Genomic DNA, 72,089 nt, shown 5'->3' on the forward strand with positions numbered 1-72,089 from the left:
AAGCCATTTTGTGGTATATTTGCATCTCAGCATTTAAGGAATTATACCTGAAGCTATTATTTACATAGAGATAAGTTTATAATAATTCTTAGCAAAATACATATTTTCAGACTTAAATGGAAAAGAATGGTTCGATTTTCTCCGAAGTTCTCAAAATGAGTCTGCTCATCATTTTGTGGTAAATAGGAGTCATTTTCAAAAAAATAATTCCGAAGACTTAAAAAGTATTAAATCCGAAAGAGGGGGAATATATATAAATGACATATAGCTGATTCACTTGGCTGTACAGAAGAAACTGGCAACATTGTAAAGCAACTATACTCCAACAAAAAGTAATAAACATTTAAAAATTAAGTTCTTTGAATTGGACAAACAAAATCAAGAACTTTCTGCATAATTGTGAGCTGATATGAAAATCTTATAAAATATACCTATTCATCTAAAAAAGAAAGCTATTTGACACATATCTATTCTATTATTCTCACTCATATATTTTTATTTTCACCGTTATTCTTTGGGCATCTAATTTTCAAAATCTTTCCTCAGAATAATAGAAAGATTGCTAGAAAGATTTCTCTGAATTCAACTTATAGTTCTCCTAGCCCAATCTCATCTAATAATCTTTAGTTTCTTTGTATTGTTAATCAACTTAAGTTATTTCAAAGATTTATTGAATGAGCATATGCTCCTCAGTGTTATAAACCTCAGTTTAGTTCAGTCCCTCAGTCGTGTCCAACTCTGCGACCCCACAGACTGCAGTATGCCAGGCTTCCCTGTCCATCACCAACTCCCGGAGTTTACACAAACTTATGTTCATTGAGTTGGTGAAGCCATCCAACCATCTCATCCTCTGACGTCCCCTTCTCATCTTGTCTTCAATCTTTTCCATCATCATGGTCTTTTCCAATGAGTCAGTTCTTCATGACAGGTGGCCAAAGTACTGGAGCTTCAGCCTGTTTTCCCCCAAAGCATATTTCCACGTGTGGATGGATTCCTGGTTAATTAAAAATTATAAAAGCAAGGATGAATTTTTGGTGCTTAAGGTTATTTGTTTATTTTTAATTTTTTTTAAATCAAGGAAACATTAAAATAATGGCATGTGCTAAATTTTAAACTTAGTGAATAGCTTTGGAGGAGTGTATTGGGAACAAATGTGGAAGTTCAGAGAACTTGTGTCTTCAGAAAGCGTATGGGAATTAATAACTGTCATAAATATGAATGCATGTGCAGAAAACAATTTTAAAGGCTCAGAATTTTAAATCATGCCTCTTAGAGTTAGGTATCTTGGATTGAAATCATGCCTCAACCATCCTGAGACTCTCATGGTCAATGGTGAATTTTTAACCTTTTAAATGTTATCTTCCTCATCTGAAGTAATGCTTACTCAACCTTAGAGAATTACTGTAAATAACTAATGAGTTAAAGTACTTAGCGTACGAAGAAATGCTCCCTATATATCTCTAATGATATTGAAAGAAGCAAAATAGACACAATTTTTTCTGTTTTTAAAATTTTATCATAGACACCAGGATAAGGTATTTGCAACCGAGGGCAATTTAACCTTTAAGAAGCAAACGACTGCAACATGATTTCTAGGTCATAAAAGCTTAAGCCTTAGAATGAGGAAAATATAAGAAAAAGTTAGATATAAATTTATTTCTAGAGAGGTATAACTTTAATGAATTATGAAATAGAACAATCTACTGTTTAGTAAAGTGTTACATGTACAACTAAAGATTGTTCCAGGAAGATATAGTTCTCATCAAGGATTCGATCTATATATCCTATCAACAGATTTCCTAAATCAACAAGTTAAGCAAGAACAATTTTTTAAAATTAATAAACTTAGAAATAGCACTTGGTAAGTAGCTGAGCAGGAATAAAAAACTAAATAGAAAGTTAAATCCTTTAAATGAAGTGGAAAAAATGCTTTAAGTAAAAACCCAGCGGCAAATATCAGAGTAAAGTCTTTAACTGTGAATTTTTGTTTACTTACATATTATATCTATGAAAATCAAGAATAAAGTATAACTTACTTTCCATCAAATATCACAAACTCAACATACAAATAAGAATATGTTTCTAATTAAAATTCAGTAGTGATTTTTTTGGCAGAAAAAGGCATGGGAGATTTGTATGAAGTTCCACAAAACTATACATGGAAACTTGATTTTTGAGTGCAGCTGAGAATATGATAAGAAGGAAAAATAGGAAAAGGCCTTTCTATTACAAGGAATGAGACTGTATATCAATGTATTTCAATAGAATACTGGAGCAGATCAAGTAGACAGTCAAATTTAATATATGGGAGATACACATATTCATATCCCTGTTTAATACATGAAAAAGTGGTATTTCAATAACAAAGAATATTTTTAGTCAATTTGTGATGTGTTACAACTAGCTGTCTTATGAAATATATTAGTAGATTTGTGATACTCCCTTACATATTTAGAGAAATTTGACTACATGTAATGAAAAATATTTAAATCAAAAGTAAAATTTAAAAGTATTAGTTTGAAAAATATTTGACATGCATTTGAGGACTAGGTAATAGTTTTTTTTTAATTGCTAAGGAAAGGACAATCCCAAAGAAAAATAACATAGTTATGAACAGATTATTCACAGCGGTACAGATGTTAATTCTTAAATTAAAACTTGAAAAATGCTCAGTCTCAATTTTAGTCCAGGAAATACCAATAAAGTAGCAATTAGCTTTTGTTTCAAATTCTCAGCCTGGCAAATATTTTAAAGGTTATACCACCCACTCCTTGATAGGGCAGACACATTGAAACCATAATCACAGAAAACTAGCCAATCTGATCACACGGACCACAGCCTTGTTTAACTCAGTGAAATTAAGGCATGTCTTGTGGGGCCACCCAAGATGGAAGGGTCATGGTGGAGAAGTCTGACAGAATGTGTTCTACTGGAGAAGGGAATGGCAAACCACTTTGGTATTCTTGCCTTGAGAACCCCATGAACAGTATGAAAAGGCAAAATGATAGGATACTGAAAAGGGAATTCCCCAGGTTGGTAGGTGCTCAATATGCTATTGGAGATCAGTAGAGAAATAACTCCAGAAAGAATGAAGTGATGGAGCCAAAACAAAAATAATACCCAGCTGTGGATGTGACTAGTGATACAAGTAAGGTCTGATGCTGTAAAGAGCAACATTACATAGGAACCTGGAATGTCAGGTCCATGAATCAAGGCAAATTGTAAGAGGTCAAACAGGAGATGGCAAGAGTGAACATCGACATTCTAGGAATCAGCGAACTCAAATGGACTGGAATGGGTGAATTTAACTCGGATGACCATTATGTCTACTACTGTAGGCAGGAATCCCTTAGAAGAAATGGAGTAGCCATCATGGTCAACAAAAGAGTCCAAAATGCAGTAATTGGATGCAATCTCAAAAATGACAGAATGATCTCTGTTCATTTCCAAGGCAAACCGTTCAGTATCACAGTAATCCAAGCGTATGCCCCAACCAGTCATGCTGAAGAAGCTGAAGTTGAACAGTTCTATGAAGACCTACAAGACCTTTTAGAACTAACACCCAAAAAAGATGTCCTTTACATTATAGGGGATTGGAATGCAAAAGTAGGAAGTCAAGAAACACCTGGAGTAACAAGCAAATTTGGCCATGGAGTACGGAATGAAGCAGGGCAAAGGCTAATAGAGTTTTGCAAGAGAACGCATTGGTCATAGCAAACACCCTCTTCCAACAACACAAGAGACGACTCTACAAATGGACATCACCAGATGGTCAACACCGAAATCAGATTGATTATACTCTTTGCAGCCAAAGATGGAGAGGCTCTATACAGTCAGCAAAAACAAGACCAGGAGCTGACTGTGGCTCAGATCATGAACTCCTTATTGCCAAATTCAGACTTAAGTTGAAGAAGGTAGGGAAAACCACTAGACCATTCAGGTATAACCTAAATCAAATCCCTTATGATTATACAGTGGAAGTGAGAAATAGATTTCAGGGACTAGATCTGATAGAGTGCCTGATGAACTATGGATGGAGGTTCGTGACATTGTACAGGAGATAGGGATCAAGACCATCCCCATGGAAAAGAAATGCAAAAAAGCAAAATGGTTGTCTGAGAAAGCCTTTCAAATACTGTGCAAAGAAAAGTGAAAAGCAAAGGAGAAAAGGAAAGATATAAGCATCTGAATTAAGAGTTCGAAAGACTAGCAAGGAAAGATAAGGAAGCTTTCCTCAGCGGTCAATGCAAAGAAATACAGGAAAACAACAGAATGGGAAAGACTAGAGATCTCTTCAAGAAAATTAGAGATACCAAGGGAAAATTTCAGGCAAAGATGGGCTTGATAAAGGACAGAAATTGTATGGACCTAACAGAAGCAGAAGATATTAAGAACAGGTGGTAAGAATACACAGAAGAACTGTACAAAAAAGAGCTCCATGACCCACATAATCACGATGGTGTGATCACTCACCTAGAGCAAGACATCATGGAATGTGAAGTCAAGTGGGCCTTAGAAAGCATCACTATGAACAAAGCTGGTGGAAGTGATGGAATTCCAGTTGAACTCTTTCAAATCCTGAAAGGTGATGCTGTGAAAGTGCTGCATTCAATATGCCAGCAAATTTGGAAAACTCAGCAGTGGCCACAGCACTGGAAATTGTCAGTTTTCATTCCAATCCCAAAGAAAGGCAATACTAAAGAATGCTCAAACTACCGCACATTTGCACTCATCTCACATGCTAGTAAAGTAATGCTTAAAATTCTCCAACCCAGCCTTCAGCAGTACCTGAACTGTGAACTTGCCGATGTTCAAGCTGGTTTTCGAAAAGGCAGAGGAACCAGAGATCAAATTGCCAACATCCGCTGGATCATGGAGAAAGCAAAGAATTTCAGAAAAACATCTGTTTCTGCTTTATTGACTATGCCAAAGCCTTTGACTGTGTGGATCACAATAAACTGGAAATTCTGAAAGAGATGGGAATACCAGACCACCTGACCTGCCTCTTGAGAAACGTGTATGCAGGTCAGGAAGCAAGTTAGAACTGGACATGGAACAACAGACTGGTTCCAAATAGGAAAAGGAGTACATCAAGGCTGTATATTGTCACCCTGCTTATTTAACTTATATGCAGAGTACATTGGGAGAAACGCTGGGCTGGAAGAAGCACAAGCTGGAATCAAGATTGCCGGGAGAAATATCAATAACCTCAGATATGCAGATGACACCACCCTTATGGCAGAAAGTGAAGAGGAACTAAAAAGCCTCTTGATGAAAGTGAAAGAGGACAGTGCAAAAAGTTGGCTTAAAGCTCAACATTCAAAAAAAGAAGATCATGGCATATGGTCCCATCACTTCATGGGAAATAGATGGGGAAACAGTGGAAACAGTGTCAGAGTTTATTTTTTTTTGGTCTCCAAAATCACTTCAGATGGTTATTGCAACCATGAAAATAAAAGACACTTACTTCTTGGAAGGAAAGTTATAACCAACCTAGATAGTATATTGAAAAGCAGAGACATTACTTTGCCAACAAAGGACTGTCTAGTCAAGGCTATGGTTTTTCCAGTGGTCATATATGGATGTGAGAGTTGGACTGTGAAGAAAGCTAAGCACCAAAGAATTGATGCTTTTGAACTGTGGTGTTGGAGAGGACACTTGAGAGTCCCTTGGACTGCAAGGAGATCCAACCAGTCCATCCTATAGGAGATCAGTCCTGGGTGTTCATTGGAAGGACTGATGCTGAAACTGAAACTGCAATACTCTGGCCACCTGATGCAAAGAGCTGACTCATTGGAAAAGACCCTGATGCTGGGAGGGATTGGGGGCAGGAGGAGAAGGGGACGACAGAGGATGAGATGGCTGGATGGCATCACCGACTAGATGGACATGAGTTTGAGTAGATTACACGAGTTGATGATGGACAGGGAGGCCTGGCGTGCAGCGATTCATGGGGTCGCAAAGAGTCGGAGTCGACTGAGCAATTGAACTGAACTGAACTAAACTGATAGGAATGTGAGGAATGTCTACTACATTTCTAATGGCACTGTGACTCATCAGAGCTTTTGGTGTGCTCAATCATAAACATCAATTAAAATAAAAATATAACCCGCCATTTACTAAGGAATTAAAATACTTGACAGTATTATATGGAAATAGCTCTAGTAAATCACAGTATATGTACCTAGTTTTTCAATATAGTATATATATATATACATATATATATTTATATGCACACATCTAGAGATATATAGTAAATTTTTATTAGAGTATAGGAAATGGCAACCCACTCCAGTATTCTTGCCTGGAAAATTCCATGGACAGAGGAGCCTGGTGGGTTACAGTGCATGGGTTCTCAAAGAGTCAGACATGACTGAGCAACTAACACACAGTTGTTTTATAACACTCTATAAGTTTCAGGTGTACAGCAAAGTGAATTAGTTATACATATATTATAGATATATCCACTCTTTTTCAGATTCTTTTTCCATATAGACCATCACAGAATACTGAGTTCCCTGTGCTAGACAGAAGGTAGTGTTGTTTAAGACCATAGAGGACAGATATAAAAAAAGAAAGAGACACGTGTATCCCAATGTTTACTGCAGCATTGTTCATAATAGCCAGGACATGGAAGCAACCGAGATGTCCATCAGCAGACGAATGGATAAGAAAGCTGTGGTACATATACACAATAAAGTATTACTCAGCCATTAAAAAGAATACATTTGAATCAGTTCTAATGAGGTGGATGAAACTGGAGCCGATTATACAGAGTGAAGTAAGCCAGAAAGAAAAACACCAATACGGTATATTAACACATGTATATGGAATTTAGAAAGATGGTAATGATAACCCTGTATACAAGACAGCAAAAGAGACACAGATGTATAGAACAGTCTCTGGGACTCTGTGGGAGAGGGAGAGGGTGGGATGATTTGGGAGAAAGGCATTGAAACACGTATAATATCATATAAGAAATGAATCGCCAGTCTAGGTTTGATCCAGGATACAGGATGCTTGGGGCTGGTGCACTGGGATGACCCAGAGAGATGGTATGGGGAGGGAGGTGGGAGGCGGGTTTAGGATCGGGAACATGTATACACCCGTGGTGGATACATGTTTATGTATGGCAAAACCAATACAGTATTGGAAAGGAAAAAAAAAATGTGACTATCAATAGACTTTTTTTTTGAGTATTGTGTTACTCCATTCTATGGGATGTCTGGAGGCCAAAACAAACAGTATATATAGATATATATCAAGTGACCTAGAGAAATGTCCATTGTGTATAATTAGTGAGAAATGCAAAGAAGGTGCCCCAATGATGAATCATTAGAACCTGACCTTTGGTCAATACTGATACCAATCTCCAACAGTTTACTTTGTATTTATAACAGATACATGTTTATGTCTGTTCTTATGTGTGATAGTCGTTTTTATGTTTAGTCATGTTTTATTCATTTAACAAATATGTCTGAAGAACTTCTGTGCCAAATACCACTGTAGCTTCTGAGATACCAGAGAACAATCCTTGCCTTCCTGGCTGCCATATATGGTGGTGGGTACTGTGGGTACCATGGGAGACAGCAAAGCAAGACATGGATGTGTAGGAGAGGCGGCTGTAGTATTTCATAGTAAGTAAGGCTCCCATCTCTGGCTCACATGTCCACTCTCCAGTACTCCTGGCAGTGACATCTGCAGTCTCATCTACTCATCTTTTTAGTACAGTATTCTCTACAGGTCATTTCTCAAAGCAACCCGCCATGTCTGGTTTGTTATCTGAATCAAGTCTCATGCTTCCCAGTCAAGAAAAGTGCCCATCTCCATGATTTTGTAGGAAGATGTTGTAAGGTCAAAGCCTGAGAATATTTGTATAGTTACAATACTGCAAAATTGAAAAAGCTTTCACGTGATAGAATCTCTCTGACTTTTGGGATCTCTCATGTAAATTAAGGTAAACACACAGTCTAAAGGCTTTCTCCTTACTGTGCATTTTTCTCTGGGATAAAAATTGCCCTATCTTTGGGTAGAAACCAAAAACTTAGAAAATAAAATATGTCAATATTAAAATGAACATACATAAGAAAACTTGATTAATATAAAATAAGAAAAATAGTTTTATAATGAATTAAAATTATGAAAATATATATACATGTGTGAATGTTTATGGATATTTGTATGACAGTCAACAAAATGGAATGATGGTTATTTTATCAAGGTAAACTTCATGGGGTTTTGAACTGTCTCTTTTATATTTTCTACTTTGATCAGTTTTGATAACTTTAATAATACTAAAAACATCAAAATAACAGAAATGTTGTTGTTCAGTCACTAGGTTGTGTCCAACTCTTTTGAGACCCCATGGAATGCAGTACTCCAGGCTCATCTGTCTTGCCCTGTCTTCTGGAGTTTGCTCAAATTCATGTTTATAGTATATTTACTAAACATAATTCATACTTGTGGTATATTGGATATAAGGTGCAATATTCATTATTTTTAAATATTAAGGCAGGAATCATTTATATGGAAATTATATGCAGGTTATACAGGTATATATGACAGAATGGAAACTAATACATTCTTCAAAATATCATTTTTATAAGCCAATTTTGCTGACCACAGTGGTGTAAATATGAGCAGTGAATGGTGAGAAAAATTATAAATAATGGAATGAGATTATAAATCAATCTTGAGTAAAGAGAAAATGACAGCGTATATGAGTAAAGGGAAAATAACAGAATACATATTAAATAATAACAAAATAATTTGATACCTCTTTTCATTGGCTAAGCAGGCAAATATGTAGGAAAATGCACTCCTGTTTGTAAACTTTCTATGGAGGATGATTTATCATTATGTAGTAAATAGCCCTGGGGAAGGAAATGGCAACCCACTCCAGTGTTTTTGCCTGGAGAATCCCAGGGATGGGGGAGCCTCATGGGCTGCCGTCTATGGGGTTGCACAGAGTCGGACACGACTGAAGTGACTTAGCAGCAGCAGCAGCAGCAGTAAATATTGCCAGAATTTCATCCTAAAAACAATTGTCAATCTAATTATATGGTAATCAAGTGTTCAACATGTATACAACAAATTTAGTAATATGCTAAAATATTGATTTAAAAGATAGTATATATGATGCAATAAATAATACATGTCCATTGCAATATTTCAGTGTATAAAAGAATCACTGTTAATATAAGAACACGGTCAAAAACAAGTTACAAAATACACGTTGTTAGATATAAATAAGTTCATATAGTAACAGAATAGACTTTAAGGTATAACAGTAACTAACATTATCTGTTCATATCTGAATATTAAAACAAGTAGCTGCCAGGGCCAGGTACACCCCTGGGCATAAAACCCAGAGAAATAGAAGGCTGTTTCTAAGCACCAGAAACCTGCTCTCAGACTGGGTCCTTCACTTTAATGACAGGGTTTTGTTTTTGTTTTTCTTTTCCAGTATGGTTTATTACAGCATATTGAATATAGCTCTCTGTACTATATAATAGGATCTTGTTTATCAGTTCTATGTACAATAGTTTGTATCTGCTAACCCTGACCTCCCTGTATATCCTTCCCCCATTCCCCTCCTCCTCGGCCACCACAAGCCTGTTCTCTGTCTGCGTGTCTGCTTCTGTCTGATATGTGTTTAGTCACTTGGTCATGTCTGACTCTTTGCAACCCCATGGATTGTAGCCCACGAGTCTCCACTGTTCATGAGGATTCTCCAGACAAGAATAATGGAGTGGGTTGTCATGACCTTCTCCAGGGGATCTTCCCAACACAGGGATCAAACCCAGGTCTCTTGCATTGATGGTGGATTCTTTACCATCTGACCCACCAGGCAAGTTTGACAGATAGTTTCCATATATAAGTGATAGCATATATTTGTCTTTCTGTCAGACATACTTCACTTACCATGATAATCTCCAGTTGCATCCTTGGCATGATTTTGTTCTTTTTTATGGCTGATTAGTATCCATTGTGGGTGTATGTATGTGTACCACATCTTCTTTATCAATTCATCTGTTGATGGACATTTCAGTTGTTTCCATATTTCAGCTCTTGTAAACGGTATTGTTATGAACATAAGGGTGACAGCATTTTTTTGAATTACTATTTTTTCCAGATATATGCCTAGTAGTGGGATTGATGGATGATATAGCAACTCTATTTTTAATTTTTTGAGGAACGCCCATACTGTTCTCCCTAGTGGCTTTATCAATTTACATTCCTACCAAAAGCATAGGAGCATTACCCTTTCTCTATCCCCTCTCCAGAATTTGTTATTTGTAGACAGGCATTCTGACCAGTGGTGGTACCTCACTGTAGATTTGATTTGTATTTCTCTAATAATTGGCACTTCAGTATTCTTGAGTTGAGAACCCAATGAACATTATGAAAAGGCAAAAAGATAGGACACTGAAAGATGAACTCCCCAGGTCGGTAGGTGCCCGATACAGTACTAGAGAACAGTAGAGAAATAACACTAGAAAGAATGAACAGACGGAGTCAAAGCAAAAACAACACCCAGTTGTAGAAGTGATTGGTGATGCAAGTAAAGTTCGATGCTATAAAGAGCAATATTGCATAGGAACCTGGATTGTTAGGTCCACCAATCAAGGTTCAGTTCAGTCGCTCAGTCGGGTCTGAATCTTTGTGACCCCACGGACTGCAGCACACCAGACCTCCCTGCCCATCACCAACTCCTGGAGTTTACTCAAACTCATGTCCATTGAGTCGGTGATGCCATCCAACCATCTCATCCTCTGTCCTGCCCTTCTCGTCCCACCTTCAATCTTTCCCAGTGAGAGGGTAACAAGCAGGAAGGCCAGAGGTCTCCAAATGGAGGAAATAGGCTGCAAGTGTCAGGCATTTTTATCTCTCTTAAGCAGCAGGAGGAAACAAACTAGCAATATTTTTTTCCTTCTCTATACAAATTTAAAAAGAGGTTTCTCTTTAAAATACTGTGTTGCCATAATGACACTTGGTTTCACCTGAAGTTAACTATTCTCAGACCTAGAGATAACCAATGCATTTCTCTTATGGAAATGTTTATCTTAAGCTATGCTAATGTACTATGCATTTACCCCAAACTCTATCTTCAAGTCAGTTCCACCTCTTGGCTCAGAACCTACTTGACAAACCAGTATGTTATATTCAGATATTGTTCCCCTAATCTATGTAAATGAAATTCTTTGTATGGTGATCTGCCCTTCTTCAAGATGCAAGTTAATCATTTTATGGCCCAGGATGAACCATTTGGTGCCAAGATTATCTCAAAATGCATCTTATGGGTGAGGGACGTGGTGCCATTCTGAGTTTTAAGACATTCTTTTCTTTCATTAACAGACTGCTAGTGACTATATAACATCCAGCTGAAGACTAGCAGGGGGGTACTCTTTCTGCCCCCTTCTGATGCCTATGTCAGAAGCTTTCTCTATCTCCTTTATACTATCATAAAACTTTATTACACAAAACTTTGAGTGATCAAGCCTGGTCTCTGGCCCCGAATTGAATTCTTCTTCTCCTCCGGGGGCCAAGAATCCTGGAGTCTTTGCGTGATTCAACAACAACCTTTCATCTTGGGGGCTTGTCTGGGATCCTTCAGGACAAGGTAAGGCTGCTTGGAGCTCTAGTTCTTAGTTCTCTTAGCGAACACGTTTTCTGCTGTGCTTTACTAATGCTACGGTGTGCTTGTGTGAATGAATGACATGCTCTGTGCCAAGCAAGTGAGGAGCCCTGCTCTGCGGTTCCACGGTGATCTCATATGGTTTATGGCAGAAACCTGTTGGGGGTTTATACCGACATGCCATGGCCAAGAGGCACCCAATGTCTCCTTCGGGAACTGACCAGAAATGGGCAAAGCATGTGGACTGAACTCTCCTTTCTCGGTCAAACTTTTCCGTCTCTTTGACCATTTCATAACTCCTTGGGAATTAGAAGTACTAACCTAATCTATCGGATCATAGACTTTCAAGGGACTTGTGATCTATACTGTTACTGTGTTCTTTGGCTTAGGTCCCAAACTTGGGTTGGTAGTCAAGAAAGCGCCTAGCCTCTTTAGAAATTGGAAGTTCGGAAACTAGATGGAGCTCTAGCTCCAAGAACATCTCTGAGGTTAAAGGTTACTCAGATTGGGACCACAGTGTTTTTTGTTTTTTGTTTTCCTTTGGTAATGCTGGCTCTTAGTGGGCCAGGTTCTTATATTGGTGAGGTGATGCTTGGAAGGAACATCTCAGCTTTATGTTCATATCGGTCTTATTGTGGTCAGGAATACTCAGGGTGGTGCACAGGCACTCAGGTGACGAATGTTTCCCCCAGTGGTCTTAGCTTGGGAGGCATTCTGGAAGGTTACTCTGATTGCAGCCTGGGTGGTATCAGAGACAATGGTGAAGAGCTGGGCGTCAGGTAGGGATGCTATCAAGTCTACCCCTGGTACATCCCCACCCCGTCTCAGTGGTAGAACCGGGAGGGACGAGTACAGTGCCTGCATCGGTAAGGGACAGACTAAGTCCGACCAGGAAGGAAAAGCTTTTGGTGTAAAGTCTGTCTACACCCCCATTTAGAGCAAGGAGGGACCCCTCTGGTAGAAAGATGGTGCTGGTTGCTTTTTTTCTCTTACAGATGGGAACTAACAATTCCAGCCTTACTTCTTTGAACTGTATCCTGAAAAACTGAGATGGATTTTATCTCCAGGGCTTAAAGAAGACACACACCTGGTCTTCCTATGTGATATTGCATGGCCACGGTATCCATTGGAGGATGGCAAATGGTGGCCAGTTGGAAGGTCTCTTAAGTATAATACCATTTTACAATTAGACTGATTCTGTAAGGAACAAGGGAAATGGGTAGAAGTAGCATATGTGTTGCCCTTTTTCTCTCTGTGAAATATGCCACACTTATGTCCTAAGGGTATAGATTTGGGCGTGAAACCTTCAGCTCCATCCTGTCCTCCTACTTTGCCCTCGTACCTGGTGCTCCAAACTAAGCAAACTGAAAGCCAGAGACCCCTCCTCAGAAGGGTTGCCTTTGTCTCAGTGGAAACCCAAACTGAGATTCAAACTGCCTTGGTCTCAGTGGAAACCCAAACTGAGATTCAAACTGCCTTGGTCTCAGTGGAAACCCAAACTGAGATTCAAACTGCCCATGTGGAGGTCCAAACAACTCCTGTCTCAGTATGACCTCAGACTACTCTGGTTTCAGTAGAAACTCACCATTGAAGTAAGAGATGAGATGGAGGACAGGAGACAAAGAGAAAAAGAAAAACAGGTTTCTCCAGTCTATCCCTGGGACCATATGTGCAGAGCAGCCAGAGAGACTGAGGAACAGCCACACAAGCTGTTGCCTCTTTATGAAACACCCACCAGGAGAAATAATCAGTCTATGAGAGTTAATAAGCCTTTTGCTTATCAAGAAATACAAACAATCAAGGAGGATCTGGGAGACTATTTAGAGGACCCAGAAAAATATATTAGAGTTTTTAAAGGTGTTACTCTGCTTTATGACCTTACTTGGAAGGATGTGATGTATACCTTGGGACAAACGGTGACTCCCGATTCAAAGACTCGAGTTTTGGGAAAAGCAGATGGTTATGGAGATGAATGGCTTGGTAATGAATCAGTAGATAAGAGGGAGGAAAAGATAGCGGCCCTCCCCACTGGGAATCAGGTGGTCCCAACTGCAGAACCAGACTGGGACTACAACACAGCTAAAGAAAGATGGGATCAGTCATTTTGTTAGATGTATTCTTGAAAGACTCAGGCAGGCTTGTTCTAAGCCTTTAAACTATGGCAAATTGGCAGACATAGAACAGAAGGAGAAGGAAGCTCCTGGTAAATTCCTAGAGAAGCCCTTCACAGGTTCACTGAGATTGATCCCGAAAGTGAAGAAGGAAAAGTGATCTTAAAGGATCGATTTCTCACTCAGTTGGCTCCGGATATCCGCTGTAAGCTATTAAAACGAGCGTATGGACCAAATCAGTCTTTAGATACTCTATTACAACTGGCTCAGACAGTCTATTATGGTAGGGAATATGAGGAAAAGAAAGAAAGGTAGAAAAAGACAAAAGAAAAGGTGGAAGCCTTCACAATGGGCTATGAAAAACGTTATTAAACAGCCTGAGAAAGATGCCCAGAGGGACCTAAGTGAAAAGGGATGGGCTTGCTATTACTGTGGAAAGGAGGGGTACCTCAAGTGGGATTCCCCTCAAGCATCTAAGCTGACCCTGGCTCCATGTCCGGTCTGCAAAGAACCACACTGGAAGAGAGACTGCCCCAAGAGGTGTTGGTCTCTGGGGTCAGACTCTCAAGACAATCAGAACTGAAGGTGCCTGTGGGTCCCCACACAAGCTCCCATCCTAATTACACCTGAGGAACCCTGGGTATTAGTAATTGTGGGGGGCCAATCCATCAATTTCCTTTCAGATACTGGGGCAACTTACTCTGTGCTTACTGAAGCCCCTGGCCCACTTTCTTCCCAATCCGCTTCTGTAATGGGACTGTCTGGACGAGCCAAACATTATTATTTCAGTTATTCTTTATCTTGCAACTGAGATTCTGTGCTATATTCACACGAGTGTCTGATCATGCCAGAATCTCCCTCACCCCTTTTGGGGAGGGATATACTGAGCGAGGTCCATGCCTCTGTTTTCATGAATATGGAGCCCTCCCCTTCTCTCACTTTAGTTGAACAAAATGTAAATCCTAGAGTATGGGCTGATAAAAAAATCTGTGGGTCGAGCACAAAATGCTATTCCTATAGTTGTCAAGCTCAAAGACCCGCACTTATTTCCACATAAGAAGCAGTATCCACTGAAACCCGAGGTTAAGGAAGGGTTAAAACCCATCACTGAAAATTTAAAGGATCAGGGACTATTAATTCCCTATAACAGTCCCTGCAACACTCCTGTTTTGGGTATAAAGAAATCAAATGGTGAATGGAGACTAGTTCAAGATTTACGTATAATAAATGAGGCTGTAGTTCTTTTACACCCCGTGGTGCCTAATCCTTATACTCTATTGTCTGAAATTCCTGAACGAGCCAAATATTCCTCAGTAGTTGATTTGAAAGATGCCTTCTATTCAGTGCCTTTGGTGGAAGAAAGTCAATTTCTATTTGCCTTTGAAGACCCTATGCAGCCAGCTTCTCAGTTAACCTAGACAGTTTTGCCCCAGGGATTTCGTGACAGTCCTCACTTAATTGGACAAAGTTTGTCACAGGATCTACAAAACTTTAATAGCTCTGAAGTGGTGGTGTTATAATATGTAGATGATATTTTACTCTGTGCTGAGAGAGAGGAAGCTTGTTTGCGAGCCTCAGATTTCTTAAACTTTCTGGCAGGCTCTGGTTACAAGGCATCAAGAGAAAAGGCTCAGCTTTGTCAACAATCAGTTAGATATCTGGGCCTAATCATATCAGAAAGGACTAAGGCAATAAGCCCTGAGAGAATTAAGCCTATACTACATCATCCCCTACTTATGGCTTTAAGACTCTTGAGAGGATTTTTGGGGAATCACAGGTTACTGTTGCATTTGGATTCCAGGTTATGGGGAACTTGCCCGGCCTTTATATAAACTTATAGCTGAAACTCAGAAGGCCCAAAATGACAAACTGGTTTGGTCTCCAGGAACTCAAAAGGCTTTTAAGGTTCTTCAGACTGCTCTCCTGCAAGCTCCAGCTCTGAGCTTGCCCACAGGGTCAGAATTTGTTTGTCACTGAAAGAAAATGTGTGGCCTTGGGAGTTTTGACACAACCCCGAGAGCCTCACCAGCAACCTATTGCTTATCTAAGCAGACAATTAGATGTAATTTCACATGGGTGGCCCCACAGCCTAAGATTAATTGGGGCAGCGGTTTTATTAGCACCTGAAGGTTTAAAAATAATTATTGGATGAAACCTTACTGTACTGACTTCTCATGATGTGAGTGGAATCTTAAATTTTAAGGTTAATGTTGGATGACAGACAGTAGGCTTCTTAAACATCAGTCATTGTTGTTAGAAGGACCCATAACTAAGCTCAGAGTTTGTGGAAATTTAAATCCTGCCACTTTCCTTCCTGAGAAGGAAAATGAAACACCTGATCACGATTGTTCCTAATTCCTAACTTTAAACTATGCAGCTTGGGAAGATCTAATGGATACCCCACTAGACAATCCCGACATGGAAATATTTACAGATGGTAGTTCTTTTGTTCGGGATGGAAAGCAGGTTACACTGTGATGACTGCTGAACAGGTTTTGGAAGCAAAATCTTTCCCCCAGGGAACTAGTGCTCAGTTAGTGGAGCTTGTGGCTCTGACCCGAGCTCTAGAGTTAAGCAAAGGGCAGCGGGTAAATATCTACATGGATTCTAAGTATGCTTATTTGACTTAACATGCTTATGCCGCAATATGAAAAGAAAGACAGTTTGAAAGAGCAACAGGAGAACCTTTTAAGCATTTCAGAGAGATCGAGAGATTTTTCAGTTCAGTTCAGTTCAGTTCAGTCACTCAGTCGTGTCCGACTCTTTGCGACCCCATGAATAGCAGCACGCCAGGCCTCCCTGTCCATCACCAACTCCCAGAGTTCACTCAGACTCATGTCCATCGAGTCCGTGATGCCATTCAGCCATTTCATCCTCGGTCACCCCCTTCTCCTCCTGCCCCCAATCCCTCGCAGCATCAGAGTCTTTTCCAGTGAGTCAACTCTTTGCATGAGGTGGCCAAAGTACTGGAGTTTCAGCTTTAGCATCATTTCTTCCAAAGAAATCCCAGAGCTAATCTCCCTCTGAATGGACTGGTTGGATCTCCTTGCAGTCCAAGGGACTCTCAAGAGTCTTCTGCAACACCACAGTTCAAAAGCATCAACTCTTCGGCGCTCAGCCTTCTTCACAGTCCAACTCTCACATCCAAACATGACCACAGGAAAAACCATAGCCTTGACTAGACGGACCTTAGTTGGCAAAGTAATGTCTCTGCTTTTGAATATACTGTCTAGGTTGGTCATAACTTTTCTTCCAAGGAGTAAGCGCTGCTATATATTGTTCTAGAGAAGCAGCTGTTATGCATTGCAAAGGGCACAGCAGGGATGGGAGTAAAGAAGGTAATCCGTCGGCTGACTGTCAAGCCAGAAAAGCGGCACTTTATGACACCCCTTCACTACAGATGCTTTTGATCTGGACAGGTCCTGTGGAACAGGAAAAACCACAATATACTGAGGAAGAATTAGAAAGATATGAGAAAAGAGGAGCAAAGATTACTGATAAAGGATGGTTACAGTCTGAGGATGGATGATTAATAATTCCTGAAAATGCTCAGCAGAAAATTCTTAAGGGTTTACATCAGAGTTTTCACTTGGGAACAGAGAGTACTTACCAAATGGCTTCTCGTTTGTTTGAAGGTAAAAATCTAATGAAAACTTTAAAGAATATTATCAAAAGGTGTAAGGTTTGTCAGAAAAATAATCTAAAGACTGAAAAAAGCTAGCAAAATCTAGATTACAATGAAGCGGAAAGTATCCTGAAGAGGACTGGGAAATTGATTTTACTCATATGCCAAAAGCTAATGGATATTCTTGCTTACGAGTTTGGGTAGATACTTTTACTGGATGGATAGAGGCTTTTCCCTGTCATAGTGAGCAGGCTAAAGAGGTTATAAAGATTTTAATCCATGAAATTATCCCCAGGCTTGGGCTGCCACGAAGCCTTCAGAGTGACAATGGCTCTGCCTTTAAAGCTGCTGTAACTCAGGGGGTGTCTAAGGCTCTAGGAATAGAATATCACTTACACTGTTCCTGGAGACCCCAATCTTCAGAAAAGGTTGAAAAAGCTAATGACATTATCAAAAGACATTTGCGCAAATATACTCGAGACGCAGGACAATTGGATTAAAGGCCTACCCATAGCTTTAATGAGGGCTCGAACTGCTCCCCAAAAGGAGGGACTGTCCCCCTTTGAATGTATTTATGGAAGGCCTTTCTTACACACAAACATTTTTATAGACCCTGAAGCCTTGGAATTAACTAGCTATGTAACTCAGCTCTCAGCGTTTCAACAGGCATTAACAGACTCCGGGAAATGACTCCTGACCCAGCCTCTGAGTCAAGCAAGCCTCTATTTGAGCCAGGAACTGAGGTCCTCATAAAAACGTTGGGATCTGGGGGCCCATCTCTCGAGCCCCTCTGGGAAGGCCCTTACCAGGTTATTCTTTCTTCTCCCACAGCTATCAAAGTGCCAGGAATTGATTCGTGGGTACATCACACTTGAGTTAAGAGGTGGCACCCTGACCAAAACTAAGTGACTTCATTTTATGTCTTTACTTTCTATGCTCCGACTTTGTACTTTTCAGATGGGCCTGATAACCTATGTGAGCTTACTTCTGCTGACCCCAAATATCCTGAGTCTGCCGTTTGATCCTCAAGACAATGCCTCCTGTCCTGGGCTCACTCCTATGCTGCATTCCACAATCTCTAACTGCTGGGTTTGTGAAGCACTGTTCATCAGTGGAAGGCTTCTCATGGTGGACATCTCCACTTCAAGGAAAAGACTTTCTCCAAGACTGCGAATATATTTGACAACAATCATGTGATGCTTCTTCTTCATCTGATGACATCTAACAACCCTAAAATGGACTGGTGCAACATGCTGCACTTTAACTATGGACATAATGTGACTTTAATTTTGATTTTAACTTATTTTAGTGACTATGTTGCCTTACATCTGTAACTGTGTAACTAGATTTGTTTCTAGCCACATGAAAGCTTTTAAGCTACAAATGGTTGCTCAAACTCCTGTTACTGCTGCAGCTTCCTCCAACTACTATTTGGGGCCCCTGGATCAGATATCCTCAATATGAGGATTAGGAGAATATGTTGCCTCACCTATTTAGGGATAATGCCCCTTGTCAGCTCAGAAGCAGTTATGGCATGAAAACGATGCCCCTTTTCCCTAGGCAACATAATTCTCCTAAAAGAAAAGGGGTGAATGAGAGGGTAACAGGCAGGAAGGCCAGAGGTCTCCAAATGGGAGGAAATAGGCTGCAAGTGTCAGGTATTTTTCTCTCTTAAGCGGCAGGAGGAAACAAACTAGCAATTTTTTTTTTTTCCTTCTCTATACAAATTTAAAAAGAGGTTTCTCTTTAAAATATTGTGTTTCCATGATGACACCTCGTTTCACCTGAAGTTTAGTTCAGTTCAGTCTCTCAGTCATGTCCGATTCTTTGCAACCCCATAAATTGTAGCATGCTATGCCTCCCTGTCCATCACCAGCTCCTGGAGTTCACTCAGACTCATATCCATCGAGTCAGTGATGCATCCAGCCATCTCATCCTCTTTTGTCCCCTTCTCCTCCTGCCCCCAATCCCTCACAGCATCAGAGTCTTTTCCAATGAGTCAGTTCTTGGCGTGAGGTGGCCAAAGTACCAGAGTTTCAGCTTTAGCATCATTCCTTCCTAAGAAATCCCAGGGCTGATCTCCTTCAGAATGGACTGGTTGGATCTCCTTACAGTCCAAGGGACTCTCAAGAGTCTTCTCCAACACCACAGTTCAAAAGCATCAATTCTTTGGCGCTCTGTCTTCTTCACAGTCCAACTCTCACATCCATACATGACCACAGGAAAAACCATAGCCTCGACTAGACGGACCTTAGTCGGCAAAGTAATGTCTCTGCTTTTGAATATACTATCTAGGTTGGTCATAACTTTTCTTCCAAGGAGTAAGCGTCTTTTAATTTCATGGCTGTAATCACCATCTGCAGTGATTTTGGAGCCCACAAAAATAAAGTCTGACACTTTCTAGTATTTCCCCATCTATTTCCCATGAAGTGATTGGGACCAGATGCCATGATCTTCGTTTTCTGAATGTTGAGCTTTAAGCCAACTTTTTCACTCTCCTCTTTCACTTTCATCAAGAGGCTTTTTAGTTCCTCTTCGCTTTCTGCCATAAGGGTGGTGTCATCTGCATATCTGAGGTTATTGATATTTCTCCCAGCAATCTTGATTCCAGCTTGTGTTTCTTCCAGTCCAGCGTTTCTCATGATGTGCTCTGCATAGAATAAGCAGGGTGACAATATACAGCCTTGACGTACTCCTTTTCCTATTTGGAACCAGTCTGTTGTTCCATGTCCAGTTCTAACTGTTCCTTCCTGACCTGCATACAGATTTCTCAAGAAGTCAGGTCAGGTGGTCTGGTATTCCCATCTCTTTCAGAATTTTCCACAGTTTATGGTGATCCACACAGTCAAAGGCTTTGCTATTCTCAAACCTGGAGATAACCAATGCATTTATCTTATGAAAATGTTTATCTTAAGCTATGCTAATGTACTATGCATTTACCCCAAACTCTATCTTCAAATTGGTTCAGCCTCTTGGCTCAGAACCTACTTGACAAACCAGCATGTTATATTCAAATATTGTTTCCCTAATCTATGTAAATGAAACTATTTGTATGGTGATCTGCCCTTCTTAAAGATGCAAGTTAATCATTTTATGGCCCAGGATGAACCCTTTAGTGGCAAGATTATCCCAAAATGCATCTTATGGGTGAGGGGCCTGGTGCCATTCTGCGTTTTAAGGCATTCTTTTCTTTCATTAACAGACTGCTAGTGACTACATAACATCCAGCTGAAGACTAGCAGGGGGGTACTCTTTCTGCCCCTTTTTGATGCCTATGTCAGAAGCTTTTCTATCTCCTTTATACTATCATAAAACTTTATTACACAAAAACTCTGAGAGATCAAGCCTCATCTCTGGCCCCGGATTGAATTCTTCTCCTCTGGGGGCCAAGAATCCCGGAGTCTTTGTGTGATTCAACAACAACCTTTCACCAGCATCAGGGTCTTTTCCAAAGAGTAAACTCTTCACATCAGGTGGCCAAAATATTGGAGTTACAGCTTCAGCATCAGGCCTTCCAATGAATATTCAGGACTGATTTCATTTAGGATGGACGGCTTGAGTCTCCTTGCAGTCCAAGGGACTCTCAAGAGTCTTTTCCAACACAATAGTTCAAAAGCATCAATTCTTTGGTGTTCAGCTTTCTTTATAGTCCAACTCTCACATCCGTACATGACAACTGGAAAAACCATAGCTTTGACTAGACAGACTATTGTTGGCAAGTAATGTCTCTGCTTTTTAATATGCTGTCTAGGTTGGTCATAGGTCTTCTCCAGTAGCATATTGTAAGTTAAGTCCAATGATGTAAAGAGCAGTATTGCATAGGAACCCGGAATGTTAGGCCCATGAATCAAGGTAAATTAGAAGTGGTCAAACAGGAGATGGCAAGAGTGAACATTGACATTTTAGGAATCAGTGAACTAAAATGGACTGGAATGGATGAATTTAACTCAGATGACCATTATATCTCCTACTGTGGGCAGGAATCCCTTAGAAGAAATGGAGTAGCCCTTATAGGTCGACAATAGAGTCAGAAATGCAGTACTTGGGTGAAATCTCAAAAATGACATAATGATCTCTGTTCATTTCCAAGGCAAACTATTCAATATCAGAGTAACCCAAGTCTATGCCCTGACCAGTAATGCTGAAGAAGCTGAAATTGAATGGTTCTATGAAGGCCTACAAGACCTTGTAGAACTAACACCCCAAAAAGATGTCTGTTTCATTATAGGGGACTGGAATGCAAAGTAGGAAGTCAAGAGATACCTGGAGTAACAGGAAAGTTTGGCCTTAAAGTATAAAATGAGGCAGGCAAAGGCTAACAGAGTTTTGCCAAGAGAACACACTGGTCATAGCAAACACCTTCTTCTAACAACACGTAGAGATTACTCTACACGTGGACATAACCACATGGTCAATACAAAAATGAGACTGATTATATTCTTTGCAGCCTAAGATGGCTCTTAGCTCTATATGGTCAGCAAAAACAAGACCAGGAGCTGATTGTGGCTTAGATCATGAACTCCTGATTGCCAAATTCCACCTTAAATTGAGAAAAGTAGGGAAAACCACCAGACCATTTAAATATGACCTACATCAAATCCCTTATGATTATACAGTTGAAGTGACAAATAGATTTGAGGGATTAGATTTGATAGACAGAGTGCCTGAAGAACTATGGATGGAGGTTTTTGACATTGTACAGGAAGCAGTGATCAAGACCATCCCCAAGAAAAACAAATGCAAAAAGGCAAAAGGATTGTCTAAGGAGGGCTTACAAAGAGCTGAGAAAAGAAGAGAAGTGAAAGACAAAGGAGAAAAGGAATGCAGAGTTCCAAAGAATAGCAAGGAGAGATAAGAAAGCCTTTCTCAGTGAGCAATGCAAAGAAATAGCAAAAAATAATAGAATGGGCAAGACCAGAGATCTCTTCAAGAAAATCAGAGATACCAAGGGATCATTTCATGCAATTATGGGCACAATAAAGGACAGAAGTGGTATGGACCTAACAGGTGCAAAAGATATTAAGAAGAGGTGGCAGATATACACAGAAGAACTATACAAAAAAAAAAAAAAAAAAAAAAGATCTTCATCATCCAGATAACCAAGATAATGTGATCACTTACCTGGAGCCAGACATCCTGGAATGCAAAGTCAAGTGGGCCTTATGAAACATCACTATGAACAATGTTAGTGGAAGTGATGGAATTCCAGTAAAGCTATGTCAAATCCTAAAACATGATACTTGAAAGTGCTGCACTCAATATGCCAGCAAATTTGGAAAACTCAGCAGTGACCACAGGACTGGAAAAGGTCAGTTTTCATTCCAATCTCAAAGAAAGGCAGTACCAAAGAATGTTCAAAATACTGCACAACTGCACTCATCTCACATGCTAGCAAAGTAGTGCTCAAAATTCTCCAAGTGAAGCTTTAACAGTATGTGAACCATGGGCTTCCAGATGTTCAAGCTGGATTTAAAAAAGCCAGAGGAACCAAAGATCAAATTGACAGCATCTGTTGGATCATCAAAAAAGCAAGAGAATTCCAGAGAAACATTTACTTCTGCTTTATTAACTACACGAAATCTTTTGTGTCAATCACAACAAACTGTGGAAAATTCTCAAAGAAATGGGGATACCAGACCACCTGACCTGCCTCCTGAGAAATCTATGTGCAGGTCAAGAAGCAACAGTTAGAACCGGACATTGAACAACAGAATGGTTCCAAATCAGGAAAGGAGTATGTCAAGGCTGTATTTGTCACCCTGCTTATTTAACTTACATATAGAGTACCTCATGTGAAATGCAAGGCTAGATGAATCACAAGCTGAAATCAAGATTGCCAGGAAAAATGTCAATAATATCAGATACTCATATGACATCACCCTTATGACAGAAAGCAAAGAACTAAAGAGCCTCTTGATGGAGGTAAAAGAGGAGAGTGAAAAAGTTAGCTTAAAGCTCAACATTCAGAAAACTAAGATCATGGCATCTGGTCCCATCACTTCATGGCAAATAGATAGGAAAACAATAGAATCAGTGAAAGACTTTATCTTATTGGGCTCCAAAATCACTGCAGATGGTGGCTGCAGCCATGAAATTAAAAGATGTTTTCTCCTTGGAAGAAAAGCTATGACCAAACTAGAGAACATATTCAAAAGCAGAGACATTACTTTGCCAACAAAGGTCCATCTAGTCAAAGCTATAGTTTTTCCAGTAATCTTTTATGGATGTGAGAGTGGGACTATAAAGAAACCTGAACACTGAAGAATTTATGCTTTTAAACTGTGGTATTGGAGGAGACCCTTGAGCATCCCTTGGATTGCAAGGAGATCAAACTAGTCCAGCCTAAAGGAAATCAGTCCTGAATATTTATTGGAAAGACTGATGCTGAAACTCCAATACTTTGGCCACTGATGCGTAGAACTGAGTCATTGAAAAAAACCCTGATGTTGGGAAAGATCGAAGGCAGGAGGAGAAGGGGACAACAGAGGATGAGATTGTTGGATGGGATCACCAATTTGATGGACATGAGTCTGAGCAAGCTCCAGGAGTTGGTGACAGATAGGGAAGCCTTGGCGTGTTCCAGTCCATGGGGTCACAAAGAGTTGGACATGACTGAGAATCTGAAGTAAACTAAATAGCAATTCGGAGCATCTTTACATGCCCCTCTTTGCTACCTCTGTCTTCTTTGGAGAAATGTATATTATTTAGGCCTTCTTTTCATTTTCCATTGGGTGATCTCTTTTTCCATTGTTGAGTTTTATGAGCTGTGTGTATATTTTGGAAATTAAGCCCTCACTTGTTGCATCATCTACAAATATTTTCTCCCATTCTATAGGATGTCTAGAAGCTGCACATCCTAAGTCTAGCTGCAGAAGTCTGAGAAATTCATTTCAGTCACATTATTTTCCTTAAGTGATCACCCAGGTCAGTCAACCTAGACTTAAAGGGATTGAATAATATCTCTTAAAGTAGTAAAGAATTTGAACCATCTTTTATTTACTATAAGAAACTTTGATTCTTACTGTACTTTATTACCTGCAGTTACCTGAAAGTTCTAATATCTGCTTTACCATCTGATACATGTTGAGTCTAGAACTACATTGCCAGTAATATTCTATGCCTTAATTTAGAAACCACTCATTTAGAGTAACTTCAGTTTTTCAGCAATGGAATATTGAAAGGCTGCTTTCCATTATTATATGAATTAGGATCATAATTTATCAGAAAGTTTCCTAGGCTTTTTACATGTTTAACTCATTAAATAATCCAAAACAATCGCTACAAGGAAGGTATCAATATTATCTCAGTCGTAAAGGTGATGAAAGTAAAGGGTGATGAAAGTAAGGAAGAAGTTAAATTGTTCACATCAGACCACACAGAAGGTGCAACAGGGCCGGGCTTTGGGATGTGGTAATCTGCTCCTATAAGTGGAATAGTCAGTCTCATACATTTCTGTTGGATTTTTTTCACTAAAATAGCCACGTGAAAAACAGAGCTTCAAAGGACCCCTTTAAAGGGCCATTTGAAACCTTACTTCAAAAGACTATAACTATTCATCAGATAAAGGCCAAATTTCTGATTTAATCTAGCTATTACTAAAGAAGAGGTTACTTGTATTTGTTCTGTATGTTCTAAAAAAATCAACTAATTATAACAATACTATCTCTATAAACTAAAAAAAAGCACATTTTTATTGTTTCAGAAAATAAAACTTCAAAGTACTTTTTTTCTAGTAATTTCCATTAAGTATCAGTAAAAAGATATGAAAATTATAAAATATTTTCATTAGCAGTCAAAAAATCATCTATACACTTTTAGAAATATTTTGGTTTATATATTAGTTATATACATTTATTTGTTGTATATATTTGACATAGATGATATTATGTGAGGAAAACCAGAATATATGTGTGGGTTTCTCTATACTATATATCAGTTCAGTTCAGTTCAGTTCAGTCACTCAGTCGTGTCTGACTCTTTGCGACCCCATGAATTGCAGCACGCCAGGCCTCCCTGTCCATTACCAACTCCTGGAGTTCACTTAAACTCACGTCCATCGAGTTGGTGATGCCATCCAGCCATCTCATCTTCTTTCATCCCCTTCTCTTCCTGCCCCCAATCCCTCCCAGCATCAGAGTCTTTTCCAATGAGTCAATACTTCACATCAGGTGACCAAAGTATTGGAGTTTCAACATTAGCATCAGTCCTTCCAAAGAACACCCAGGACTGATGGGTGTTCTTTAGAATCCTTTAGAATGGACTGTTTGGATATCCTTGCAGTCCAAGGGACTCTCAAGAGTCTTCTCCAACACCACAGTTCAAAAGCATCAGTTCTTTGGTGCTCAGCTTTCTTCACAGTCCAACTCTCACATCCATACATGACTACTGGAAAAACCATAGTGTTGACTAGATAGACCTTTCTTGGCAAAGTAATGTCTCTGCTTTTCAATATGCTATCTAGGTTGGTCATAACTTTCCTTCACTATACCTATAAATATACTTATTATAAAAGTAGTATACTATTTATTATCACTTTATAATTATATCTCTATATAATAGATTTTAGGTTGTAAACATTTGCTTAAAGGTTTTATGTATGTATATATAGATAGATACATTTAGGTATGTATTGTATATAATATGCTGTATGCATATTATATCTGCAACATATTTATACTATATTATATATATTATGTCTGCAATTTTTTTTAAATGTTTGCAACTTAGAAGGAGTGATAAGACAGATGCAGATCAAATATACAAAATAATTTATAAAAATATCCATGTGAGTGGGCCAAATATATTTTCATTTCAAAATATATTTCCGCATTTTCCAAATATTCATTTCCACAAGAATATGGGGTCATATTTTAAGAAATAAATATGAAACAAAATATTACAGAAAACTTTACACCAATCTAACACTTAATTGATACTTAAAATGAGGTTTCAGTTTCTTTAGGGGATAACTTGTAAATAATTATTATATTTACACTGTGGAACACATTTTTTTATGTTTCTTCGAAGCAAATAAAGGCACAGCCTGCGCCACAGATGAAAAGGGCAGGATGCTATGCTAGTGGATGACATTCTGATGGGAAATCTGGGCTGATTCTTAGCCGTGTGTCATAGAAAGAGGATGGGAAGCATGTTTGTGTGTGATACTAGTGATCTTGAAGAGGAAGCAGACAGAACAGGCTCTGTCTTGAAAGCAGGACCCCAGCTTGGGCTGGACTATGGACTTTGACCTATATGCCCTGTATCCATGGAAATGACACACCAACTGGAAAACCATCACCCGCCCCCCGCCCCCCTCACACCGGAGCCTAGCACCATGGAAGAGCCCCAGGGCTCATACCTAGACTCTCCTAGCCTTGAAGAATACCCTAATTATCTGTGTAACTGAATAGAATCATAAATTCTATTATGCTTATTGGGGTATGACCACAGGCCTATTGATAATTGTCCACTGTTAACTACCTAGGCTTAAGGCATAGGAATCACAGGTTATCTTTGACTGTATCTTTCTTTTCCTTTGTTCAGACTAGTTTCAGGGAATTTGGGGAGGTGGACTTGGGCATATACACTTAGGGTATATAAAGTTTTTTCACAAAAATTGGTTGAGGTCTTTGGCTAAGACGAGACTCTGCCTTGGGCCCACTGGTGTAATAAACTGCACTCCACTATACTGAGTTTGTTTCCTGGAATGCGTGGCTACAACATTTGTTGCTTTGGCTGGGAAATTCCTCACTTTGAGGAGACAAGTCCCATTTGGGGCTACTCCGATGCCTTGCGGCTTGAATCTTCCAGAGGTGGGAAGGCGCCTCACCCTTCTGGAAGGATTCTGCTTCTCAATGCTTGGACCTTTCACATTAGTGGGTAGTGAATGGCAGCAGGGTAACTGAGAGCTCAGGTGAGGAGGAACACACCTGGCAGGGTGGAAGAGGGGCCCGGATCACTCTCCCCCCACCCCACCCCGGGAGGGATTAGAAGGAGTGGAGACCCACAGGAGCCTGGAATAGACAGGTGGTTGTTGCTTGGTACACAGGTTGACGAGCATGTTAGGACTTAGGAAGGAAATTTGTGAAGGTCATTTAGGAGGTGGTGTCCATGCCATCTTAGGGAAAATTATTACCAAGCAATCGCCAGGGGATTGTTAGGAGAAGAAACTTGGTCTTTGTGTGCTCATATTCTGCCCTCCCCAAGGAGGTGTCCCATCTGCTGTGAAATCTTGACGCCCTCGTAATTGTCAGGCTAGAAGGTGGGGTATAGATAAGTGAGAACTGCCGGGAGCCAGCAAGGGAGATCCCACCCATGGCAAAGGTAATGAGGAGCCCTGATGGGCAAAGGCAGGTCAGGACTTGAGGGACTCCCCGACCCCACCCCATGACAAGGTCATGCGGGCAAGGCAGATCAAAACTCAAGGGGTCCCTTAGATCTGCTCAAGCATCTACCCCTGAAACCAAAATCTGTCTGTTACACTACACTTTTCTGACATTAACAGGGGCTATCCCCGACCACCTTTCTTTGGAAAATTAACTTAGAGCTCCAGTTAATAGTCTCCTGCATATAAAAGGAGTGCCTCAGCTCAAACCTCTGTGCTGGCAGTCTAGCTTGTGTGACAGGTTTATCCACACTCTTGATACTATGCATATGATTGTTTACAACCTCTCAACCATAAACAGCACAGAGTTTGGAGTATTTTGAAAGTCTTAGTTAGCATAGGGCTTTTCTAAAGATAAAAATTATGTTGGTGAAAGGTTTCATTGCTGAGTTAATGACTGCCGCCAGGCTTCCATATCCTTAGGCACCTAGGAGTATGTTAATCAATGTAATTGGAATGTAGAAAAAGAAATATAGTAGTTTTGATGTTAGCAATACTAGGCTTTTGAGTTAATGAATTTTCTCTTTGTTATAAATCACTGTGCTCCCCTTTCTTTGTTATAAATCGTTGTATCCTTGCTATGTAAGAATGTAACTTTATCACTATCTTAAGACTAAGTATATCTTAAGGGAAAACAAGTTTCTGATTGACTAACCTTTATCAACAGAAAGAAAGATGGGGCCATAAAATGTTAATCGGTCTCCAGACCAGAAGATATTGTAAACAAACGTAAGACCCTTGTAAGAACAAAGATATGCAAAGAACACTCTGTCTTTAGATAAAGGTCAGAGCAGCTGACCCTGCGTGACTCTGCTTCTTGCATTTATCTCTATGTGCAACTTAAAGTATAAAAGCTTCCCTGAAAAATAAAGAGACGGACCAGGACCAGGACCAGGACCAGGACCAGGACCAGGACCAGGACCAGTTCCATGAAAGCCTGGTTCCCCCGTGTCGTCTTTTCTTTCTTACTCTCCTTTTCAGGCTGATCCCTTGGAGCACAGAGGCTCTCTGTGTTCACTTTTTTCCTGGGCTTCTAAGACCTGACTGGGAAGGTGCTCTGTGTCTTCACTCCTTCGGGAGACCGAGAGGGTGCCTGCGGCCTACATGAACAGAGAAAGTCCCTTGTCTGAGGCTTTATTGGGTTTCTGTGTAAACCAAGGAATATCAGCCTCTTTCTCTCCTCTGTTTTCCTAACTGCTATATTCCTTATTTATCTCTTTCTATATCTCTAAATAAATCATTTGTCTAGGTCACTGATGCCATCCCACTAAGGATACCCTGGATCCAACAGGGGCTTGACCCCGGTAGAGAACGAATTGGCTTTTCTGGAGATGGCCTGGGATGGGGGATATTTAACCCATCTGTGTTTTCATCCACATCTGATCAAACTCACCAAGGCAGAACGGACTTGAAAAGTTAAGGGAGAAACAGTCTTGGACCACGTGATGTTCTGGTTCAGCCATGCCAACTGGCAGGTGGAGACATGATGATCCCCCTTCTCCCACTGGGATCGGGCAGGTAAGTCTCTTCTCACCCCAATTAGGAAGGAGGCAGAATGGCAATATAAGTGTTGCATTGAGTGGAAATATCAGAAGTACATAGGGTACCAAGAACTTTGTAGACAGAACAAAAAGGAAAAGTAGAAGAAGGTCTGAGAAAGTAAGCAAGATGGGGGGAAGTGAATCTAAGGCAACTGTATTGGAGTGCATGATTAAAAATTTAAAGAAGGGATTTGGAGGAGACTATGGAGTGAAAAACAGACTGGTTTCAAATAAGAAAAGGAGTACGTCAAGGCTGTATATTGTCACCCTGCTTATTTAACTTATAGGCAGAGTACATCATGAGAAACCCTGGACTGGAAGAAACACAAGCTCGAATCAAGATTGCTGGGAGAAATATTAATAACTTCAGATATGCAGATGACAACACCCTTATGGCAGAAAGCGAAGAGAAACTATAAAGCCTCTTGATGAAAGTGAAAGAGGAGAGTGAAAAAGTTGGCTTAAAGCTCAACATTCAGAAAACGAAGATCATGGCGTTCGGTCCCATCACTTCATGGGAAATAGATGGGGAAACAGTGGAAACAGTGTCAGACGTTATTTTTTTGGGCTCCAAAATCACTGTAGATGGTGACTGCAGCCATGAAATTAAAAGACCCTTACTCCTTGGAAGAAAAGTTATGACCAACCTAGATAGCATATTCAAAAGCAGAGACATTACTTTGCCAACTAAGGTCTGACTAGTCAAGGCTATGGTTTTTCCAGTAGTCATGTATGGATGTGAGAGTTGGACTGTGAAGAAGGCTGAGCATCAAAGAATTGATGCTTTTGAACTGTGGTGTTGGAGAAGACTCTTGAGAGTCCCTTGGACTGCAAGGAGATGCAACCAGTCCATTCTGAAGGAGATCAGCCCTGGGATTTCTTTGGAAGGAATGACGTGAAAGCTGAAACTCCAGTACTTTGGCTACCTCATGTGAAGAGTTGACTCATTGGAAAAGACTTTGATACTGGGAGGGATTGGGGGCATGAACTGAACTGAACTGAAAAGTAGTTAAAGTTGCAGGTGTCACTCCCTGGATCTACCACCTGAGGGTGTAGAGAGCATACCATGCAGACTCAGAGGATGCCAGGTGGAATACGCAAAAGGACCCCATTGATCCCCATGAAACCAAGATCACCTTAAAGAAGAAAAAGAGATGAAGCTTTACAATCAACTGCTGCTGCAAGGACTTGCTGGTATTATCTTGAGACTAACCATAGTTTCAGCACAAGGAGGGACCTGTGCTATAATTAAAGTTGAATGTTGTGTATATATTCCTGATTTATCTGCCAACATATCAGCCACCCTATGTGACATGAAATGTCAGGTAAAAGCTATGTCTGATGATAATATTCCTTTTTGAACTTCGGTCCTATCTTGGGTGAGGGATGATTGGTGGAAAACTATATTTACCATTGTTATAGTTGCCTTGATAGTTCTGCTTTGTAGACTCTGCATTTTACAATGTATTATGGAACTTTGTAACCCAAAGGATGGTGTCATTCTCCCAAATTGGCGGTTGGAAAGCTAGGGTGCAATATATACCTATGAATGATGCTCATACTATGATTTAAGAGCATCAAGAGTGGGTAATGAAGGAGGAAACAGAACAGGCTCCATCTTGAAAGCAGGACTCCATCTTGGGCTGGACTATGGACTTTGACCTATATGCCCAGTATCTATGGAAACAACATACCAACTGGAAAACCAGAGCCGCCCCCCTCCCCCGCCCCCCGCCCCCTCCATGGAAGAGCCCCATGGGCCATAAAACGATTGACTTGAATCTTGTAGAAAGGCAGATTACCATACAAATAGTTTCATTTAAATAGATTAGAACAATGCCTGAGTATAACATACCGGTTTGTCAGGTCTCTTCTGAGCCATTAGGCTGAAGCAACTTGAAGACAGAGTTTGGGGTAAATGCATAGTAAGTACATTAACATAGCTTAAGACAAACATTTCCATAAGAAAAATGCATTGGTTAACTCAAGATTTGAGCAAAGTAAAGTTCAGATGGAACCAGGTGTCATTATGGTAACACAGTATTTTAAGAGAAACCTCTTTTTAAATTTGTATAGAGAAGGGGGAAAAAATATATCACTAGTTTGTTTCCTCCTGCCGCTTAAGAGAGAGGAAAAAACATGTCTGACATTTGCAGCCTATTTCCTTAGTTTGGAGACCCCTGGCCTTCCTGCCTGTTACCTTCTCAATACCCATCTCTGACTGTGGAAATCAGACCTCTCTGCATCATTAGGTTCACCTACCTGAGCTCATAAAATAAGCTGCACTATTGACATTGAGTGATGTGTAGCTATGACATTCATCAGGTGAGTCAGGTGGCAATAGACCACATCATATGACTGCCTGCTAAGTCTCTTTTGTTGTGTTAACAAGCTTATTTGCTTTGTCTTATTTAATTATCACAGACTTCCATAGATAGGGATCTGCTTTAAGATTATACTTGGTAAGATTAAACTTGCTGCTGCTGCTGCTAAGTGTGTCCGACTCTGTGCGACCCCATAGACGGCAGCCCAACAGGCTCCGCTGTCCCTGGGATTCTCCAGGCAAGAATGCTGGAGTGGGGTGCCATTTCCTTCTCCAATGCATGGAAATGAAAAGTCAAAGTGAAGTCATTCAGTCGTGTCCGACTCAGTGACCCCGTGGACTGCAGCCCACCAGGCTCCTCCGTCCATGGGATTTTCTAGGCAAGAGTACTGGAGTGGGGTGCCATTGCCTTCTCCAGATTATACTTAGGGAAGCTTATGGCCTTGTGCATTCAAGAGGCTTTGGGTTTGAACACTGGAGTACTTTATTTCAATAACTATTAGCCATGTGTTGATGGTGATTCTGTTTAAGGAAAACATATCCTAAGTTGGACCCAGTAGCTGGATTACTCTATGATAGCACCCACCTTTTGGTTTTATTTGGTTTAGGAAAGACGATTTATTACGGTATTTGGAGACCCTCTCTTACCATAATCTTGAGAAATTAAAGACAGTGAGACAATAGATCAAAAGAAAAAAATGGAAAGAGAAAAAGCATATATTGAGTTGAATTGTGTCCCCCAAGTGTCTCTCAAACTGGGACCTCAGAATGTGACTTTATTTGGAGACAGGGCTGCTGCAGATGTAATGAGCTGAGGATCTCCAGAATGAATCACTGCCGGCCCTGGTCCAATGGCTAGGAATGTCATTTAGGAGGGAGAGGAGACTCTGGAGAGAGGCCATATGAGAACAGAGGAAGAGACTGCAGATAGGCCACCATAAATGAACACATGCCAGGAGATCCTCTCCCAGAAACTTCAGTGAGAGCACGCCCTGCCGACGGCTTGAATTCAGACTTCTGGCCTCCACAACAGTATCATTTCTGTTGTTTTTAAGCCACCCAACTTGCGATCATCTTTTATGATATCCCTAGGAAATGAATAAGTCATAGAGATTATTTTATCCTGTATATTTTGGGAACTATTCTAGTGCAACAGGCAGAAACTGAAATTACCATCAAATGTACTTTTTAAATGACTTAATGTGTAAAATTGTGCTTATGTACATAATGTACATGACTGTCTAAAAAAAGTCACAACACGATGATTTTGGAAAGTTTAACATTAATTTTATAGACACAGCAGCTACAATAGTGATGCATATTAATTTGCTAAGATGTTCCTTAGGTGGACTTAGTCTTACTTTAAAGCCATTTTAGGTGAATAGATAGAGAGACAGATGGATGGATTAATTAAATAAGATATAACCAACACAATTAACAACTTTAGTTTTAGCTATATGTACATATATATATATAAATATGTGTGTATATATGTGTTTGCTGCTGCTGCTAAGTCATTTCAGTTGTGTCTGACTCTGTGCAACCCCATAGATGGCAGCCCACTGGGCTCCCCCATCCCTGGGATTCTCCAGGCAAGAACACAGGAGTGGGTTGCCATTTCCTTCTCCAATGCATGAAAGTGAAAAGTGAGAGTAAAGTCGCTCAGTCGTGTCCAACTCTCAGTGACCCCATGGACTGCAGCCCACCAGGCTCCTCCATCCATGGGACTTTCCAGGCAAGAGTACTGGAGTGGGGTGCCATTGCCTTCTCCAAAATATATGTGTATATACATATATGTTTATGTATATATGGTGTGTATGTAATATGAAAGATAAATACATAATCAACTGGGATAAGCTTGTTAATTGTGCAAGTTCGATCTTATTTAATCAACTTCCTGATGTTCAAGCTGGTTTTAGAAAACACAGAGGAACCAGAGATCAAATTGCCAATATCAGCTGGATCATCAAAAAAGCAAGAGAGTTCCAGAAAAACATCTATTTCTGCTTTATTGACTATGCCAAAGCCTTTGACCGTGTGGATCACAATCAACTGTGGAAAATTCTGAGAGAGATGGGAATACCAGACCATCTGACCTGCCTCTTGAGAAATCTGTATGCAGGTAAGGAAGCAACAGTTAGAACTGGACATGGAATAACAGACTGGTTCCAAATAGGAAAAGGAGTACATCAAATCTGTATATTTTCACCCTACTTATTTAACTTCTATGCAGAGTACATCATGAGAAACACTGGACTGGAAGAAACACAAGCTGGAATCAAGATTGCCAGGAGAAATATCAATAACCTCAGATATGCAGATGACACCACCCTCATGGCAGAAAGTGAAGAGGAACTAAAAAGCCTCTTGATGAAAGTGAAAGAGGAGAGTGAAAAAGTTGGCTTACAGCTCAACATTCAGAAAACTAAGATCGTGGCATCTGGTCCTATCACATCATGGGAAATAGATGGGGAAACAGTGGAAACAGTGTCAGACTTTATTTTTTTTGGTTCCAAAATCACTGCAGATGGTGACTGCAGCCATGAAATTAAAAGACGCTTACTCCTTCGAAGAAAAGTTAAGACCAATTTAGATAGCATATTCAAAAGCAGAGACATTACTTTGCCAACTAAGGTCCGTCTAGTCAAGGCTATGGTTTTTTCCAGTGGTTGTGTATGGATGTGAGAGTTGGACTGTGAAGAAGGCAGAGTGCTGAAGAATTGATGCTTTTGAACTGTGGTGTTGGAGAAGACTCTTGAGAGTCCCTTGGACTGCAAGAAGATCCAACCAGTCCATTCTGAAGGAGATCAGCCCTGGGATTTCTTTGGAAGGAATGATGCTAGAGCTGAAACTCCAGTACTTTGGCCACCTCATGCGAAGAGTTGACTCATTGGAAAAGACTCTGATGCTGGGAGAGATTGGGGGCAGGAGGAGAAGGGGACGACAGAGGATGAGATGGCTGGATGAAATCACTGACTGGATGGACGTGAGTCTGAGTGAATTCTGGGTGTTGGTGCTGGACAGGGAGGCCTGGTGTGCTGTGATTCATGGGGTCACAAAGAGTCGGACTCGACTGAGCGACTCAACTGAACTGAAGGGTTTTTTGTGATTGGAAATTTGCACATTTCTCCTTCCATTATTTTTCTTTACAAATTTTGATAGATAAGGTATTAGGTATATATAGAGTGAGGATTGTGGTATCTTTCTGCAACTTTGAATGCTTTATTCCTATGAAATGTTTCTCTTTGCCTCAAGTTTTATTGACTCAGGACCTTTTTGGCTGTCATTGAAATAGTTGCATTGCTTTCTTTAGCTAATGTTTTAAATGCGTTCTCTCTTATTCTTTGTTGAACTTTCTACTTACTTATCTTTAAGTGGTGACTCATATAATCTCCCTATAGTTGCTTTTTATTTTTTAATTCAGCCTGCTAATTGTGTTATTTTATTTTTCCTCTATTAAATTGCTGATTACATATTTTGATTATTTTTTGATTACTATAGAGATAACCTATTTTTTGAGATATCTTTAAAATTATTATTACCTTTTACCTAAATATCATGACCTTCTTGTGATCTTTGCATTACTGTTATAATGCACTTCAAGAAATATTGTAAAGTCTAGTTTAAATATTTTAAAGACATTGCTGTTATTTGGTTCAGTGATTATGTATTTAGTATGTATTTATGTTTATACATATATTAGTGCTTTAACTTCATTCTTTCTTTAAAATTTTATTCTATCTTCTCAGATCATTGTTACTCTTCCTGGAAAACCTCCTTTTATACATCTTTTATTGTCAAAATTCTTAGAGATTAATGCTTTCACTCTTTGTTTTTTTTCTAAAAACCGAATTTATTATATGTTGATGTTTGAAAGATAATTTCACTGGGTATAAATATAGGTTGAAATAATGGTCAGTTTGATTACTGAGAAATCATTTGAAGGGGATGTATTTTTCCTGCTGTCTGCTTTAATATTTATTTTTTAAAAATTTAAACAACTATAATAGATGTGCCTAGATGTGGCTAATATCCAGTTGGAGAAAGTAATGGCAAGTTCTAAAAGCAAAGGCTTGGTTTGGTGCTGATTTTATTTAGAATGTCAGAAGGAATGGAAGAATAAATTTTAAAAAAGAATGAATTGGGAAAAGGAAAAATTATAATAATACAGGTGAATTTTCTTTTCTAAAAGGGTATACTTTATGAAAGTTTTTGATTGAAAAATGGGTGATGTTAAAGAATGTCAAAACTTGAAAGGAAATAAAAACAGGTACACAGGGAAAATTAAAGGGCTATTTTCACTACCTGCTACTTTGCTATTAAACAGGAATATTCATCTAAATACAAGAAGACCTCTACTTCCTTCTCCACCAAAATACCCTTTAATTAGGCAAGTTCCAATTATAGGTATTTCAGTTTTTACTGTCTAAAATGAAGATATGAGATATAATTTTTTTTCCTGCATAATATCAAAGTGACTTTCTTTTGTTATTGAAGTACAGTTATTTTACAATGTTTTGTTAGTTTCAGGTATATAGCAAAGTGATTATGTTTTATATATGCATATTAATGTGTATATATGTATATTTTTATATATAAATCTCCTTTTTCAGATTCCATTATAGATTATTACAAGATACTGAATGTAGTTCACTGTGCTATGCAGTAGGTTCTGGTTTATTTATTTTAGTATGTATCTGCTAATCCCCAAATCCTAATTTCTCTCTCCCCTTCCTTCTCCTTTGGTAACCATGAATTTGTTCCCGTGTCTCTTGTTCTATTACCGTTTTGTATCATTTGTATCATATTTTAGATTCCACACATAAGTGATATTATATGATATTTGTCTTGAGATATAATTTTTATGTAGCATATCTGAACTTCACATTGGACTGAGTGCAGGGAATAAAAAACAGAAGAATCAAAGATTATGCTAATGCTTTCTGACTTGGCCAATGAGATGAATGGTGGCACTATTTGCTAAGTTGAAGGAAATTAAAATAGGAAAACACATTTGAGGTAGGAAATAATACTTTTTGAATATGCTAAGTTTCCCATGTGTAATAGATACAAATAGCATTTTGGTTATTTATTATAATCTAAATGCATGTCCTTTCTCTGGGAAATAAGTGAGTCATTGATTGCTATTTTAAATAATAGAATCAGCTGAATGCCTGTAGGACAGATTAGAGGGGAAGGAACAAAGAATTTCACCACTAAGCACCCAGAATTTAGATATCAGAAAAAGGAGTAATTATAAGTCTCCAGTTAGTAGGAAAGGAATAGTCATAGAGACTAAGAGGAGAGAGTGTTTCAAGAACAAGGGAATGGGGGCTTCCCTGATGGTACAGTGGTTGAGACTTCCCCTTCTAATGCAGAGGGTGCAGGTTTGATCCCTGGTTGGACAGCTAAGATCCCACAGGCCTCATGGCTGAAAAACATAAAACAGAAGCAATAGTGCATGATTTAAATAAAGAAATAAACAAATAGAACAAGAGTGTGTACAACTCTGAACAATAAAGAATGAAGTTCAGGTTCCTCAAGTGCCTGCTAAGAACTAGAGCCCGGAAAAAGATCAGCTTGCCAAGAGGAGTTCCAGGAATGCTGCGGGACAGAAAGCAGGTCCTTGGTTTATGAATAAAAATGTGATGAACTGGAAATTATAGAAAAACAGGACTTGGAACAATACGTGTGTAACGGGAGAACTTGTTTGTAAGCTGATATTCTACATTAGAGAGTAAGAGACCTTGACTGCTTTGGAGTGAAACTGCGTAGTTTAAGATGTTAAAGTCTTTCAGTCCACAGCACAAACAGGCTGACATGTGATAAGGGGAGAACCACATGCCCATCACAGTTCTCATTGTGATTCACTGTAATTTACTGAAAAGAAGAAGGTAGGTGGAATTGTACATTTTGTGATGGAAAATAAGAATAAAGATATAAAGATTTTGATTTGCTTAGAAAATGAAAGACAAGTTCAGAAGCTAAAGTGACCCATAAGAAGAAGGGGTGATAAGTGAGACTATAAGAAATAGTCATCACAAAGAGTAATGACAGATGTTCAAGAGTAAAATCGCGTGCTTACCAGGCAGGGTTGAGGACCCATGGGAATAGGCCACAAACATAGAGTGAGACTGTTTTGTCCAATATGTGATTCTTCTCCAGCAATTTTTTTGCACATGTGCAAGTTAAGGTCCTCCAGGAATGGAGAATTTCTTCATGTCTATGAAAGAAGGAAGTTACAACTTATGAATTTTTGAAAGAAACTGAGGATCTCAATGATGTTGAATCATTAATAAAGTTAACAGATTAAAGGCAAAGGGAGAAAGGGATGGCAGAAGATGAGAGGGTTGGATGGCATCACTAACTCCATGGACATGAATTTGAGTAAACTCTGGGAGATAGTGAAGGACAGAAGAGCCTGACATGCTTCAGTCCATGGGATCACAGAGTTGGACATGACTTAGCAACTGAACAACAACAACAAGAATGCTTTTATACCTAAGATATAGGTTTTGTTTTAAGGTTTTGCAGGTTAAAATTGGTTCTGAAGGTGATGTGATTTCTCTTGCTATGATCTATGATACAACATGATTTAGCCACATGTAAGTGAAGTCACCAAGGGGTTAGTTATGACCAGGTGCTAAATCTTTCCAGGTTAATACAGAGAAGAACAGGACAGCTTTGAATGACAACCCCCAGTCCACCCCCTCAAGACACACACAAAATTTAAAAAAAAAAAATGCAGAGATCATGGAAAAGCTGAATGTCACTAATTTAACTGATTGAAGAGACTTACATTGGTGGAAAGAGACAAGTGGCTTGGAGACAGCACTGATTATAAGAATAATCCCACCTCCTGATTTTGATATACACAGAGTAAGACTAAATAAAAAGGTTCTACTTAAGTGATTACTCTCTTTACAATTAAGGTAGTAAAAAGATTGATAGTCTTGAATGGGGATGAAGATAAAGTAGAGTGATTTGGTTAAAATAAAAATTCTTTGGAGCAGAGTGAAATAAGTGTAGAAGGAAAGGAGTATGGCAGGAAAGAGATGACGAAAATACATAAGATGAGAGATAAGGAAATAATGTGCAACCTAGGAGACCTAGATTCCTGGTGGAATTGAGAAAATCAGGTGAGCAGTATTCAGTTCATTTCAGTTCAGTTCATTCACTCAGTCATGTCTGACTCTTTGTGACCCCATGGTCTGCAGCACGATGGGCCTCCCTGTCCATCACCAACTCCTGGAGTTTACTCAAATTCTTTTCCATTGAGTCAGTGATGCCATCCAACCATCTCATCCTTTGTCATCCCCTTATCCTCCCACCTTCAATCTTTCCCAGCATCAGGGTCTTTTGAAATGAGTCAGCTCGTCACATCAGGTGGCCAAAGTATTGGAGTTTCCACTTCAACATCAGTCCTTCCAATGAATATTCAGGACTAATTTCCTTTATGATGGACTGGTTGGATCTCCTTGCAGTCCAAGGGACTCTCAAGAGTCTTCTCCAACACCACAGTTCAAAAGCATCAATTCTTTGGTGCTCAGCTTTCTTTATAGTCCAACTCTCAAATTCATACCTGACTACTGGAAAAACCATAGCCTTGACTAGATGGACCTTTGTTGGCAAAATAATGTCTCTGCTTTTCAATATGCTAACTAGTTTGGTCATAACTTTCCTTCCAAGGAGTAAGCGTCTTTTAATTTCATGGCTGCAATCACCATCTGCAGTGATTTTGGAACCCCCAAAAATAAAGTGTGACACTGTTTCCACTGTTTCCCCATGTATTTCCCATGAAGTGATGGGACCAGGTGCCATGATCTTCGTTTTCTGAATGTTGAGCTTTAAGCCAACTTTTTCCACTCTCCTGTTTCACTTTCATCAAGAGGCTTTTTAGTTCCTCTTCACTTTCTGCCATAAGGGTGGTGCCATCTGCATATCTGAGGTGATTGATATTTCTCCTGGCAATCTTGATTCCAGCTTGTGCTTTGTCCAGTCCAGGGTTTCTCATGATGTACTCTGCATAAAGTTAAATAAGCAGGGTGACAATATACAGCCTTGACGTACTCCTTTTCCTATTTGGAACCAGCTTGTTGTTCCATGTTCAGTTCTAACTGTTGCTTCCTGACCTGCATATAGGTTTCTCAGGAGGCAGGTCAGGTGGTCTGGTATTCCCATCTCTTTAAGAATTTTCCACAGTTTATTGTGATCCACACTGTCAAATGCTTTGGCATAGTCAATAAAGCAGAAATATATGGTTTTCTGGAACTCTCTTGCTTTTTCCATGATCCAGCGGATGTGAACACTATTAGTGTTTATTAGTTCAATAAGTATTAATGGAGTAACTTCAATGCAAACGCAACAGTGTAGCCCTTGCTCTGATGGGGCTGATACTCTAATGGACAGTAGAAGAATACAACTAATTATAGAGGAATAGTGCCAGGACCAAATAGCAGCAAGGTGAGAAACACCGAGTGTTAATGTGGTGCTGAGGTGCTATTTCACATAAAATAGTCAGGGAAAACTCTGTTAAAGTCACACATAAACAGGGTGCTGGGGGTGTTGGGTTTGCGGTAGGGATATAGTGTGAGAAGAACGTGGAGGAACTGTGAGCTGCTCCAGTATCCTTCGTGTTTATTTATTCAGAGTGACCAGTGTACGGTAGGAGACAGAGTAGGAGAGAGGATGTGGAGGACCTGTGAGCTGCTGCAGTGTCCTTGGTGTTTACTTACCTGGAGTGACCCTTGTGTGGTAGGAGATAGAGTGGGAAGGAGGACTGGAAGGCCTGGGAGCTGCTCTGTTGTCTTTAGTGTTTACTTGCTGGAGTAACAGGTTTGCGGAAGGAGACTGAGTGTGCAGGATAATGTGGAGGACTGCCGAGCTGCTCTAGTGTCCTTGGTGCTTACTTACCCAGAGTGAGTGGTGTGCAACAGGAGGCAGAGCGGGAGAGAGAATGTGCAGGGCCTGTGAGCAGCACCAGTGTCATTCATGTTTACGCCCAGTGATGGGTTTGTGGTAGGAGACAGTGTAGGAGCAAGAATGTGAAGGACAGTGAGCTTCTCCGGAATCTGTAGCACTGAGTATTATTGAAAGAGTAAAAATCTTAATAAGTTTCATGTTAAGAAACCACAGAGGGAAGTAAACATTAAATCCAAAGCAGGCAGAATGAGAGAAATAATTCAGATAAAAGAAGAAATCAATGAAATTGAAAACCAAACACAGTATAGAATAATCAGTGAAAGCAAACCTGTTCTTTGACATTAATAAAACTGATTGATCTCCAACAAGATCATGAAAAAATGAGAGAATGTGCAGTACAAATATCAAAAATGAACCATGGAACATCATGACTGACTTCTCAGACACTAAAAGATAAAGATTACAAAGCAGAGCTACAATATGATTGAGAAATCTCACTCCTGGGTATTCATCCAAAGGAAAGAGAATCACTACTTTGAAGAGATATCTATAATTCTACATTCATTTCAAAATTATTTAAAATAGCCAAGATAGGAAAACAACCTAAGTGTCTATCTATGAGTGAGTAAATGAAATGCATGTGTGTACACAGTGGAATATTATTCCACTATCAAAAAGAAATTATATCATTTTTTATAAGAGGGATGGGCCTTGAGGACATTATGCTAAGTGAATAATTCAGGCTAAGAAAGACATGTAATGTATTATTGTGCTTACCTGTGGAATCTAAAATCACTGACTCTATAGAAACAGAACAAATTGATGGTTGTCAGGTGTGAGGGGTGTCAGAAATGGATAAAGATGGTCAAAAGGTACAAACTTTTGATTTATAAGATAAGTTTCAGTGGAATAGTTTCATGACTCTAGTTAACAACATTGTTTTGTGTATTTGAAAGTTACTCCTAAAAATTCTCATCAAACAAAAAATTGTAAGTCTATGAGGTGATAGATGTTAACCAAACTAATTGTAGCAACCATTTCATACACATGTGTCAGATTATTATGTTGCATACCTGAAACAAGTATTTCATTATACATCATTTATATCTCAGTAAAATTGAGGAAAAGAAGAAAAATCAGCAGAACATAAAGCACCTTAAAGAAAAGGAAAATTGAAAGGCCAGTCATCACTTGAATAGATCTTCATAACAGACATAATAAAATCACAGCTTACATCATTTTGTTGGCTGCCTGGCAAGAGCTGCAGGTGGCCTCTAGGATCTCAGAGTTGTGTCCACTGAGAAACAAAACCTTTAAACCTCCAGCTGTAAGAAAATGAATTCTCTAAGAACCTGGATGCAGATCTTTCCCCATTTCAGTCTCTAAAGTGAGTGCATTTCTGACTGTACCTGGGTTGAAAGTGTTAGTTGCTCAGTCATGTCCAGCTCTGTGTGACCCCAGGGACTGTCGCCCACCAGGCTCCTCTGTCCATGGGATTCTCTAGGCTAGAATACTGGAATGGGCTGTCATTCTCTTCTCCATGGGATCTTCCTGACCAAGGGATCGAACCTGGGTCTCTCGCATTGTAGGTAGATTCTTTACCATCTGAGTTACCAGGGAAGCCCGAAGTACCTAGATTGTCCTAGGAAGACCCTGACCCAGACTCACCAGTGAGACGGTATGCCAGGATCTCTACCTGCAGAGACTGAGAAGCTGTGAGAAGTGTGTGTTGGTTAAGTCACTGAATATGTGCTCATTTGTTATGAGTAACTAGAAAACAAATACAATGTTTGATATCCATTTCTTCAAATGTAAAATGGAGGTAGTACTATCTTGTTCACAGTAGGGTTTTGGGAATTAAATATTTATTTATATTTTTAAATTGTTATACTTTAATTTTTCCACATCTGAATTTAATTTATTTCATGAGTTCTCATTCCTTTGGGTGTTAGGAATGTAACTTCAATTATTTCTCCATTTTTCTCTGGGAAAGTGATTTTGAACCTAACTACTTGGGGAGGTACAGAGGGGCCAAGACCTTGGGGTCACAGGAGTTTATCTGGTTTATGGTCAATTCATGAGATGTACTCTCTCCTACTGAATTACATTGATGGTTTGCAAGAGCATCTTTTGAAAAATGGAGTTGGAAATAACTTTTTTTTCTGAACACATGTAATGTGCTTTCCTTTGCAGCCCTCTTAGTAATAATGTTACTTTAGCTGTTTCTGCTGGGTCAGTGCAATTCAGAATGATGTTATGTAGTTTGGGAGTCTACTTTTATATAGATAAATTTAAAAACTTTAATCCTAGGAGACACTATGTTGCACTTTCTCAGAAAAAAAAAAAAAAAAATCAAATGATTTACCAGAAAGTCCACTGTGTTTCGTTAGAAAATTGCACAAAGCGTTATCCCACCATTGGATGAAACATCTTAATAGCCAATGCACTAGTGACTGTTGGTCCAATAAAATCCATTTATCAAAAATACACACTTCTTTTTCCTGTGCTTCTGTAATAAGCATAACTCTCTTGAGTTCCTCCAGCACATACTGATTCACACTGCACATTGTTAACTTATTAAAAAATTAACAATAAAAAGAAGGTTTCTTATTTTTTTTAATTAGAAAGTCATTCTTAACTATCATTATGGCATAGACTAACAGTTGCAATTGATTTATAAATCAGACATGCAGTTAATGAGGGAAATATACTTAATCTTATATTTTAAAAGTATGTAAAAAATCATATTTTTTTCCTCTGAAACTACTGGTTCTTAGACTACAGAAAACCACCTGTGTGCTTTGGACCCATCTTGCAGAAAGCTACTTCTGGGGAAGAATGAGAAACACTCACCTGTGCTTCCTGAAACATGACTTATATGTGGCATGGTCATCTGTGGAGACACTCATTTCTATCTCCTTGAACATGTAAAACAAAGACTGAAAAGAATATTTTCTAATGTTCTTCTTCCTCATTTCTCACCTATTATTATTAAAAATATTCTAAACAAACCCAGGTTCTCTAGGGTTGAGGCTTTTCTTGTTGCCAGAGGAATCGTGTCTTTGAATTTCCAGGGCCCATTGAAAGGAACTTGGCACCAGCTGGTGAGTAGCTCAGCATGTTTAACAGCAGCAAGAACAGTTACGGTTGTCTTGTCATGGAGAAGATGGTGTGAAGGCCGGAGCCATGTCCTAAAAGATGTCAGAGTTATATTAGAACAGAGGACCGGCCTGGAGTTTCTGGTGGGAGAAGCGGTAGGGCTCCTGTGCTGAGGCCTCTTTCAACTTTCAGGGACCACAGACCCCTGGCCTCCTGTTTTGTCCAGTAGAGGTGAGCAGGGGCCCTGAGATAGACCAGATGTCCCCAAATCCATGCTAATACCAGGTAAAGTGCTCACACTGGATTTAATTTCACTTAGAAAAACATGGTTGTGCTTCTCTAAAAAAGACAAATTCTTGTCTGTTTGTATGTAGAACCTGGAAATAAAAGAAAAATATGAGTGGAGAAATGAAGGTGGAAAGAAGGAAAGTAGAACATTTAAGTAAGAGAAAGGTCCCTTGGCTGACAGTATGGGTCTCATTAGGAATAAGACTGAAATATTCAGTTTTTCTTAGGAATAAATCATTCTTGATTCTCTGAAAGTTTTGAAATAATGTCATTCAGGGATAGGAGTGTGGTAAGAGGTTATAACAGTTGAATTTTTATATAATTTTGCATTCTACAAAATGATTCTCTTTTGATGCTTTGTCAGATATAATCCTAACAGGACTATATAAGATACATAAATGATATAAAGATCTTTTCAATCCTTACCAGATACAAAATAGTACTTTTAGGCGACAAGTGAATGATTCCTTATAAAGCTCTCTTAAATTCCTTGTGTAGATGCCTCAGTAGTCTTAATGATGACTGAGAATATATTTAATTCAGGATACACTATGATTTTCAAAGATAATAGGTTCAACTAGTTATTCAACTAATTTTTGTTTAACAACTCAGTTGTGTCAGACTCTTTGCAACCCCAAGGACTGTAGCCTGCCAGGCTCCTCTGTCCATGGCATTTTCCAAGCAAGAATATTGGAGTGGTTTGCCATTTACTTCTCCAGGGGATCTTCCCAATCCAGGGATTGAACCCACATCTCCTGCTTGGCAGGTAGATTCTTTCCCACTGAGCCACCTGGGAAGCCCTTTTTCAAATAGGCATCAAGATAATTTTAAGTTATCTGGTCACTGACTACCTAAAATATATATTGCACTTTTGGCAAATGCAACTTAAAATTTTGTTCACTCAATAAAATGCTAATTCATGACCTTAAGCAACATAGATGAACAGAAAAATTAAAATGAAAGGTGAATTCATAAATGAAATACATGATATTTACATCTGGGTAGTTTTTCCATTTTCCTCCTAAGAATGCTATCCCTCCAGACTTCTTTGACTCAGAAATTTATATAATGCTAATAATATTTTAAGAGTTAAAGGTTTTAACATAGTCAATAAAGCAGAAATAGATGTTGATCTGGAACTCTCTTGCTTTTTCCATGATCCATCGGATGTTGGCAATTTGATCTCTGGTTCCTCTGCCTTTTCTAAAACCAGCTTGAACATCTGGAACTTCATGGTTCAGGTATTGCTGAAGCCTGGCTTGGAGAATTTTGAGCATTACCTTACCAGCCTGTGAGATGAGTGCAATTGTGCCATAGTTTGAGCATTCTTTGGCATTGTGTTTCTTTGGGATTGGAATGAAAACTGACCTTTTCCAGTCCTGTGGCCACTGCTGAGTTTTCCAAATTTGCTGGCATATTGAGTGTAGGACTTTCACAGCATCATATTTCAGGATTTGAAATAGCTCAGCTGGAATTCTATCACCTCCACTAGCTTTGTTCATAGTAATGCTTTCTAAGGTCCACTTGACTTCACATTCCAGGATGTCTGGCTCTAGGTGAGTGATCACACCATCGTGATTGTCTTGGTCATGAAGATCTTCTTTGTACAGTTCTTCTGTGTATTCTTGCCACCTCTTCTTAATATCTTCTGCTTTTGTTAGGTCCAGACCATTTCTGTCCTTTATCAAGCCCATCTTTGCATGAAATGTTCCCTTGTTATCTCTAATTTTCTTGAAGAGATCTCTAGACTTTTCCATTCTGTTCTTTTCCTCTATTTCTTTGCATTGATCCCTGAGAAAGGCTTTCTTATCTCTTCTTGCTATTCTTTGGAACTCTGCATTCAGATGCTTACACCTTTCTTTTTCTCCTTTGTTTTTCACTTCTCTTCTTTGCACAGCTATTTTTAAGGCCTCCCCAGACAGCCATTTTGCTTTTTTTGCATTTCTTTTCCATGGGGATGGTCTTGATCCCTGTCTCTGTACAATGTCACGAACCTCAGTCCATAGTTCATCAGGCACTTTATCTATCAGATTCAGTCCCTTAAATCTATTTCTCACTTCCACTGTATAATCAGAAGGGATTTGATTTAGGTCATACCTGAATAGTCCAGTGGTTTTCCCTACTTTCTTCAATTTAAGTCTAAATTTGGCAATAAGGAGCTCATGATCTGAGCCACAGTCAGCTCCTGGTCTTGGTTTTGCTGACTGTACAGAGCTTCTCCATCTTTGGCTGCAAAGAATATAATCAATCTGATTTCAGTGTTGACCATCTGGTGATGCCCATGTGTAGAGTCTTCTCTTGTGTTGTTGGAAGAGGGTGTTTGCTATGACCAGTGCATTCTCTTGGCAAAACTATATTAGCCTTTGCCCTGCTTCATTCCATATTCCAAGGCCAAATTTGCCTGTTACTCCAGGTGTTCCTTGACTTCCTGTTTTTGCATTCCAGTCCCCTATAACGAAAAGGACATCTTTTTTGTGTGTTAGTTCTAAAAGATCTTATAGGTCTTCATAGAACCATTCAACTTCAGCTTCTTCAGCATTACTGGTTCGGGCATAGACTTGGATTACTGTGATATTGAATGGCTTGCCCTGGAAACAAACAGAGATCATTCTGTCGTTTTTGAGATTGCATCCAAGTACTGCATTTCGGACTCTTTTGCTGATCATGATGGCTACTCCATTTCTTCTAAGGGATTCCTGCCCACAGTAGTAGATATAATGGTCATCTGAGTTAAATTCACCCATTCCAGTCCATTTGAGTTCGCTGATTCCTAGAATGTTGACATTCACTCTTGCCATCTCTTGTTGGACCACTTCCAATTTGCCTTGATTCATGGACCTGACATTCCAGGTTCCTATGCAATATTGCTCTTTACAGCATCAGACCTTGCTTCTATCACCAGTCACATCCACAACTGGGTATTGTTTTTGCTTTCGCTCCATCCTTCTTTCTGGAGTTATTTCTCCACTGATCTCCAGTAGCATATTGGGCACCTACTGACCTGGGGATTTCCTCTCTTGGTATCCTATCATTTTGCCTTTTCATACTGTTCATGAGATTATCAAGGCAAGAATACTGAAGTGGTTTGCCATTCCCTTCTCCAGTGGACCACATTCTATCAGACCTGCCTCTTGGGGAACCTATATGCAGTTTAGGAAGCAACAGTTAGAACCGGACATGGACCAAAAAACTGGTTCCAAATAGGAAAAGGAGTATGTCAAGGCTGTATATTGTCACCTTGTTTATTTAACTTATATGCACAGTACATCATGAGAAACGCTGGACTGGAAGAATACATACTGGAATCAAGATTGCTGGGAGATATATCAATAACCTCAGATATGCAGATGATATCACCCTTATGGCAGAAAGTGAAGAGGAACTTAAAAGCCTCTTGATGAAAGTAAAAGAGGAGAGTGAAAAAGTTGGCTTAAAGCTCAATGTTCAGAAAACGAAGATCATGGCATCTGGTCCCATCACTTCAAGGGAAATAGATGTGGAAACAGTGGAAACAGTGTCAGACTTTAAATTTTTGGGCTCCAAAATCACTGCAGATAGTGACTGCAGCCATGAAATTAAAAGACACTTACTCCTTGGAAGAAAAGTTATGACCAACATAGATAGCATATTGAAAACAGAGACATTACTTGGCCAAAAATGGTCCGTCTAGTCAAGGCTGTGGTTTTTCCAGTGGTCATGTATGGATATGAGAGCTGGACTCTGAAGAAAGCTGAGCACCGAAGAATTGATGCTTTTGAACTGTGGTGTTGGAGAAGACTCTTGAGAGTCCCTTGGACTGTAAGGAAATCCAACCAGCCCATTCTAAATGAGATCAGCCTTGGGTCTTCATTGGAAGGAATGATGCTAAAGCTGAAACTCCAGTACTTTGGCCACCTCATGCGAAGAATTGACTCATTGGAAAAGACTCTGATTTTGGGAAAGATTGTGGGCAGGAGGAAAAGGGGACGACAGAGGATGAGACGGCTGGATGGCATCACCGACTTGATAGATGTGCATTTGAGTGAATCCCGGAGATGGTGATGGACAGGGAGGGCTGGCTTGCTGTGATTCATGGGGTTGCAAAGAGTTGAATTTTACTGAGTGATTGAACTGGACTGAATAACATTTCACATGTTTGTGTCTAGAAAAACATACAGAAAAGTTGAAAGTAGGAGGAGAAATACAAAACCATTATGCAAACTAGTCAATTATTTTAACATTTAAGTTTTTAAATACCATAAACATGTACTTTCTTACAACATATAGTTAACTCATTACATTTTACAGAAATACTTTCGTATTTTGAAATGTAGTGTCTTCCTTCTATTTCAAGTTATGATTTGAGGATAACCAATTTTTCAGAAATCCTTGTAATCTGTATTATTTTGGAAGCAAATAAACTAAAATAATTGTAACTTTTATGCTAACAACATAAAAGTGCCAGATTTCAACTTTTCTGAAAAAAAAATCACAATTTTAAAATTATTCAAAACATTAACAGAAAACGTATGGGGCTTCCTTTTTCTAGTAGTGGCAGCCTAGTTTAATGGAATCATTAATAACTGTAAACTCACCTATTGGCTTCCCAGGTGGCTCAGTAGTAAAGAATAGGCAGGAGATGATGGTTCAATCTCTGGGTCGGGAAAATCCACTGGAGAAGGAAGTGGCAATCCACTCCAGCATTCTTGTCTGGGAAATGCCATGGACAGAGGAGCCTGGCAGGCTACAGTCCATAGGGTCTCAAAGAGTCAGATATAACTGAGAACACACACACACACAAACTCACATATTAACACATTAACAAGAATAAATAAATCATAAGAGCAATGTGTCAAAGGGACAACAGCAAATGAACAGCTAGACACATTTGCTTGAACTCACAGAAAATCAAAGAGAAAAATATAGAAACAAAATAAGATAATTACCTTCAAATGACTGACATCTGACAGCAAGAAGACAGTACAGTATCTTCCATCTGCTGAAAAGAAAAATGACCAAGTTAGAATTCTATAACCAGTGATAACATGTCAAGCTTGGAAGAAAAATAGCATTAAGATAAAAAACTAGGAAAGTTCACTGCAGGAGATCCCACTCTAAAAGAAATTCTCTAGGGTGTATTTTTTTCCGGTAACAGGAAATTATTCCAGTGACAATTGTCCCTACATGAAGTAATGAAGAGCAAAAAAAGGAGAACATCAAACTGAAAAAGATAAAAAATCACTTTGTGTGTGTAGGTAAAATAATGGTGGTGCTTCTTGACAGCTTAACCTTCTTCCTCTCCCCACACAGATGATTAGCAAATTAATTCATAATTAAGGATTTAATGTTTTATGATGGAAAACATTCCTCGGGAGTGGTTCTCTTAATAGTTTTCTACTTTTTTGGGGGGGAATATGTAGGGAAGCCTGGTGTGCTGCAGTCATGGGATCGCAGAGTCAGACATGACTGAACAACTGAATTGAACTGAAAGCTGTGTAATATAGTAGTTACAAGTTATAAATCTAAGTTTAAAGATTTATTATCACCATTAAGATGAATTGAACATAGTCCTTGAAACTCATGAGTAAGTGGTTGTTTACCATCATTTGTTTTTAGTTTAAGATAGTTGAGTTCTGATGTGCATCAAGATATTTTAATGAGCAAGGCTAAGTGATCAATATCATAGCTTCAGATCCTTCATTGCCAATCTGGTAAACTGGAGTACTTGGTGACATTCAGCAAAGAGCTCAATCAGAGCTAGAGATTCATTCATTCATTCAAACTGAAATATTGTTGATTTACCATATCTCTGGTGTAGAGCACTGGTTCAGTTTTATACACACACACACATATGCACATATATATTCTTTTCCAGTGTATATTATTACAAGATATTGAATATAGTTCTTGTGCTATATAGCTGGACCTTGTTTACTTTATGTATAGTGGTTTGCATCTGTTAATCTCAAACTCTTAATTTATCTCTCCTCCCTACTTTCCTCTTTCATAACCATGAATTTCTGTCTATGGGTCTGTTTCTGCTTTGCAATTTCATTTGTATCATTCTTTTTTTAGATTCCACATATTAGTGATATCATATTTGTCTTTCTCTGACTTACTTCACTTAGTATGATATTCTCTAGGTCCATCCATGTTTCCTTCTGTTTTATGGCTGAGTAACATTCCATTGTATACATAAAACACATCTTCTTTATCGATTCATCTGCCTACTTACATTAGGTTTCTTCCCCATATGATTAACAGACAATTCATGCTTGAGTTAGAACTATTCCCATCTGCAATATGTTCCAAATACCTATCAGTGAATGAAATTTACTAATGTCACTTCTTTACAATTTGTAAGCTATTTGACTGAAGAGTAAATGCTTGCTTATGTAGACAATATTTCATGTGTTATGATCTTTCATTAAAACATCATCAATGTTTTATTAAAATAGCATTTAATAAATGCTATGATGAACTATGGAATGAGGTTTGTGACATTGTACAGGAGACAGGGATCAAGACCATCCCCATGGAAAAGAAATGCAAAAAAGCAAAATGGCTGTCTGGGGAGGCCTTACAAATAGCTGTGAAAACAAGAGAGGCAAAAAGCAAAGGAGAAAAGGAAAGATATAAGCATTTGAATGCAGAGTTCCAAAGAATAGCAAGAAGAGATAAGAAAGCCTTCTTCAGTGATCAATGCAAAGAAATAGAGGAAAAGAACAGAATGGGAAAGACTAGAGATCTCTTCAAGAGAATTAGAGATACCAAGGGAACATTTCATGCAAAGATGGGCTCGATAAAGGACAGAAATGGTATAGACCTAACAGGAGCAGAAGATATTAAGAAGAGGTGGCAAGAATACATGGAAGAACTGTACAAAAAAGATCTTCACGACCCAGATAATCATGATGATGTGATCACTAATCTCGAGCCAAACATCTTGGAATGTGAAGTCAAGTGGGCCTTAGAGAGCATCACTATGAACAAAGCTAGTGGAGGTGATGGAATTCCAGTTGAGCTGTTTCAAACACTGAAAGATGATGCTGTGAAAGTGCTGCACTCAACACGCCAGCAAATTTGGAAAACTCAGCAGTGGGCACAGGACTGGAAAAGGTCAGTTTTCATTCCAATTCCAAAGAAAGGCAATGCCAAAGAATGCTCAAACTACCGCATAATTGCACTCATCTCACATGCTAGTAAAGTAATGCTCAAAATTCTCCAAGTCAGGCTTCAGCAATATGTGAATGGTGAACTCCCTGATGGACAGGGAGGCCTGGTGTGCTGTGATTCATGGGGTCGCAAAGAGTCGGACACGACTGAGCGACTGAACTATGAACTATAGTATTTAAGAAAATAGCGCGCACACACACACACACACACACACATATACTGTTTCTCATTACATTTAATGTATATACTTAAATCTCAGACTAGTTAATTCTAGTATTTTATGAAAGGATTTTTACTATTTAGTTTTTTTTTTTTTTCAAACATAGTGTAGTAACTCATAAATGCCTTGGTTGGGTAAAACAATGTATGGCAGAGAGAACAAATAATTCTGAGCAGATAGCACAGTATAAATAAAGGCAAGAAAAAATGGCATTAAGAAGAGGGCATAATCTCTAGGGAAGAAGCCTGAATGCTAATTATATGGTATTTAAGATCAGTACATATATACCAACACAAAATCATGTGACTTAAAGGCAGGTTATTTGCATGTGGTTTGATAAGTAACAGAAGTAACATTTAATAGAGGGAAAGATATATGAAATGAGTTGGGCAGGTTCTAGCCAATGATGGAAAGGAAGAGGGAGAGGGATTCATTTGGAGCCTAATGCAACAACCCAAGGTTGAGGGGTATTATAAGCTAAGGAGGGAAATGTGATATTTCGAGTTATAATAATAGTAGTAACACAAATAATAAAATTATCTGAGCACTGAAAGGTACTATATGATTAGTATATGTAGGTATTTTTGAAAAATAAAAATACTGACTGTTTGAAAAACAAAAATACTGAGTGGCAATTTCAAATGGGAAGTAAAATAGAGAACCAATAACTCCATGTTCTCCAAAAAAAGGAGAATGGGAAAATCGAAGCATCAGCAATAGAAGTGAAGGACCTAAGAAAAAAGATTTTATCCTTTCATTCATCCAGCAAGAACGGTGTTTCTACTATACGCAAGGAACTGTGCTGTATGACGCAGATGAAAAGGTAAAGACTAGATGTGTTTGTGCTCTGGTGGAATTTAAATTTGGTGGGCAAATGGTACATTTACTAAATAACCTAAACGAAATGTAAAATCACAAACTCAATTAAGCTTAAAAAGGAGAGGCTCTTCATTCTAGAAAGCCCATTACAGGAAGAACTTGCTGCTGTCAGGAAGATTGAGAATTGTTCTTTGAAGATGTGAATACTGAGTTCACTCACTTTTAGAGAATTAGGGCAGGAAAGAGTAGGAGGCTGTGGTTGAATCTTGAGGACTGCCCATAGTCAGGCACAGTGGTGAAATGCTTCAGAGACAAGGACCAGGCAGATGTGTTCTGAGACTGAAGAAAGAACAAGGGGCAATTGTGTAAAACCAGTCACTGGCCAAACAAAGCTTACATCTAAATGAAAAATTTGTTCATTTTTGGCATTCATTAGTTTTGTTCAGTATGGTATCCTGCTAAACATGGATAAGCAATGCATTATTAATAATCCATGTGTATCTTGTATACCGTATATGTAATTTGTATACTGTACCTTGCAAGTCTTGTTTGATACCGTTTTTCCAGACACTGTTTTAACACTTTCCAAATACCGTAATCCAGAATTTGAGGTTGAATGAGACAAATAATGAGGTTATTCCTGCTACAATTTCTGTTATAACACCTTACTTTTCTCTTGCCAAGCATTTTATATAAATTACTGCAATCTTAAATGTTATTGTAACACTTGTGCTTGGATTCCAACATAGAATTCTATTACTTAATTCATTAGCTCATTTACCACCTACTATTCTACATTATTCAAAAATTCTTTGAACATGAGGTAGTTGAGGTTACTTCTGGTAACAATGCAAGCACCCCTTTTGCCTTACCATTTACTGTCTATTTCCATAGCTATTAAATATCTGCAATCCTTATTAAAAACTAAACTAATTTAATCAGCACTAATTAAGACAACTGAGGTTCAGATGAAGAATTGATGAGTACATATTACCATTAACTTGTTAATTATTTTATCCAAAAGAAGATATTCAACTCATCATCTTTCAGAGGAATTATTTATGGTAAGATAGATTTTAAATACTTTTATAACTACATTGAATAATTGATGGTCTTTTCTTTTTTATGATATATTTACAACATACTATCTGATCAGACTCTTCCACTCCCATTGTATGTTATGTTGACTTTATAACTTAAAACTCAATAAGCATAATACTACCAGCAGTGCTGAGTCACAACTTCACTTTCACCACATTTATATGGCATATGTACACATAAGTATTCTTTAGTATACACTATAAATTTTAAATATAAGTAATCATCTTGTTAGTAAGTTATTTTTAATATTAGCTTCTGGATGTTTACTGAAAGAAAACTCAAACTTTCTCCTTAAAATATGTTTAATAATTTATCAGATGAATCATATAATACTATAGGGTTTTGAGTTCATACTTCAATGTGTGGGAAGAATCAAGATATTGTTATCACCTAGGCCAATTTGATATTTTAATTTTTCAAAAACAGTATTCTTATTAGGCATATGGAATATAAGACTAGTACGAACTATGTAATGCGTCATTACCATTATGCTACTTCATATTGACTCCATTTTTTGATGCCTCACTTTGTTATTGTTAAGCGATACAAGCTCATTTAAAGTCATTTAAAGTAAAAACTGCAGAGTAACTTGAAATAAAAAAGTACTTGCATTTTGATAATTCAGGGAATACTTAGAGGAAAATATTTGACAACACTGCAGGAGTATCTTCTTGATCTCTCTTAAAGTAATGGAAATAAAAGTAAAAATAGACAAATGGGACATAATGAAACTCAAAAGCTTTTGTGCAGGAAAGGGAACTATAAACAAAATGAGAAGACAACCTGAAGAATGGGAGAAAATATTTGTACATGATGTGACCGAGAAGGAACTAGTCTCCTACACATACAAACAGCCCGTACAATTCAATAACAAAAATCAATACAAATGAAAAATGGGCAGAAGACCTAAGAGACATTTCACCAGAGAAGACATACAGATGACCACAGGCACATGAAAAGATGTTCAACATTAATTATAGAGCAATGCAAGTAAAAACTACAATAAGATATTACCTCACACCAGTCAGCATGGCCATCATCAACAAGTCTACAAACACAAATGCTGGAAAGAGGGTAGAGCAAAGGGAACCCTTGTACACTGTTTATGGGAAAGAAGTTGATGCAGCCACTATGGAGAACAGTATGGAAATTCCTTAGAAAACTAAGAATAGAGCTACCGTACGATCCAGCAGTCCCTCTCCTGGACATCTATCTGGAAAAGATGAAAACTCTAATTCAAAAAGATACATGTACCTCAGTGTTCACAGCACTGTTTACAGCAGCCAAGACATGGAAGCAACCTAAATGTCCATGGCAGGAACAGATAAAGATGTGGTACATATATACAGTGGAATATTAGCTATAAAAAGGAAATGAAATAATGCCTTCTGCAGCAACATGGATGTACCTAAAGATTATCATACTAAATGAAGTCAGAAAGAGAAAGACAAATATGATATCACTTACATGCAAAATCTAAAAAAAAAAAAAAAAAAAAAATGGTACCAATGAACTTACTTACAAAACAGACTTACAGATCCAGACTTACAGAACAAACTTATGTCTACCAGAGGGAAAGGATGGGGATTGATAGATAGGAGTTTGGGATGGGCATGTACATACTACTGTATTTAAAATAGATAAGCAACAAGGACCTACTGTACAGTACAGGGAACTCTGCTCAATACCCTGTAAATGGGTAAAGAATTTGAAAATGTGTAGATACATGTATAACTGAATCACACTGCTGTACACCTGAAACTAACAACATTGTTAATCAACTTTACTCTGTATAAAATAAAACTGTTTTCAAAATTTGCTGTGTTTTGATTATTCATGGAATACTTACTAGTTTTTTTTGTCATTTCATTAGACGGTTTCTCCTATGTGTTAGTACATAATGTAGTTTACAAGCAGTCTGCAATTGGCAGGTTACAGAACTGAATGGTCTTCATTTGTTGCTGATCATTTGTCTTCCCTGACCCATTCATACCTCATGCCCACACTGTTGCCTTCCTTCTCACTGGCCAGTACAATATTGGGTTGAATCTATCCTTTTTGCAATTTTCAGGTAAAAGCATTTTTGGTCCTCTTTTTCTTCACTTATAACATCAATTTATATCAGCTTCTAAAAATTTCATTGTCCTCTGTCCCCTCTAGCACTGAACAGGATATAATGACCTTAATTTCACTCATTTTCTTTTTCCTTGTCTGACCCTTTTCTACTGAAAGGAAACAAGAATAAGGAAAAGTATTTTCCCTAATGTTTCAAGAAAGCAACATAATAGAAGTCAAAGGGAAAACAAAAAACAGAAAATATTTCTTAAAATTGAGATAAGAGAACAGAAAATTTATGTAGACAAATAAGCAAAATATGTTAAAACAAAATTCAAAGACAAAGATACACATATGTCCATTAGGCACATTAAGAGAAAAATTGAGTAAAACTGTTATGATTTGCAGGTGACATGATACTATGTATAGAAAACCCTAAAGACACCACCAGAAAACTATTAGTAAATGAATTCAGTAAATGAAGACTAAGTGATGCATATATACAATGAGATACTATTCAGCCATTAAAAATAATGAAATAATGCCACACCATGGGTAGACAAGAGAGTATCATACCAAGTGACCTAAATTAGACAGAGAAAGACAAATATAAGATTTCACTTACAGGGGAATCTATAAATTCATTACAGGGGAATCTATAAACTCATACAATGTAGTGCATATATACAGTGGAATATTATTCAGCCAGAAGAAGGAACAAATTTGAGTCAGCTCTAGGATGAACCTACAACCTGTTACACAGAGTGAAGTAAATCACAAAAACAAATACATATTAATGCATATATATGGAATCTAGAAAAAATAATACTGATGAACCTATTTGCAAGGAAGGAATGGAGACCAAAATGTAAAGAATGGACTTGTGGCCACAGTATAGGAGGGAGAGGTTGGGACAAATGGAGAAAGTAGCACTGACATGTACACTGCCATGTGTAAAATGGATAGCTGGTAGAGAAGCTGCTGAAAGACACAGGGAGCCCAGCCTGGTGCTCTGTGATGACCCAGTGGGGTGGGATGGGAAGGAGGCTCAAGAGTGATGTGTTAGTTACTCAGTCATGTTAGATTCTTTGTGATCCCACAGACTGCCAGGTGTCTCTCCGTGGAATTCTTAGCAGGATACTGGGTAGCCATGCCCTTCTCCAGGGGGTCTTTCTGACCCAGAGATTGAATGTGGGTCTCCTGCAGTACAGGTGGATTCTTCACCCAGTGAGCCACCAGAGAAGCCTATATATATGTATATATATAATTACAACTGATTGACATTGTATGGCAGAACCAAGATAACATTGTAATTATCCTCCAATTAAAAAGTAAAAAAAAAAAAAAAAACCATATACACTGATTTACGAAAGAAAAACAGATTCACAGACTTAGAAAACCAACTTATAAATATCAAAAAGGAAAGTTAGTGGGGAAGGATAAATTAAGAGGCTGGAGTTAACATATACACTCTAATGTATATGGAACTCTACTGAACACACTAATAGTCTATATGGGGAAAGAACCCAAAAAAAGATCTATACATAACTGAATCAAGTTCCTGTACACCTAAAAGAAAACATCAGAGATCAACTCTACTTCCAACATATATAAAAATCAAAATGCAAAAAATAAAAAGTGGGGGCAGAAAGACATGCTGCTGCTTTGTGGCCATCTTCTGTAACAGCCAGAAAGTGAGTGGTTATGGGATTTTAATATTCAAAAAGCCTGTGGGGCTGGAAAGGACACCTGCCCCCAAGAAATGTCCTGGGGATAAATCATCAGCTGGTAAAGAATCCACCTGTAATGCAGGAGACCTTGGTTCTATCTCTGGTTGGAAAGATCCCCTGGATAAGGGAAAGGCTACCTACTCCAGTAGAAGGGAATGGCAATCCACCCCAGTTTTCTTGCTTGGAGAATTTCATGGCTACATTCCATGGGATTTCAAAGAGTCTGACATGACTGAGTGACTAACACTTTCACTTTCAAACATCAGAGAAGAATTCAAAGCAGGGCCAGCTTACAAGAAGTCAATTTCAAGAGGTAAATCGTACTCACATTGTGTAGGTTAAAAAAGCACATGGAAATATATTCTACATCATTTATTAAAGAAATACAATTCAAATATACAATGAGGCAATGTTAATGATAATAGCTATTAAGAGCCCACCTGCCAAAGCAGGAGACCTGAGAGATGCAGGTTTGATCCCTGGGTCAGGAAGATCCCCTGGAGGAGGGCATGGCAACCCACTCCAGTATTCTTGCTGGGAAGTCTCATGAACAGAGGAGCCTGATGGGCTACTGTTCATGGGGACACAAAGAGTCAGACATGACTGAGCGACTTAGCATGCATATGCTATGGAGTTCAGTATGGATGCTCCTTAAAAATCTAAAAATAAAACCGCCAGATGACTTGGCAACCTCACTCCTTTGTGCATAGCCTGGGAAAACTGTAGCTAGAAAGGACACATGCACCTCAATGTTCACTACAGCATTGTTTAGAATAGCCAAAGCTGGAAATAATCAAAATGCCCACTGGTTAATGAATGGATAAGGAAAATGTGATAAATATATATACAGTGGAATAATTCTCAGTCATAAAACAAATGATAATAAAGCCATTTGCAACAACACAAATGGATGTAGAGATGAAATCATACTAAATGAAATAAGAAAAAAAATGCGGTATATCACTTATTCAGTTCAGTTCAGTCATTCAGTGATGTCCAACTCTTTACAACCCCATGGACTGCACATCAATGGACCCCTGCGTCAGGCCTCCCTGTCCATCACCAACTCCCGGAGCTTGCTCAAACTCATGTCTATTGAGTCGATGATGCCATCCAACCATCTCATCATTTGTCATCCTCTTCTCCTGCCTTCAATCTTTCTCAGCATCAGGATCTTTTCAAATGAGACAGTTGTTTGCATTGGGTGGTCAAAATATTGGAGCTTCAGCTTCAACATCAGTCCTTCTAATGAATATTCAGGACTGATTTCATTTAGGATTGACTAGTTTGATCTCCTTGCTGTCCAAGGGACTGTTAAGAGTCTTCTCTAACACCAGAGTTCAAAGCATCAATTCTTCAGTGTTCAGCTTACTTTATGGCCCAACTCTCATATCCATACATGACTACTAGAAAAACGTAGCATTGAGTGTACAGACTTTTGTCGGTAAAGTAATGTCTCTGCTTTTTAACGTGATGTCAAGGGTTGTCGTAGCTTTTCTTTCAAGGAGCAAGCACCTTTTAATTTCATGGATGCAGTCATCATCTTCAGTGATTTTGGTCCCCAAGAAAATAAAGTCTGTCACTGTTTCCATTGTTTCCCCATCTATTTGTTATGAAGTGATGGGACCAAATGCTTCATTTTTTGAATGTTGAGTTTTAAACCAGCTTTTTCACTCTCCTATTTCACTTTAATCAAGAGGCTCTTTCAGTTCACTTCAGTTCAGTTCATTTGCTCAGTCATGTCTGACTCTTTGCGACCCCATGAATCGCAGTATGCCAGGCCTCCCTGTCCATCACCAACTTCTGGAGTTCACTCAGACTCACGTCCATTGGGTCAGTGATGCCATCCAGCCATCTCATCCTCTGTCGTCCCCTTCTCCTCCTGCCCCCAATCCCTCCCAGCATCAGAGTCTTTTCCAATGAGTCAGCTCTTCGCATGAGGTGGCCAAAGTACTGGAATTTCAGCTTTAGCGTCATTCCTTCCAAAGAAATCCCAGGGCTGATCTCCTTCAGAATGGACTGGTTGGATCTCCTTGCAGTCCAAGGGACTCTCAAGTGTCTGCTCCAACTCTTTAGTTCCTCTTCATTTTCTGCAATAATATGGAATGTAAAAATGGTAAAAATGAACTTATCTATAAAATATAAATAGGAACTTCCTTGGTGGTCCAGGGGCTAAAACTCCACATTCCCAATGCAGAGAGCCTGGGTTTGATCCTTGATCAAGGAACTAGATCCATATGCTGCAACTAAGACCTGGAGAAGCCATAAATAAATAAATATTAAAAATTAATAGCCTGGCATACTGCAGTCTGTGGGGTCACAGAGTTGGATATGACTTAGTGACTGAACAATAAGGAAATAAAACAGAAATAGAGTCACAGATATACATAAATTTATGGTTATAAAGTGGAAAGGTGGTGAGCTGTGTGCTGTGCTCAGTTGCTCAGTCATGTCTGACTCGAAAGGTGGTAGAGAGGGATTAATTAGGAGGCTGGGATTAATATATACACTATATGGACCTACTGAATAGAAATGGGAACTGTACTCAATACTATGTAATAACCTCTATGGGAAAAAAATTTCTAAGAAGAATATATAGATGTCTATATGCAAGTCAGTCAAATTGTTGTACAACTAAAGAAAACGCAGGATTGTAAATCAACTGTTCTCCAGTTTAAAGTACAAATTAAATTCAAAAAGGAAAAAAAGACATACCGACTCTATGCCCTTGGGGCTTCCATGGTGGCTCAGACAGTAAAGAATCCACCTGCAATGTGGGAAACCCACGTTCAATCCCTGGGTTGGGAAGATCCCCTGGAGAAGGGAATAGCAACCCACTCCAGTATTTTGGCCTGGAGAATTCCATGGACAGAGGAGCCTGGTGGGCTTCAGTCCATGGGGTCACAAAGAGTTGGACATGACTGAGTGACTAACACTAACACACACTCACATACACTCACACACACACTCACACACTCACACACACACACACACACACACACTCTATGCCCTCAAGCCTCATGACCAAGGTGGGAGTCACATCCCCTGGAGCCTGAGCCAACTTGGGTCCCAAGGTTGGACTGGGGTGACATACATGATGTGCCAACTCCCCACCCCCACCCCCAATAAGACTTGTGGTGCCTGTTCCCTCTGCACGGGTGCACAGTCTCCAAGCCCGGGAGGACCCTCCTGAAGATAAACCGAGCCTTGGGCACCCGAAGGATGGTGGCCCCTCTGGCCCTTGGCCCCATGGCTCCTTGTGCTGTGGTCGCCCCACCGCCACATGACCACAGCCTTTACAGGCAGCTCTCCAGGGGTTGGGATATGTCTGGGGGATAAAGGCTAAGGGGCGTGGGGAAGGAATGAGACACAAGCCTTGGGTATTTAGTCAGGCCATTCCACTCCAATGTATAACCCAGGAATAGGACTTTCTCCAAGGCTGATCTCACAAGCTAGTAAAGTAATGCCCAAAATTCTCCAAGCCAGGCTTCAGCAATACATGAACCATGAACTTCCAGATGTTCAAGCTGGTTTTAGAAAAGGCAGAGGAACCAGAGATCAAATTGTCAACATCCACTGGATCATTGAAAAAGCAAGAGATTTCCAGATAAACATCTATTTCTGCTATATGGACTATACCAAAGCCTTTGACTGTGTGGATCACAATAAACTGTGGAAACTTCTTCAAGAGACGGGAATACCAGACCATCTGACCTGCCTCTTGAGAAACCCATATGCAGGTCAGGAAGCAACAGTTAGAACTGGACATGGAACAACAGACTGGTTCCAAATAGGAAAAGGAGCACGTCAAGGCTGTATATTGTCACCCTGCTTATTTAACTTATATGAAGAATACATCATGAGAAACGCTGGGCTGAAAGAAACACAAGCTGGAATCAAGACTGCCAGGAGAAATATCAATAACCTCAGATATGCAGATGGCACCACCCTTATGGCAGAAAGTGAAGAGGAACTAAAAAGCCTCTTGATGAAAGTGAAAGAGGAGAGTGAAAAAGTTGGCTTAAAGCTCAACGTTCAGAAAACCAAGATCATGGCATATGGTCCCATCACTTCATGGGAAATACATGGGGAAACAGTGGAAGCAGTGTCAGACTTTTTTTGGGGGGGCTCCAAAATCACCCCAGATGGTGATTGCAGCCATGAAATTAAAAGAGGCTTACTCCTTGGAAGGAAAGTTATGACCAACCTAGATAGCATATTGAGAAGCAGAGATATTACCTTGCCAACAATGGTTTGTCTAGTCAAGGCTATGGTTTTTCCAGTGGTCATGTATGGATGTGAGAGTTGGACTGAGAAGAAAGCTGAGAGCTGAAGAATTGATGCTTTTGAACTGTGGTGTTGGAGAAGGCTCTTGAGAGGCCCTTGGACTGCAAGGAGATCCAACCAGTCCATCCTAAAGGAGATCAGTCCTAGGTATTCATTGGAAGGATTATGCTGAAGCTGAAACTCCAATACTTTTGTCACCTCATGCGAAGAGTTGACTCATTAGAAAAGACTCTGAACCTGGGAGGGATTGGGGGCAGGAGGAGAAGTGGACGACAGAGGACGATGGCTGGATGGCATCACCGACTCGATGCACATGAGTTTGAGTGAACTCCGGGAGTTAGTGATGGACAGGGAGGCCTGGTGTGGTGCGATTCATGAGGTCTCAAAGAGTAGGACACAACTGAGCAACTGAACTCAACTGATGTTCCGCGAGAAATTCAGAATGGGGCATAGAGAAATGCTGTCGTCTTGTGGCCATGTCCTCTAAAAACAACATGAAAACCAGCCCTGATGGGTTTTTCACCTTCACAGCTGTGGAGCAGGGAAGGACATCTGCCCTCGAGAAATGTCTTGGAGTAGGTAATGAAAAACGACTTTTAAAAGGGGCACACTTTTATTTTAACAGCTTACTGACCAGAGACATATTAATATAGCTTTTGTTACCCAAATGTTATTGACCAGAGACTTTTCAATATTTACTTACATAACAAATTGCCTGTCACTGGCCTTAGTTTCTGCAACAATCCCCGAGTCAATAATTTTTTAAGAACCCAATTTCAACAGGTAAAATTTATTCAAACTGTATAAGAACAAGGCACATGAAAAGATTATTCTGTTTTTATTACTTTCATTGCTAATATTATTTTGCTTTATCTTATATTGCCATATTGCTTAATATTATTTTTTATTGCTAATGTTTGGGGAAATTAAAATCCAAGCTAACAATGAGGTATCATCTCACACCAGTCAGAATGGACCCAATCACAAAGTCTACAATCTAGAAATACTGGAGAGGGGGAGGAGAAGAGGAAACCTTCTTATACTGTTGGTGGGAATGGAAATTAAAAAGAGTTGCTGTGAAGATGAACATGGAAGTTCCTTAAAAGTCTAAGAATAGAAGCTTCTAAGAATAGAAGCAGAGGGATTCTGCTATCCCTCTCCTGGGTCTATATCTGGGAAAAGCATAATTTGAAAAGACACAGATACCCCAGCATTCACTGCAGCACTATTAAATACAGCCACGACTGGGAAGCAGTGGAAATGCAGATCGATAGATAAGTGGATGAAGAAAATGTCGTGCATGTGTACAGTGGAATCTTTTCAGTGGTAAAATGGAGAAATAATGCCATCTGCAGCAACATGGAATGGACCAGAGATGATTGCACCAACTGAAGCATGTCAGACAGAGAAAGACAACAATCATATGACATCATTTACAGGCGGAATCTAAAAACTGACAAATTAGCAAATTTGCACAATAGAAAAAGAGTCACATACTTAGAAAAAAAAAAGAAAGAAAGGAAAAAAAAAACTGGTTTCCTAACAGGAAAGATGGGAAAGAGGAATAAATTAGGAAGTTGGAATTAATATATACACTTCTCTACATGGAAAAGAGATAATCAATAAGGACCTACTGTGTAGCACAGGGAACTGTATTCAGCACACTGTAATAATCTATGTGGAAAAAATCTGTAAAAGAATGTGTGGATGTCTAACTTTATGTGAGTGAAATTTCTGTACACCTAAAACAAACACAACAGTGTAAATGAAATAGTCTCAAGTTTAAAATACAAATTAAAAAAGAAAAAAGCAATGCCTACTGTTAATATATTCCTTCTGACTCTGTCAACCAGGCCTGGGTCACATTTCCAAGGGTGAGTGGGGTGGGGTCCCAAGGCTGGGCTGTCGAGGGACACAGGGTGTTATGGAGTGTGTGCCAAGAGATACACCCTCTTGGACCTAGAGTGCCTGTTCCCTCTGCATGGGTCCACATCCTCCAAACCCAAGAGTGTCCTCCTACAGATAAACCCAGCCTTGTGCACCCAAAGGATGGTGGACCCTGTAGCCTGGAAGAGATGTGAGAAGTTATCCCATCTGCACGTCCCCTTGTGCCGGGGTTCCTGTGTCCATCCTGCTTCCTTAGATCCACTCCACCTTCGGATGACCGTCCACCTAATGGATGGTGTTGCCAAGACTGGGATTGGTTTGGGGGATGAGGCGTAAGGAGAGGAAGTCTTTACACCCAAACAGCCGCTGGGTGTTTGGTCAGGTACATTCCACTAATTTACAACCGGGAACAGGCCAGAATGGGGCATGAAGAGATCCTGCTCTCTTGTGGTCATTTCCACAGCAGCAACTCTAAACCTGTGCTTATGGGCACTTCAAAGGCCTTTGGACCTGCAAAAGAGTTGTTGTTATTCAGTCGCTCCATCGTGTCTGACTCTCTGTGACCCCATGGGCCTGCAGCACACCAGGCTTCCCTGTCCTTCACCATCTCCCAGAGTTTGTTCAAACTCATGTCCATTGAGTCGGTAATGCAAAACAGACAAGCCTTCAAAAAATATCTTAGGGTAGGTAATCAAAAATGACTTCTAAACAGGGCAGACTTTCAAAACCCCAATTTCAGGAGGCAAATTTTACTCACACTGTTTAAAAACAATGCACGTGAAAGTATGTTCAACATCACTTGTTACTAGCAAAATGCAAATCCAAACTCCAGTGGGGTAGCACCTTGCTGTAGACAGAAAGGCCATGGCTAAAGATCTACAAACAAGAAATGCTGGAGAGGATGTGGAGAAAAGAGACCCTTCCTGTGCTACTGGGGGCCCGGGGGTGGTCATGAATTAGTAAGAGCACAATGGAGGGTCCTTAAAAGTCTTTTTAGAGAGTTACTAGATGACTTGGCAATTCCATTCCTGGGCATCTCTCTGGGGAAAAACAACTGGAAAAGATACATGCTCCCTGATATTCACTGTAGCGTTGTTCACAGTAGCCAGAATTCGGAATCAGACTATGTGTCCATAGGTGGGTGAAAGAATAAAGATGTGGTCCATGTGTACAATGGAGTATTACTCAGTCAGGAAATGAATGAACTCATGCCACCTGCAGCAACACGGATGGACCTGGAGATCACCCTAAGTGAAGCAAGTCAAACATAAAAAGGCAAATATCATAAGATATTGTTGCAGTGAAAAGAAAAAAGGAGGAATGAGTTTTTCTCTTTCCCTTTCCTGAGAACAAAGAATACAAAGAGAACAGTGGGCAGATCTGAACATCCCTAGTTTTCTTTCTTTCTTTCTCTCTCTCTTTTTTCTTTTTTACTTTAATGCTCCTAACTCACCTTTCGGTAACTAAGCTTGCTTTTCTGCCCCCTAACTCTGCAGCAGCTACACTTCATACTTATTTTCCTTGGACTCTATGCTAAATACACCCTCTCCCTGGTGTTTCCCTTACAACACCTTTCCGCTCATAGTTCCATATCAGAAAGAAGGCTGCAGAAGCCACCTACCTGCCAGGCTCACTTACTGGGTGGCTCATGCCAGTTTATGACTGTCTTTAAAACAATGCAAGAAGAAGAGATCAAGATCCTATCACCTTCCTAGTTTTTAAGGTATCTCCGTAGTGTCTTCCACAGTGGTTGTAGCAGTTTACATTCCCACCAACAATGCAAGAGCGTTCCCTTTTCTCCACACCCTTTCCAGCATTTATCGTTTGTAGACTTTTTGATGAGGGCCATTCTGACTGGTGTGAGATCATATCTCATTGTACTTTTGATTTGCATTTCTCTAATAATGAGTGATGTTGAACATCTTCTCATGTGTTTGTTAGTCATCTGTATGTCTTCTTTGGAGAAATGTCTGTTTAGGTCTTTTCCCCACTTTTGGATGGGGTTGTTTGTTTTTCTGGTATTGAGTTGTATGAGGTGCTTGTATATTTTGGAAATTAATCCTTTGTCAATTGTTTCATTTGCTATTATTTTGTCCCATTCTGAGGGATGTCTTTTCACCTTGCTTATAGTTTTCTTTGCTGTGCAAAAGTTTTTAAGTTTAATCAGGTTCCACTTGTTTACTTTTGTTTTTATTTATCTTACTCTAGGAGGTGGGTCATAGAGTATCTTGCTTTCATTTATGTCATCAAGTGTTCTGCCTATGTTTTCCTCTAAGAGTTTAATAGGTTCTGGTCTTACATTTAGGTCTTTAATCCATTTTTATTTTATCTTTGTGTATGGTGTTAGGAAGTGTCCTAATTTCATTCTTTTACATGTAGCTGTCCAGTTTTCCCAACCTCGAGGGTTAGAAGCTTCAGGTTTATCCCAGCATCAAACACAGCTTTGGGCAGACAAACTCTGATTACTGATGGTTCAATAGATAAGGAAGTGTGACTTCTCTGCTTGGGTCAGGAGTGCCCGGAGGAGGAAGAGGCTAAGATGAAAAGAAGAGAAGTTTGGGGAGAACTCTGGAGAGATGGGGCACAGGGAGGCTCACAGCCCACTCTCTAGAATACACCAGTTTCCACAGTCCATGTCACAACCACTGCTTCATGTTCCAGGTTCCAAGGCTCATGCAGCCCTGCAGCTTGAAAACTGCTAGCCCAAGACTCATGGAAAGTGTTTCTGTGTCTAGAGTCCTGCCTCTGCTGAAAGGAAATACAGTCAGAGCGCAGACAGCCCATCAGGGTGTCCAGGAACTGTGCCCATTGAGCAGGCTCTAATTTCCCAATGGGATCTTGACAACATCCAGACCAAAACTTGCTGCTTTTCCTGAGGCATGGTGAGGCTTGGCATGGCATGCTCCTTTCTCTTGGGAAATGTAAGCAATAAATTATGCTTTTAATGGCAAAAAAAAAAAAAAAAAAAAAAAAAAAACCCACAAAAAAAACCCCCTATGACTTCAGGGAGGTATTATTTCTCACACATCACATAGACAAACATTTCAAAAGTGTGACAGTAGGCAATTTAGAAATCTGTAGAGAGAGGCTGGAGCTGCTGAAGGGAGTTAGCAGTGTTTTAAAAGAGATACATATTTAACCTTTCACACCACAATCTCACTTTTAAGAATAAACACAATTTTTATTTGTAGAGGTACATGGATGAACAAATAGAAACAAAATATGCAGAGTAATTCATTATATTGTGTGTAACAGTAAATGTTGGAAAAAACCCAAACTCCCAGTCACAACAGCATAGTGTATAGCATGCAGCTATGAAAAAGGATTTAACCATGCTTCAAGGGGCACACTAAAGCCATTGACTGTGTGGATCACAACAAACTGTGGAAAATTCTAAGAGAGATGGGAGTACCAGACCACTGTGCCTGTCTCCTGAGAAACCTATATGCAGCTCAAGAAGAAAAAGTTCAAACCAGACATGGAACAATGGTCTACTTCAAAACTGGGAGAGGAACATACTGAACTGTATATTGTCACCCTGATTATTAAATTAATATGGAGAGTACATCATACGAAATGCCAGGCTGGATGAATCACAAGCTGAAATCAAGATTGCTGGGAGAAATATCAACAATCCCAAATATGCAGATGATACCACTCTAATGGCAAGTGAATAGGAACTAGTGAGCCTCTTGATGATGGTGAAAGAGAAGAGTGGAAAAGATGGCTTAAAACAGTCAAAAACTAAGATCATAGCATCTGGTCCCATCACTTCTATGGCAAACAGAAGGGTAAAAAGTGGAAACAGTGACAGACTTTATTTTCTCGGGCTCCAGAATCACTGTGGATGGTGACTGCAACCATGAAACTAAAAGACACTTGCTCCCTGGAAGGAAAGCTATGACAAACCTAGATAGCATATTGAGAACAGAGATATCACTTTGGCAGCAACAGTCTGTATAGTCAAAGCTATGGTTTTTCCAGTAGTTATGTACAAATCTGAGACTTGGACCATAAAGATGGCTGAGCACTAAAGAATTGATGCTTCCCAACTGCAGTGCTAGAGAAGACTCTTGAGAGTCCCGTGGACAGCAAGGAGCTCTAACCTGTCCATCCTAAAGGAAATCAGTCTCGAATATTCATTGGAAGGACTGATGCAGAAGCTGAAGCTCCAATGCTCTGGCCACTGGATGCGAAGAACTGACTCACTGGAAAAGACCCTGATACTAGGACCAACTGAGGGCAGGAGGAGAATAGGGTGATAGAAGGTGAGATGCCTAGATATCATCACTGACTCAGTGGACATGAACCTGAGCAAACTCTGAGAGATAGTGAAGGACAGGGGAGCCTGGCATGCTGCAGTCCATCAGGTCACAAAAAATTGGACACGACTAAGTGATTGAACAACAACAACATAAAAAAGGATGAAGAAGATGACTGTGAATCAATATGGAATCATTCCAAGAATATATTCAGGATTAGCAGCACACTGAGAATAGTAAGAATGAGAGTAAGACTTTCCTAAGAATTTCTTACTTATTCTTCCTTTTGAGAGTTGAAGCAAGTTTTATATATTTAAAAACTAAACATACACACATTTGAATCAGTTCTAAGGAGGTGGATGAAAATGGATCCTATTATACAGAGTGAAGTAAGCCAGAAAGAAAAACACCAATACAATATATTAACACATATATATGGAATTTAGAAAGATGGTCACAATGACCCTATATGCAAGATAGCAAAAGAGACACAGATGTAAAGAACAGACTTTTGGACTATGTGGAAAAAGGCGAGAGTGGGATGATTTAAGAGAATAGCATTGAAGCATATATATTACCATATGTGAAATAGATCACCAGTCCGAAGTTTGAAACAGGGCACTCAAAGCTGGTGCCCTGGGACAACCCAGAGGGATGGGATAGGGAGTGAGGTGGGAGGGGGGTTCAGGATGGGAGACACATGTACACCCGTGGCTGATTCATGTCAATGTATGGCAAAAACCACTACAATATTGTAAAATAATTAGCCTCCAATTAAAATAAATTAATTAGTTAAAAAACAGTAAACACAAATTGTAAAAGACTCAGATTATAAAATCAGATACAAAAGAGTACCCTTATTAGTAGTTTATTGAATTGACACCATGATGCTGTATATTAAGTAGCTCTGAGTTCTGTTCTTGGACTGTTTTTATAGAGCTATAGCCTAAACCAAAATTAACTCTACAGCAAGCAGATACATGTTACTTGGATTCTAAGTTATTTGGATTCTAAGTTCTAAAAAGCTTTATTTGACTATGAATATTAGGAGATATAAGATGTTAAATGTGCACAAAATAATATGGTTAAATTATTCCTAGAATATATTCAATTTTAGAATCAATTCTTCTGAATACCTTCTTGAGTTTGAGATGTTATCTTTGTTTTATGCACAGCAGTGCTGTGTTAGTGGTTGCCCATTTAAGGAACAATGCATAACAACCAAATCTATTTTTGGCAAGGATATTGTTTTAATTGTTCAGATACATGTTCATGCAGCACACCAAGAAATTAAGACACTTGCTGGGTTAAACAGGTTTCTTAGAAGTCTGGTCAAAAATGAATTCTAACCAGCCTCATTTCTTTTTCATATTCCCTGAGCTCTGAAAAAAATCTTGCTCTCATATGAAGGAAATCTCTACCCTTTCATGTTTCTTTGAAAAATTCTGTTATGGTAGTGAGGTTGCTCCCCCTGAGAAGTCAGACTTTTTATATATTGTGCACAAAACCTAATTGAAGTTACACTAATATGAACAGCTATGACCAACTTGTATGTAATTAACAGCTCTATTATTACTATTGCCTGGCAAACAGGATTTGTGAAATAAGCAAGCTAGCAAGCAAATATGGGCTGAAGTAATTTTTCTTACTTCAGAGATACTAAGAGGTGAGAAAAATATTTCGAACTTATGAACTAGGGTGACTAGGTTTCCAAAGGTTGTTTTAATACTCTGGAGTATTGTAAAATATACATTCTGGAGTACTGGAGTAAAATATACACTCTGGAGTATTGTAAAATAAATGTATATATTCATACATTTGTAAAATATATAAATTATTTTTGATTAAGCATTATTCATTCACTGCCAGTCTGAAGAGTTGCCTCACTTTAGTTCAGTTCAGTCGTTCAGTTGTGTCTTACTCTTTGCAACCCCATGAATTGTAGCATGCCAGGCCTTCCTGTCCATCACCAACTCCCAAAGTTCACTCAAACTCACGTCCATCAAATTGGTGATGCCATCCAGCCATCTCATCCTCTGTTGTCCCCTTCTCCTTCTGCCCCCAAATCCCTTCCAGCATCAGGGTCTTTTCCAATGAGTCAACTCTTCACATGAGGTATTGGAGTATCAGCTTCAGCATCAGTCCTTCCAATGAACACCCAGGACTGATCTCCTTTAGGAAGGACTGGTTGTATATCCTTGCAGTCCAAGGGACTCTCAAGAGTCTTCTTCAACACCACAGTTCAAAAGCATCAATTCTTTTATGCTCAGCTTTCTTTATAGTCCAACTCTCACATCCATACATGACCACTGGAAAAACTATAGCCTTGACTAGATGGACCTTTGTTGGCAAAGTAATGTCTTTGCTTTTCAATATGCTATCTAGGTTGGTCATAACTTTCCTTCCAAGGAGTAAGCATCTTTTAATTTCATGGCTGCAATCACCAGTGGCTGCAATCACCACTGCATGGCTGCAGTGATTTTGGAGCCCAAAAAAATAAAGTCTGACAGTGTTTCCACTGTTTCCCCATCTATTTGCCATGAAGTGATGGGACTGGATGCCATGATCTTAGTTTTCTGAATGTTGAGCTTTAAGCCAACTTTTTCACTGTCCTCTTTCACTTTCATCAAGAGGCTTTTTAGCTCCTCTTCACTTTCTGCCATAAGGGTTGCCTAGTCCATAATAATTTGTATATGTAGCCTTTTAAGTGTCATGACCTTCCCCTTTTATTAGACTTATGGAGGAAGACCATTCTATGCTTAGGAAATCATGACCTTCCCCTTTTATTAGACTTCTGGAGGAAGACCATTCTATGCTTAGGAAATCATGACCTTCCCCTTTTATTAGACTTCTGGAGGAAGACCATTCTATGCTTAGGAAAAGCCAGTGTCGAGGCTGTGAGGCAGGAGGCCAATAAGAAATCAGAAAGAGTGCTGACAACAGCAGGGCTGTTCTAATAGTTGTCTTAAAGAACATGCTTTTCAGATGGGACAGAAGGGAATTGATTTAAAACTCATGATTTCTTCCCATGGTAAGGCTTTTTGAATATCTCTAGAATAACACTAACTCTCTGGGTTATGTTCTTGGCCATAATCCTTAGTGGGAGGCATGTTGTCACAGCAGTGGCACCTCCTTCCCCTTAGATGTCTGGCTTTTTCTAAGGTTTCTGGACTTTACTAGACACAGTCAAAACCCAACCAGCTGGCATTTCTTGTGCCCACTCTGTGTAGAGAGAGAAACAGTGCAACAGATTCCTGGTGTACACAGACAGCACAGACCTGCGGCGGAGTATGATGGACTGCTCTCCTATGGTCTGTGGATTTTGTTACACGACACAGCAGATTAAGAGAATGGGAGATTATCTTGGGTGACTCTGATGTGATCGGGTTTACTCTTTGCTAGCAGTTTACTTGGGGTGCTTGCAGAAGACAAAGCGGTGCTTCCCAGGTAGCCTGTGAAAGTGTCAGTCACTCAGTCGTGTCCTACTCTATGCAACTCCACGAGGTTCCTCAGATCTTGGAATCCTCCAGGCAAGAAGAGTGGAGTGGGTTGCCATTTTCTCCTCCAAGCGATCTTCCCCACCCAGGGATCAGATGTGCATCTCCTGTGGTTCCTGCTTTGGCAGGAGAATTCTTTACCACTTAGCCACTGGGGAAGCCCTTACATACAGGAGAAGCCCATAACACTACGAGCTGAATTATCTGCAGGGATTTTGCAGGCCAGAAGGGAGTGGCATTATATATTAAAGGGAAAACCTACAACATTGGATTCTCTACCCAACAAGATTATCATTCAAAAGAGGAGAGAGAAAGAATTTCTCAGACAGGCAAAAACTAAAAGTTCATCAATACTAAAACTACTCTAAAAGAAATGTTAAAGGATCTTTGTTAAGTGAAAACAAAAAATGCTACAAGAAGAAGTAAGAATCTATAGGAAAGGAAAAAACCCACTAGAAACAGCAAACCATAGTAAAGCCTGTGGATAAACCATTAAAATAAGCTTAAAAAGAAAACTATAAATTAAAAACTATAAATTAAATTAAAAGAAAACTATAATATCAATTATAACTATAATAAAACAAAGAATAGTTGTGAAGATGTAAAATAGGACAACAAAAGCCAAACATGTGGAAACAGAATAAAAAAACTAGGTCTTTCTAGAATATGTTTGTAATTAAATGACCATCAGTTTAAAAAGAGCATATATAAATCATATTTTATAAATATCTACAAGACATTCCATCCAAAAATAGCAGAATACATGGCCTTTCCAAATGCACATGGAGCTTTCTCCATAATGGATAACATGTTTAGTCACAAAACAATTCATAACAAATTTAAAATTATAGAAACTATACTGAGCATTTTTTCAACAATGTCCTAAAAACTGGACATCAGTAACAGGACGAAAAGTGGGAAAAACACAAATACATAGAGACTAAGATGACTGTGGCTCAGATCATGCCCTCCTTATTGCCAAATTCAGACTTAAATTGAAAAAAGGAGGGAAAATCACTAGGCCATTCAGGTATGATCTAAATCAAATCTCTTAACAATTATGCAGTGGAAGTGACAAGTAGATTCAAGGGATTAGATCTGATAGAGTGCCTGAAGAACTATGGACGGAGGTTCATGAGATACAG

Source organism: Budorcas taxicolor, chromosome 8 (genome assembly GCF_023091745.1).
Source record: "Budorcas taxicolor isolate Tak-1 chromosome 8, Takin1.1, whole genome shotgun sequence".
In the NCBI taxonomy this organism is placed as follows: Eukaryota; Metazoa; Chordata; class Mammalia; order Artiodactyla; family Bovidae; genus Budorcas; species Budorcas taxicolor.